The sequence below is a fragment of the Amblyomma maculatum genome, chromosome 10 (genome assembly GCF_055883805.1).
Source record: "Amblyomma maculatum isolate TAMU_Amacu chromosome 10, ASM5588380v1, whole genome shotgun sequence".
NCBI lineage: Eukaryota > Metazoa > Arthropoda > Arachnida > Ixodida > Ixodidae > Amblyomma > Amblyomma maculatum.
Genome location: NC_139353.1, coordinates 164,276,764 through 164,348,852, shown reverse-complemented (window position 1 = coordinate 164,348,852; position 72,089 = coordinate 164,276,764). Strand labels below are relative to the sequence as shown.

Below are 72,089 nucleotides of genomic sequence, written 5' to 3'. Positions count from 1 at the left end.
CAGAGTATTTATAGTATGCAGTGCGTTTTATAAGCGCATATTGAATGGTAGATTGTCTTCACTGTTTCATAAGTGTCCCCGTTACATGCATGTATTGTATTTTTTTTTTCATTTGTTTATCGTACGTTATTTGAATGTTCTCGCTCAACCTGTCTCATCTTCATAGAGGACTTTGCTATCTCGAGGTGCTCTCTAATCCTAGCGGTGAACTCTTTTGCCTTTCTCCGAAGGGGCTGCGCATATGTTGCGGTCCTCGACATTGTATAAGTCCTGACACCGCGGGACAACCGCGGCTGAGTGCCAAAAAGCTTCAAAAACGTTGCTGGTTTGAGTAGCACTCTTTTTTTTCCATACGGTGAACATGAAAAAGGCCGGAACGGGGGCCGGCCTATGTGAGCGCGGCACTCTGCTGCCGCCGATCATCGCCTCTTGTGCCGGAGACGCGTGTATTGAGCTGACGCAACGGGGCAAAAAAAAAAAAAAAAGAAGGACTCGAAAACGAAGCACAGAAAGAAACGATGCTGCTGTGTGGCACGAAATATGAAAGCCAGAAATATTGATCCCAGCACGAGGCCGGTGGACCGCAGTCCCGGCTGCTCCGTATGGCGCATAGAAATGAACGTCCGCTCCATGGGACGCGCGCAAAGGCAGTCATAGAGAGCTCCTTGGTGATCAGCTTCCTTCTCAACCAAAGGTTCTGCCGAGCCCGCTCTGAGGGATGAGGAAAGGAGGCACAGCATTCTTCACAATGGAAGATTGATTTAAGGTGCTTTTGCAAGAAGCTGCTGCATTAGACAGAGACGCTGCTGCAGACAACGGGAAGCGGACGTTTCTCCTTTTTGCGCCGCGTAAGCAGCGAAGCTCGTTATGTTGGCTGGATCTTCTATATGGGCTTTCCTTCTAGGTGTAGCTTTTGACAAGCACCTATTCGTTGTTGCGGATACTTGGCGTTCTTTTTCTTCTTCTGCTGGTACGAATAGCATTACCGAATAGGCAACCGTGGCCCTAGTCGTTATCACGCTCGAGGCAGAGCGGCTCGCGGCGCGGGCGCCTACGCCTGCCGGGAACGGTGTGTCTGAAATGAACGAGCCTCGCTCACTGAGTTGGCCTCTTCACATCTCGCAAGAGGCGAGGAATAGCAGATGCGAAATTTACCGCTTCACACCCTCCCCCCCCCCATCCCCCACGCCTGCATAGGAGGCCATTAAGAGAGGGGATACGGGCTCAAACCTTCATAAAGTCCATAAAGAAAACATTCATTACTGATTGCGCACTTAGAAGCGAGACGCTTTCTCTGAAATTTGTTATCCATGGGAATAAATTTTTGATTTTGTTTTTATCTTTTTTCGGTAGCAATTGTGCATATGCATTGCTAGGTGTAATCTTGGCGCTCTGCTTAGCGTGCCGAGCTTGTTTATAACACTTAAAAAAGCAAATGTTCTCAACTTGTGCATGAAACAAACAACGTCATCGCTGCTCCTCCTTCTCATGGCGGTCAAACCCCATTCGTAGACGTTCTCATGCACAAAGCTAGGAGCGACTCTAAACTCAAGCTGAGAAAGCAATATTCTAAAAGCAGCAAGCGTATCAGATTAAAACAAATCAATTCAAATAATTCACTTTCTTCTTAACCATGGGAGGTGAAGCTGAAGCAAAACGCCTGAAATGCCTAAAAACACTTCGGCCTTCTTGTTCCGTAGTGTAGAGCAGAATACAGTGCAAAAAAGTAATGCATTACAGAGGCAAAACAATGTTCGCGTATTGCTTCATTATGTCCTTTGTGATGGTTGTATCTGACCATTAGTAAGATTGGATGACTTTATGTATTTGTCTTACCTAAGGATCCGGCCCTGTTCAAGTTCATCTTCTTTGCCGCGATATTTTGTTCTTTCGTGTTGATGTAGTGCACGCCACTTGTTCGAGTGCTGATTTCTTTTGAACATTCGATAGTATCGGGATCATGTGTATATGCCTTGGTTTTTTTCACGAAATAAAGTTGTTAGTCTGCGTTTGTGCGCGTCCTGCCTTTCTTTCGTCCTTGTCTCGATAGCGCAACTCTTTATTGCACCGAATTTAAAAACCAACTAGCTCGACAGCTGCTACTGAACTATGCAATCGGCGGCGGCGACGGCAGCAAGCGTGCTCGGCGTTCATCGATCTGCGAATACCTGTTCCAATCCGCAGTGCTCAATTTAAAGCGGACGCACAAACATATAGACAAACCGCGAACGGTGACTGCATATAACACCGAACATTTTAGAAACAAGGGTATGGCTGGAATCTTTCGAGATAGAACTCGAAGCATCTTCCACCAGAAAGCAAATGATTGATTTCGAAAATCACGGGAAGGTTGTAACGAGTTATACTGGGTGTCTCGGCTCTGTGGAATTCTCGGTTTGCCTCAGCTTGGTAAACGCTGCAGGACTCCTGCATTATGATCCGCTGGTCACGAATTACTCGTAATTCTTGTGCCATCGTTAAGTATTGTCCTGCGATGAGTGCTGTCGATAGTAGCATGTCCCTCAGCGCATCATTGGGATGGCACAGTGCAGCCCTCTGTCATGCCTCCGAGGACGGCACAGTGTTCGCATCTCGGTGCCTTGTAAGCCGCCGCCATGTGTCCCACCAAGTTCCACTTTGCACAAACCCGCTGCATACCACGGTACTCGAGCATAACTTTGGGGTCTTGAATAGTCATGAAGTTTAGTACCCGGTGAGCATTTTTAACCGGACCAGCTTTGTACCAATAAACTTGCTTGGGTCTCCCTTACATTGCACGTCTTGAACGCAGCGGGATTTCCATACGGCGCCTCCTCATACACGTAAGGGTGCGGTCGACTGACTAAGACAAAAACAGCCGGCGAACCCACAGATTTTATCGGCATGCGTTGATTCCCTGAGAGGTATATAGCCCCAGATTCAGACAATTTCGGGGCGAGTGCCGCGGACCGCGTGCACACGAAGTACTTGAAGCAGAATAGGTGCTGAATGTACAGCCCGCCGTAAGCACCGGGTACTTCCTCGGCAGCGTCAGTGTCGACGTCATAACTCCAAGATCCTTCCGGAGCTACTATGATGACACAGTACACCTCGGTACAGCGCGCCTTGGAAGGCGTAGAAGGGGAAGGTGAGGGGGCTCAGGAGCCCATGGCTAGCCGCTCCAGGTACCCAACTTAGAACGGCGCAGGCCCAGGGCAAGCTGGCTGACGGGCACGCGGTGCATAGATAGCGACAGTAGAAGGAACATCTGTGTTCATCGGTTGTCAAACTACGAATATCCATCGCAATCGGCAGTGCTCAATTTAAAGCCGCAGCGGAAACATATTGTTACAACGGGGGTAAGACGCCGGAGCGCTGAACAACAAGACGATAGGGCAGGGAGCTCAGCTGGTCAACGGCAGCGCGTCCGGCACGAGAGCCTTTTTGCAACGTTTTTCTCCTTCACTTGTGTTGTAAGCTTCATCTTCTTCTGTACTGTTACAGTGAAAACTACAGCGAGATACTCCTGCTCCGTTATAGTGTAGTTACGCTCAGGTTGGCTGCAGAAACGGCTTGAATACACAATTACATGCTCGCCTGTTGCCGTTTGTTGCACAAGCACAGCGCCAACACCAATCCCACTTGCATCAGTGTGGACTTCAGTCGGAGCGGAGGGGTTGAAGTGTCGTAGTATGGGATTTGACGTAAGCAGAAACTTTAGTTGGCGGAAAAAGGCGTCACAATCGGTGGTTCAGTCAAAAGGGACGTCCTTTTGTAGAAGGGATGTTCGAGGGTAGGCGACGTCGGCAAACCTTGGGATGAATCGTCGAAAGTAGGAACTCAGCCCCAGAAAACTGCGGGGCTCCTTTTGAGTCTGTGGTCACTGGAATGTTGCAACTGCTGCAGTCTTCTGTGGTCTGGCCGAACTCAATCGCGGTCGACGAAATGCCTGAGTAAAAACACTTGACGTTCGCCAAAACGGCACTTTTTGGAATTCAAGACAAGGCCAGCCTTCTGCAGGAAATCTAAAACAATAGCGAGTCACGTGTTATGTTCAGTAAAAGTCCGGCCAAAAATAACAACATCGTCTAAATATCACATTCAGATTTCCCACTTGAGTCCACGAAGTATTGTGTCCATAAATCTTTGAAATGTGGCCGGCGCATTACATAGGCCGAAGGGCATTACGTTAAATTCAAATAGGCCGTCCGGCGTAACAAATGCAGTTTTTTTCTTGTCAGCAGGATCCATCGGAATCTGCCCTTACGCCGATCACAAATCAACTGAAGAGAAATAAGACGCGGAGAAAAGGCTATCTATGGCATCGTCAATGCGTGGGAGAGGATACACATCCTTTTTACTGATGGAGTTGAGGCGACTCGATGCAGAACCTCTATGTTCCGTCTTTTTTCTTTACCAATATCACGGGAGCAGCCCAAGGACTGGAGGATTCTTGTATTACGCTCCTGTTTAATATGTCTTGGACTTGCTCGGTGATGATCTTACACTCTGATGGCGATACATGGTACGGCTTTTGACGGATCGGATGGGCAGATCCCGTGTCAATCCTGTGGCGTGCGCGCGACAGTGAAAAACGTTGCGAGCCGTCGGGCTGCGCGAAATCAAAGACGGGTAGATGCTGGGACAAGAGGTTCTTCAATATCGGTCGTTGTGAGGTGTTCATTGATGCACTGATCATCGGAAGAAGCTTTTCGTCAGCAGGTGAGTTAGTAGCGGGGTTGTCTAGGGAAGGAGTAACGAAAGCTACACAATTTGGGAGAGTTGCGCTAGATGAAACTAGCTTGAAGTCCGCTGGAAAAATAACTGGTTCGATGAGCAATTTATAGTCCACAGTCCGGTACGGCCCTATTTCACGCCAACTAAACAATGCGGCACTAATACATTTTTTACGCACTGTAAATTAAGAGGCGCCACAGTAACCTCAAAAGAGTCAGTAATAGTACGGGAGCAGGACACCTGGACACGTTGCAGAATGCGGCGGTATGACGGCTTCATCACACACACACAAAACGTCTTCACAATTTGACACCTCTTCCAAACGTTCACAAGGAAGAGTACCACTAATACTTAGCTCTCCCGTTCGACAATCAACTGTAGCGCCGCACATATGCGGGAAGTCAATCCCCAAGATTAGGTCGTGTGTAGGTGGGGGCAGTACTGCAAACTCCGCCGGAAATACTCTGCCCCCCAAAGAAACTTTAACGCTGCATACCCCAACCGGATACAGTAACTCTCCACTTACTCCTTAAAATTTGCAGTTTTGTCCCAAACAAACATAACTTTGTTCTTCAAAAGGTTCTTAAAATCTAAACTCATTACTGAAACTGTAGTACCAGTGTCTACCAACACCATCGTTAGCTAACCATCAACTATCACATTGACCTTGTTCTTTAACATGCACAAAGACGGAGGAATAATAGGTAGCAGCGCACATTGTCCAGCGACCTCAGCTCCATTGGCCGCGATGGCTAGTTTTCCGTCATTGGCAGCGGAGATCAGCGCCGTGGAAACGAGGAGCGGCGCACACGAAACGACGGAGGTGGTGTCACACAACGGTCAGACGCTGGTGAATGGTTGCGGAGCCCTTCGGTTTGAAAACGGCCCCTCCGGGAGAGATGTTCTGGCCGATAGATGTCGATGTAGGGCTGGATGGTGCGTCGGTTTGATGCCGTCGGGGGATTACTGAACGATGTGCGCCGATTGCAGTAGCGGGAAATGTGACCCGCGACACCAAATCGGTAGCACACCGGAAGAGGTCGGTCAAAAAGTGGCGTGTCAGCTGGTTCCTACATGGTAGGCCGCGACGAATATCGGGATGGTGGTTCTGGGACGATGTAGCTGTTCGGCGATCGGCGCGATGTACGACTGGAGTAAGTGCGAGGATCTCTACGCTGATGGCAAGAGAATTGTTGGTAACTCTTTTCGGTCTTGGTCGTGGAGTGTGTAGGTCTTCGCGGCAGGCGAAGTCGGTGACATTCGCGGATATCGGCGGGCACGTACCCCCATAGGTTGGAAGAGCATATGCGTCACCTCCGAAGCCATTGGGCCGGGAAAGCTGCTCACGTTGTGACATCTCATCTCGAACGATTTCACGGATGGCACACAGGAGGCTTTGAGATGGCGATTCTTCAATACTTGCCCCTGTAGTGACCTTTGCGAGCCGTCCAAATGTCGGTGTAACGCGGCGAGTCTATAAGGTCTCGAATTTTCGGCAGTGTCGGATAACGTCAGAGACCGAAATCAAGTTCTCCTTGGCAATGAGGAAGTGGTAGACATCTTCCGCAATGCCCTTGAGCAGATGGCCTACTTTATCGTCTTCAATCATCCTGCTGTCGACGGTCTTGCACAACTTGAGTATGGCCTCGATGTAGGTGATGCAAGTTTCTCCGGCTGCCTGGGCCCTCTGAGCAAGCGTCTGCTCGGCCTGATTCTTCTTTGCAGTTAGATCACCGAAACATTCCTTGATTGCTTCGACAAAACTTTCCCAGGTTGTCAGGGAGTCCTCGTGGTTCTCATACCACATCAAGACGGTTTGCGTCAAGAAAAAGACAACATTGGCTAGTTTAGCCACCGAATCCGAACGGTTATAGCGGCTCACACGTTCATAATGAGTGAGCCAGTCATCAACATCTTCCCCTGCTTGGCCGGCAAAGGAACGAGGCTCGCGAAACGGTAGCGTCGCATTCGTGGTGGTCGGCGGCACATCGCGAGACGGGGGTAGAGGGTCCCGTGTTGATATTCGTGGCTGCTCGGTAGTCTGCTGCATTCTTGTTGAAAAGGGTGGGATACCAGCGAGGCGACGGCTCCGACGAAGCTCCAGCGGTTGAGGATGCGCCTTGAGGGTAGTCGTACCCCGCACCTCCACCAATTTGTTACGACGGGGGTAAGACGTCGGAGCGCTGAACAACAAGACGATAGGGCAGGGAGCTCAGCTGGTCAACGGCAGCGCATCCGGCACGAGAGCCTTTTTCCAACGTCTTTCTCCTTCACTTGTGTTGTAAGCTTCATCTTCTTCTGTACCGTTACAATTAGCTAAAACCCGGAACTATGACTAGCATAACGTGGAATATTGAACAAACACACGCTCATGGCTGAAATCCTTCTAGATACATCTCGAAGCATATTCCACAACAAAGGAAATGATAAAGCTGCGTCTGGTTACAAGAGCGTGAACAAAGAGTGCATAATCGATCCGTACGTCCCCAAAGATAATTTATTTTATCGCAGTATGAAATGAAGAACAATGTCCGTGGCGTTTACATCGTTTTGACTAAAGCTTTTGTTCTCATCCTTCATTCCGTTCTACTTGATAAGCTCGAAACGTACGTTGTTTGAGGGCACTGCTTAAAACTTATAACATAGCACCTTCATAATCGCTGTCAGTACGTTGAAGTAGACAAAATTCGCTCAAATTTTAATCACATCCCCAAAGGCGTCCTTCAAGGCAGCATTCTTTTCCCTCTCTTGTTTATTGTGTATAATTATGTTGTATTAAATATCTATAGGGATGCAGCATACGTAATGTACGCAGATAATGACAGTATACGTTTTCATCACCTGAATCCAGTAGCCTTCGGAACATGGATAACACTCCTCCCCTGAAATTTTCATGAATGATGAAATCTAAACTGCGTACAAATCAATACAAACAAAACAAAAGCATCTTCAGGCCGAAATTTAAGCAAATGATTACTACCATTAGCCTTGTTTATGACAAGAAAATATAGAAATGTTAGACAGGTTTAAAATCCAGTGAGTTATTTTCACCTGTGATATGCTCTGGGACGTAAGTAGTACATATAGAATCATTTTAGGCAATTTATCGTGTGTAGTTGGTATGATAGTGAAGCGGAAAGCTCCATTACCAAACAAAAACAGTGGAAGACGGTCGCACCACGAGGCAATTATTCTACACAGAATATAGCATACACTCTGCCGGGTCTTTTCAATTCATTTCGCTAATAAGGTCTGGAGTTTTATACTGTTCATGTACGAGCCCTAAGTGAAATTTTTGTTCCTTATTCATTTTAAATAACTGAAGGGACATTTTGATTTGATTTGCTTGTCGTTGCGCTCCTATGTTGTGTACTGATTTCATATGAAGTCCATTGTTATGTCTATTTTCTTTTGTACTGTAGCTTGTTTTGTAAAGGATGCTGAAGGTTCCGTCAATTCGCTCTCTTCTGAAGAGACTTTTACCCGCACTCTCTCTAATCATGGATGGAAATAAAAGACGTTATTGTTATTATTATATTGATATTATTTGTTGAAAGTTAACGACTGTGTTTTTCCTCTCGCTCGTCCAGTGTTTTGCCGATCGTTGTTTTTTCTATTTTGAGTATTAATTATCAGCATATCTTATCTTATTCCTGCCTAAGTGGGAACAATTAGTTTATAACCCTCGACTGTCAGTACGTATACCGCATGTTGTATACCTGACGTTCCTATTAAACTAACTTCCATCAAGCACTTTGCGTTCATCGAGGAGCAGGTCGCGTTGTTTTTGGGAACGTGTTTCATGCGTCCCGCCAAACAAAATAGAAAAAAAAAACTAAAACGAATTTTTTACGCGAGGCAGAACGCACTTTAAAAATAATGAATGGGAGCTGTGAGGCGTGCAGCCATATACTGGTCCTCCATATTGCACTTGTGGAAGTGGTCTCTATAAGCCGCGCCGCAGACGAATCTATCATAAAAAGTTAGTTCACTGATGGCGGGTTTAGATTTCTGCATCCTAGAGAGCTGTCCGGAAGACGTTGTTGAAGCTGTGTAATAAATGGTAAAGATGGTCACGTTACCGTGTCTAGTTAGTCATTTCCACTGTCGTGTGCTCATTAAAACAGGTGCCATTTGTAATATAATCTTACCAATTCCCTCGTTAATTATGCAGGATTTTAGTGCAACTGCAGTAGCAGCCGAGCGCTCCGTCGACGCTCGCATCGCTTTGTTTTTTATTCCGTTTTTGCCCAACTCTCTGCTAACACAATCCAGTAAGCCACGAAAAGAAGTTGCTACAAGCTAGCAATTGGAGCCGCCGCACCGCTTCGCGTTCGACTCATCATACTTTCAGCTTCCCTGCAGGAAACGCAAACGGAGGTTTCCGCAAGGGCCACGAACTGCACGCGGGTGTTTTCGCTAGTACTCGCGTCGCTGGCATCCCTTTCGGTTGCTTCGAATAGAGCTCGAATAACTCATGCCACTGTGCGATGCTGGCAGGTCATTTGTTGGTCCAATGCGTGCCTCCCGAACGCCTGTGCTGTTGGCCTCGCGAAGCGCGTAGTACGGACCCCGCCCGCTTCGATTTTCCATCGCTGCCTCGTTGTACGCACGCTTGGTATGCAGCTCACTGGCGCGAAGCGATGCCTGCTTTGAGTCTCAGATGCCGCCATATGGCTTCGCATTGCGACCACGCCGCCAGAATGCAAATATCTGCCTCTGCCGCTTCGTAGGGCGGTTCGCGCTCCAGCGCAACATCAGACTCATGGTCTTTCTGTGTGTCGACGTCTGACACGTAGGAGCAGTTGTAGCTAGAACGACCTTCTTGATCCTCATCTTACTGCTCCCATCGTCGTTCGCTGTCACGTAATGCAGCCTTTAAATTCTTATGGGCTCCGTGGTTCTATGGCTACTTCATTTTTTCCTGCGATATCCTTCCGATGTACCGAGATTGGCGCATGATACGAAAGTGTTCACAAGCTCAAGAAAAAATTTCGGACACTTAGGACAGCATATGTAGATGAACTGGACGCTCGCTCGCGCAGGAAAACACGATTCAAAAACGCCCGTTGCGCTGGGCCACCTGGAGGAGCGAGGTCATTAGAGTTCACAACCGTGGGCATATATGTCGCTATCTAGAGTATCAGGGAGAGAAAGAGAGCGCGAGAGAGAGAGGGGGGAGGGAGAGAGCAGGGCGAAACGCTTTAATGAAAAACAGAATTAGATTTTTCAATTCGATGACATGCTACTGTGGTGTTTAGGAAGGTGGAAGCAGAGTCCAGCCGTCCCAAACGAACACCACCCGTTTATTCACACATACACAAATATATATAACAAAAACGGAAACACCCCCTGGGGAATAAACAATTCAAACCGAAAACGAAACTGAATATAACATACTCGGCTCCTTATTTTGAGTGATTAGCTGTTAGGAGCTATTAATAGAAAAACCCCAAGACATGCACACTGTACTTATTTACACGTATTTACCTATTTACACATATGTACATGTCAGTCCCAACTAATGCGTTTGGTAATCGTGGAGCCAGGCCGGTGGCCAGCGCTCTCGCTTTGAACGCCGCACTGGCGACAGGCTCGTAGGCTGCTGCTGCAGTAGGCCAGGAGATCGAGCCTGCGTCCTGGAGGAAGGCGGCTGCAGCTGAGCAGACTGCAGTACGACAGGAGACCGGGGTTGCGGTGTGGGAGGAGGCAACACGCCAGGAGACCGGGGCGGCGGGACCCTAGAAAGCTTGGAGGCATTCCACGTGCTGCCATCTCCAAGTCTGAAGAAACCTGGTCCCCTCCTCTCGATCAATTTTGTTGGTGGAGAAAAGGCGCAGTCTCCCTTGACTCGAACTGGTGGTTTTCCGACACGGACAAAATCGCCTACGGCTATCTTAGTCATCTTGGCAGCTCTCCTTTTGTCCGTGTAGTATTTGCTGTTCTGCTGTTGACGCCGCACTCTTTGACGGAGTCGCGCCAACTCCTTGGCTGAGTCTTCCGCAAATCCTGGTGCTGAAAAACCCAGAACATCCAGCCTGGTTTGGGGCATTCTGCCATGTAGCAGAACTGCTGGGGCGGCCCCTGTGGTAGCATGCGGAGTACATCGATAAATGGCAAGCTACTCTGTGACTACTTGCGGGAGTGGTCGTCGTTCGAGGAGGGCAACTTGAAGGACGGTTTTCAGTGTGCGAATTAATCGCTATATTTGCCCATTCGCTTGGAGATAGTACACTGACGAATGCGAAAGACGGATGCCTCTGCTTTGCAGAAAGGTGATGAATTCGTGCGATGTGAACTGAGGTCTATTATCACAGACTATCCCTTCTGGATAGCCTTCACGGGCAAAAACGCTTTTTAAACAGTCTTTTACGATGCTTGTAGACACTTCGCTGCAAAACTGTACTTCTGGCCATTTAGAACTGTAGTCAACAAGCGTTATGGCAAATATGCTGTCGTAAGCTGCATGCGCCAAAGGACCAACAATGTCTAGGCCAAGCTTCTACCATGGTTGCTCACGCCATTAAACAGGTTGCAACGGTGCTGGTGATGTTTTGGCGGACTTATCTGCCTCCAGGCAGATATGGCAGTTTTGTATTGCCATTTCCACTTGCTGATCCAATCGTGGCCACCAGAACTGCTCACGCAGTCGCGCCTTCGTGCACGTGATACCCGGATGTGTCTCATGCGCGGTGCTGATGTGTCTTTGCCGTGAGGGGAGGCTGGAACAACGAGGCGCTCTGCACGCAGTAGCAAGTTGTCAACAACCGACCGTTCTTCCCGAATAGGGTAGACTGGTTTCGCCTCCTCTGGTATGGACTTCTTTGGCGGCCAGGAACTCAGAACGAATGACTTCACGGTTTCCAGGCAACTGTCGTCGAGGACGGCCTGCCTAAACTTCTCCTGTGTCACACAGGCTGGCTCAATGAACGAGACGATTTCTTCCTCCTTAGCAATCTCTGCCTCTGAGGTAGGTGCTGGCAGCCGAGAAAGTACATCTGCTACAGTGTTTGTAGACCCCTTGCAGTATTCAACAGTGAAATTGTAGCAAAGCAGTCGTGCACTCTAGCGTGCGATTCGGAGTGGGCGTCTTCTATGTCCTAGGGACGACAGCAAGGACACCAGAGCTTGGTGGTCTGTTCGAATTGTGAAATGGCGACCCCAAAGGTATGTGTGCCATCGCTCACACGCCCAAATACATGCTAGTGCTTCCCGTTCACGGACCGAATATTTCCTCTCCGCAGGCAACAGTGTACGAGATGCAAAAGCGACTGTGCGGAGCTCGTGGCCAGTTTTCTGCTGCAGGGCTGCTCCCAGTCCACAGTCGGCCGTGTCGGTCGACACAATTACTAAAAGTGATGGATCGAACATCTGGAGGACTGTACTCGAGGAAAGCATTTTCTTAACTCTCTTGAAGCTGCTGTCTGCTTCAACTGACCAAATGAACGGCTCATTTTTGCGAAGCAAGATTCTCATAGGCTCGACCACTTGTGCCAATTGTGGAACAAATTTGGAGTAATATTCTACGAGACCCAAGAATGAACAGAGGGCGGCAACATCAGTTGGCACTGGCGTAATAACTATGGAATCTACCTTCTGTGGGAGCGGCGAGATACCACATGCAGTGACCTTTTAAAGCGGAAAAGACAGTCATATGTGATGAAAGCTGTCAGATCCCTGCTATCAGGGTGCAAAAGAACCTGATGGTAAGCGGAAGCCAAGTCAAGTTTTGTGAAGTGTGAGAACCTACCAAAGCGTGAAGCAGCTCTTCTCTATGGGGTAGTGGGAAACTGTCTGGAACAATAGCTTTGTTCAGTTCACGACGGTCTACACATATCCTGATGCTACCGTCTTTTTTGTCGACAACAACAATAAGAGACACCCATTCAGAAGCATCGATACGCTCGATGGTGTGAAGGATCAGTAACCTCTGTAGCTCCTTTGATACTGGCGACCGGAGAGAATATGGCAGACGGCGACGCTTGGAAGCTACAGGCTGCACGCCTTGCCGCGTCTTGATGCGATGGAAGAACCCCTTAGCAAGACCCAACTCAGGACGGAAAAGCGAACTGAACTCATATGCTAAGGCTGGCGGCAGATCTTTGTTGCGGGGCTGCTCTCTTGACGGTGTGGAAATGGAACGGGATAGTGGACCATTGACAGTCGACAGCGGATCAACGGACGCGTGCAAGCATTTAAGAGCAGAACCCTTAATGCGAAGTTCCAAGGCTTGAATGCCTTCAAGACCGATCAGACAAGTTCCTTGGTGAATAACAAAAATGTAGTGAAGCTGTGCGGCCTTTAAACTGAACGTCTGCCTAAAAACCACCTAGCACGGAAATCAGCCGTTGAGAGTAGCCGAAAAGAGTAACATGCGGAGAAGGCAGGAGTGGAACGCTCTGAAAATATCGACTATATTCTTTCTCTGACAGAATTCAAACAGACGATCCTGAATCGCCAAAAAATGTCAAAGTGACATTCGCGACTTTCACTTGAATATGAATGCCGCTACGTGCAGAACGTTGCAAAGTCAAAACTTGCTCAGCTCTTCTACATGACGAAACATCTTCATGCAACTTCACGGACTCGGTCTTGCATTTGAGTTCGTTTGCGGTTGCTTATTTTTTGAAAGTGGCCCTTGAGACAGCAAAATGAACAAGTCTTCCCATGCGCTGGGCTCTGCGGCGCTGATGCTAAGTGGTCTTGCAAGCCGCATCGGAAACAATGTGTTGAACCGGAGCAGCTACTCCATTCTCGGTTCCGCTCAGGGGGCGGTTCCGCTGCGGCGCTCGTGAGCCGCCCGCGCCCCTCGTTAACCTCTGCTGAAAGGGAGCTGCTGGCTGCGAATTTCTTTTTTTCGAACGATTCGAGGATGGTTTACGACGCTGCCGCAATGAAATTGCCTCGACTGAAGCAGAAAGCTCCTTCAGTTCTTCCTCTGCTTGCTCAAACTGAAGTGCAATTCGAACTGAATCTTCGAAAGACAGTCTGGAACCCATGAGCAGTAACCGCTCACGTACGCGGTTGGAAGCTATGCCAGCAACGAATTGGTCCCGCAGAGCATCATCTTGCGAAGCAAACGGACAATTTTGCGGCTAGCTCCCGTAGAGCGACAACAAAGTCATGAACGGACTCGCCTGTGTTTTGGCTGCGGCGGTGAAAACGATGGCGCTCGACGATAACGTTGTTGCAAGACGTCGAAAACTGCTGCCGTAATGCGGCGAGCACAGAGTCGTATTCGTCAGGAGACGTATCGGCGAGAGCTGCGGCACTTGGTGCGGACGGTGCTGCTGTGGCGCTAGACCCTGCACGTAACGTCTGATAAACATGCTGGCCCTGCGCCCCCAAACAATGCAAAAGAATAGCCTTGGGTTGCTCTGGCGTGAGTGCGGCGACTCCGGATGCAACCAAGTAGACGTTGAACATCTGCTCCCATTGCTCCCATGGCATGACAGACGGCCGGGCAAGTGTGGGCCGGGCGTCGGAAGAAAGAACAGTGGCGGAGCAAACCCGGTGAAGTTCATGGCGGCAGTTTTGGACTGTGCGGCGAGGTTGGGGTAGGTAGGGGTAGGTTCACAGCATCCTCGTCGCCAATGAGGTGTTTTCGAAGTTGGAGGCAGAGTCCAGCCATCCCGAACGAATACAACCCGTTTATTCACACATACACACATATATATAACGAAAACAGAAACGCCCCGTGGGGAAAAAAGAATTCAAACCGAAAACGCAACTGAATATAACAGCTACTATGCGCAGAAAAGCTAAGTGGGGAGAGATATACCGATAAAGAGAGGCATAATAAAATAAAATAAGTAAATAAGAGAAGATGGAATTTGGCAGTTAAATTCGCAGTAAGGTGGACCGTAAAGTATTGTTAAATATAAAGTGAGGAGACACATAGTCCGACAAATGAGCAGAGTTCCCAGCGTGAAAAGTGCGTGTGGGTGACATGTGACTTGAAGTTATAGCTTGTCCAATGTGTTCTGAATACGCAAGAAGAAAGGGCACAGCATGTCTCTGTTGCCTAGGGCAGGCTGAGGAGCCTAAACTCTGACCAGGATTAAAGCCACTAAAGAGAGATTCTCCAGTCAATGGTCATAGTAAGCATAGTGGTTAGCAGGGCACTCAAGCAAGGTACGGTCTAGTTTGGATAGCGGCGTAACTGTCAGAATACACAAAGCCCGTTTGACCGAATCGGTATCGGAAGCCGTTTGACAAAGAAAAGTTCAGGTGAGGTCTGGGATATAGTTCCCAGATGGCGAGGAAATCTGGAAGGGTGTCTAAATCTTAGACGTGGGTCGACTGAGTGAAGAGATTAGCAGTGACGTGCAAGCTCCAGCGACAATACTCTGTTTCAGATGCAAATATGTAGCCTGGAGTTTCAAATATTGCAGATTTTGTGAAAAAGGTCCAAATGCAGCTGCAATTTTTGTGGCCTATAAGGGCCGCTTCATCTGCATCTTGGAAATTAGGCAGCCAAAGTATGTGAAACTATCTGCACCATTGCAAAAACATGGTGCGTCACATATATTATTCAAAAATGTTTGAGGCACTTATAGAACCCCGCCGACAACGGAGGGAAGGCGAGAGAATTTTTCCGTGCCAGATTCGAGGTTAGTAGCTGCATTCGGCGGCGATGGTGCGCGTGCAGGCGCTTGGTCTTGGCATGTGTCATGCTCCCTCCAAGAAACGGGGATGAATTCATCGGGGTCCCGCTCTGCACGTTGCAGTGGAGACTACAGGAACACTAGACAAGGAGAACTGAGATGTCTTTCATATGTGCCCGGTGTGGCGTAGCTGGTCAGCGCGCTCGGCTGGTTATCAGAGAGCAGGATTTCGATGCCCGCTTCTTGGTGTATTTTTTTTTCTGAAAGGTTGAACGAACAGACAATTTCTCAGGACGTATCAAGCAAACACTCATGGGGCCGGAAGATCTTTTGCCTAAAATGGAAAAATCCGGTGCCACACGGAGGTCCGTTAGTGAAATTTCATCGTACAATTGCACGCCAGGAGCGGCAAAGGTGAAGCGTCCTGACGCAGGAGCAGGCTGCCCTGAAAACGTAAAGCGCGTACTTTTTGACTGTGTTGCCGCATGCGTGTTTCGGCAGCCAGCATTGTGTAAGTTTGGTCTAAAACTGCACAACCGCGTGCTCCGTGGTGGCGGTTTAGATACCCTAGCAGTTTGCATGGGCGCGTTTTTAGTTTGGCGCTCACTTGATGTGATAGCATTGAATCCCACTCATTGCGCAAAAAAGTACTGTTCGCTACTATGGTTATTTAGTCAGATAGCTAAGCATCTTATTAGGGAGCTGCTTGCTACGGGGAGACCACCCTACTGAAAAAATTGTATGTGAGCTGTACAAGAAAGTGTGAGAGCGAATGAGAATGTATAAGAATATGTGAGTTCTTGGTAGATTAAACGTGGATTTATGAGAGCACGTAGAGCCACTGTGCAGGAACGCATGAGATTGTACAAGTTCTTGTGAGTTTGAATGAGCCCATGAGCGAGCTCACAGAAGCACGCACAGCCACTGTGCAAGATTGAATGAGAATGAGCTGGTCACGTATTTGTGCGAGCTTGTAGAAGCACATGGAGCCAGTGCGTGAACAGATGCTCTAAGAGAGCATGCAAACTACGTGGCCATGTACATGCTTGCATGCTAAAAAATTAGTCGTTGAGACTGTGTAGGTCCTTCCAATATGAAAGAGGTCAAAGTTAGAGCTTTCATATAATGATTACTTCATGATTATTTGCGACAGGTACACTTTTTCATATTTCACAATTTTGGTCTTGGCTTGCAGCACATTTTCAACATTAGTAGAAAAGTGCTTGCTTCCATTCATTATGAAGAAATCTTTATATGACAACATGCACGCTGAGCAACAACTACTCGACATATCAAGCTTACTGTAAAGCAATGTCAAAAGCGAGATACTTCAACTAGATCTAATAGCATCATTTGCTTCTCTTTCAACCGTTCGTTTCTGAAAGTTGGACGCAGCCATAGATGCACGACAAAGGCTGTGTGCACAACATTGATGTGTTGCCTGCCAAGCAGATGACGGTCAAACTGGCGATCAAAATCTCCCTTACATTGTGTTTTGCATATGAATGGAGACAACTCACTATAACTGCACACTATTACCACCATTAGGCATCACAAGTTTGTATGAAGAACTGGCTTGTAGTTTCATCTGTAGAAGGAAAAGTAAATGTGATAGCAGAAATGTGAAAGCCAACTCCAGTACTAAACTTCACGAGCTCATATTCACTTGTAAAGACCACAGAAAGACAATTCTCAAACGACTGAACAGCACTAACAGATGGGATGGGAGAGAAGATGACAACAATTCTGCTTCTTTATCTCCCTTACTATCTTAGAGCACTGTTCACTTAATCGACTCATTATAACCAACCAGCCTGACTCTCTTTTTCAGCACAAGGATAGGCTGAGCAAAACAGCTCCTACAGCCTTTTGAGTTTTGACTTGCACATCTACACCTATATACACCATTTTTAAGTTTCCTGAGACTATAGCAAAAATTTGCTGAACTGCACTACTCTGAATTGAAGCTTTCTGCTGCGTAATGACACTTGCAAATGTTGTCCGTCTCAATGTCAAATAAAAAGAAAAAAAAGAAAGGATTGAATCGGTGATCTTAGACTAATGAAGAGATACACAAATCCTAGTACTTTATGAGAGGCGATACCAACAGTATGTGTTGCATCTTGAAGCTATGCACACTATACACATATATGCTGAATCATCATATTGCACGGAAATGTATTTTATTTGGCATATTTTTCAGTGTAACTGTAGGCTGTGTCACGCGAGAGGCATTGAGGAAAGCTGCATGTGCAACTCCACGAATATATGTTGTGCAGTTTCCACCAGCAGTGCATAATCATTATGCTGCATGGAAAGAGCAGCTTGATTGCTTTAGCTTCTTTACTGTATGCTGTAGGCAACAGAGATAAGTTGAAATATTTGTATGGTCAGTTTCTTAATTGAAGTAAAGAGCGTGCAAACACCCCACACTGCCTTCACTTGAAGCTTGACCGGTAAGCTATTTTTGCATATCGCATATCTTTCCTGATTGAGAGTTCAGGCTTTCACCCCACTGTCCTTGCTTTTGCTATAAGCTACAGGCATTCAAAAATTTCGTCACCATTTAAGAGTTAAACACTGAAGTAGTGAGGCACATATCACACAAGAAATTATCGCTCTCAGGTGACCAGTTCGAACTGACAGCCATAGATGTGGCGCCCATAAAGGAACAGCGGGCGAGCCGAATTGGGCTCGCCCACTGTTTTTTATGAGCGAGCACAATTAATTCAGCATCTTCTGTTTCCAAACAAATCACTTGATCTGTAAAACGCCGTATAGTCTTTCAATATTAACAAACAAACAATTGCCACTGTAACTGTTTATGAACAGGAGTTTTCGCAAGGAACTTGGCAATCAATTTGGGCCAAAGCTCCGATTCGCCGAACCACAGACCGCGGTCGACCTAACGTCCATGACAAGCAAAGCACGCAGTTTGTCCAGCATCGCGAGAAAAGAAGCGAAACTCACGGTGGTCTTTCGCTAGCACTGCTAATTTTTGAATGTACAAACTACAGGCGCGTATACACGACAAACATGCAGCGTTAGCGCGTAGACGCCCGACATCGTGCTTGCCACTGTTCGGCGAGCAGCAAAGTCGTTAGGTCAGCGACTTCCGAAACCGAAACAAGTCGAAACCAGACGAGGCAGCCGAAGCGGATCGAAGTGCTAGCCGTAGCCATTATGAGTTGGTGGCGTCGCGCCTTTTTCTCTTGTGTGTTGTTGGGGGCCTTGCTGCTGGCGGCTCTTTATTTCGAGATATACGAGGCAAAGAGCGCAACAAAATAGCTCGTGCGATGTGCAGAAGCGTGGTAAGGTTGTGTGCATACCTGTGCAAAAAGTGTGCTCGCGTGCCCGACAGGTAGTGCGTTTCCTTTGTGCGCTCTCACTGCAAACACTACGCTGACGACGGGACTATTCGCAACTTTCACGTACAGTGCCGCCGCCACGCGGCCGCTTCCGGTACCGCCCTTAAGGGGATACTCGGAAAACGGCTCGTGCTCCTCCAGCTTGCTGCTGCGTCTCCCGCGAAAATTCTTTACGTGGAGCTCGGTACTGCAGCTCCTGTAGTGTGTAACTGCTTTTCGAGTTGACTTTGGCTCGCAGCCATGACAATAGATTAATAATATAACTTCTATTTTGGTATGTGGGGCACGCGTAGTATGAGGGGAAAACATAAAAGCAGTCGAATCTTCCATACACCGATGTGTTCTGACTGCACGGTCAAAGGCGGGATAAACTTTCACATGTTACCTCCAGATTATATGCCCCGGAAGGAGAGGATAATTAAGTTAATTAAGATTTCGGTAAGATCAAGTCGGTTACTTTATCGTGAAAAGCATTGTGATAAATCCTGGTCGACAAAGAAACACCCCCTTAGTGACAGTATGAGCGGCGTAGCTATCTCATTTCTGGGGTTATGCATGGGCCTCGTTTTTCATTGCCGCTATAAATTCTGAGCAGAACCAAGTTTCGCAAAAAAAAAAAAAAATAACTGCGACTAAAGCTATGACGGTTTTCGGTGCGCATTTTTGATGTGAGAAGTTAGACTGGCGTAAGTTGCGAGCCATACCTGCCTGATATCATTTTTGATGCCGACCAATTCATGGCCCACACATGTTTGAGAAATTAAGAATGTTTCCTACCCGGTTGAGTGAATGCAGTGTTTTCAATCAGCACCTGCCATATGAACGCTAGATTAGGAGCATGTATTGAACGTTACGGAACATACACTCGCACTCCACATCGAGACTGTTCTCAAAGCCGGCGCTCTAGCTGTCTTGCTTTTCAAGTAACTGTTCCCAAAAATTGTCTGTGTCAGCACTGGGTCATCACTTGCGAAAGTCAAAATCACTGCCTATCAGAATCAGAGGTGCAGCAAAAAAAAAGAAAGAAAAGTAAAACAGGTTGGTTAAGGTCATCACAGTAGACCATCATTATTACCTTGTAGTGATGTTTTCTTGTGCCCAAACAGGGTAGTAGGTACTTCGATGCGACGGCGTATATTTTGAAGTCAAGGAAAAACTTTGGCCACATAAAATTCGGGGTTGGCTGCTCGGCATGCCTGTGCTACGCGCGTGAATGCACAGCACGACTTCTTGAAATGCTGCAGTTCGCGAGTGCCCGTGATCCCTGGATAAAAGTGGAAAGTTTTATCTATATGCATGTTTATTGTCGAACGTTTCTCTGTAGCACTTTGTGGCGCGATTAGAGTCGCCTGGGAACCTGTTGTACTTGCGCACAACACAGTCAGCAGTAGGATGTTTCACATACCTGACCCGCCACACTCGAGGGGTCCTTTGTATCGCACCCCTGCAACGCATGCTCACAAAGGGCTTGCATACGCTGACTGACAACGCCGTGCATACGTTCGCACCACAGAACACTCGCGCGAATATTTTAATGCAGCTTCAGGAAACGTAGCCCAGCGTCCCAGCACAACGCACTTGAAGCGTGACAGCCGGATCACCTTAAAGGCAGCCATATTGGATTTCCAGTGGCGCCGCCTATAGCCCGTGAAAGTTGCGAATTGGAGGGCGGCCACCACTCGGCATACATTTGACATCTCGGAGGTAAGTTAATTTCCATCTTCCCTGTACATTCTCCTAAAAACTTTGCGCAGAACTGATGATGCATGCCAACACAGCGCTAGTTCGTAAACATCAAGACGCGCATGTCATTATAACATACGGTAGTTTGCTTTTGACGAGGGAAGGGTGAATGCGTTTGCAGTGTCTAGGAAAAGAGACAGTTAGTGCCAGGGGCTGCACGCTCAGAGTAGAATATGCCGTACAAATCATCACTCGTAAGACCATTGCGGGGTGCACGATGCTGGCGCCTACTGCAATTCAGCCTTCGGCAAGAATTTAGAATGGGCCAGTTCCAAGTGCCTCGACCCGGGCCTTATGTTGCGCTGCAGTTGAAGATCCGGCGCTTGTGCAGTTGCAACTACACGGATTGAATAAGTGGTAAAACCTACCTGCGTTACAACAGGGCTAGATCATTATTCTTATGTTCCATAAATATTGCGGATGACGAGATATGGAGCCGGCGAACATGCGACGGCAGTATGATTCAGCAGCAACCGTACTTAAACTCCATTGTCGAGCCTTGGGTAGCAGAAGGGGAAAAAAAAAGTTTTGAGCTATTTTGAATTTTTTCGCCTGTATTGGGCTTGATATTTTCTTTTTCATACTTTGGTCGTGACTGAAGTAATCCCCAAAAACTACTAAGCGCATATAAATGACAGACACCAAACTCAGACCTTAAGTCCAGAAATGTCAGTAAGGTGTAAAGGTAATTATGCATTCAACAGTACCAATAGTATTGATTTTCTTGTTTAATTATTTACAAATGAAGCGAAAAAAATCTTAGTGCTGAGATGCCCCATTTTCATCTTCTCTAATATGAAATGTGAATCAAAATGTGCAGTTTTTCTGTACTCAGTATACCACTGATTCATCACAGATGTGAGAATATGAAATTCATGCAAGTTTCAAAATGAAGAGTGCATGCAGAATTCCAAGCAAAGCAAGCCTTTGCTTAAAGTATCATTCAGTTGTGGTGTTTTTGTTTAAATTTATGCATGTTTTGTAGAAGCAACGGTAGATTTTGATATGGAATTAGTGTTGTGTCTGGATCTAGATTATGAATGGCTACCACATTTATGAATTGCTTGGTTGCCACATGCACTTCCAGACATTGTTTGAACAGTCACATCACATTCTGCATTTGGCTTCTTTTTACTTTTTTTGCATGGAACTGTTTCCACTTTAGAGTGTGTAGCCTTTCACAATTCATAATTGATCGGTTGAGCATGTTTTGGCATGATAAAAGGTTTGGAAGTTCGAGAGCATTGGCCCTTCATGATGCACAAGGGGCAGACTGCTTACTGCACTGGTACCACTATCTTCCTAGATTCCTAGATATCACTCATATTTCTATACAGAATACATGTTTTCAGAAATCCATATTTCTTGTCTGACTCTGCACATTCTTCAGTTGACATAATGGGAGCTAGGGACGAACTTTTGCCTTTCTTGGTGCACTGCTCCTATTTCATTTAAAGAGCCTCCACATTTTCTGTAACCCGATTTGGGGTGCAAACACTGCATGTTCATAGGGTGGTCAGGGAGCAAACTTGGTGGCCCTGTGAAGGCCATGAACAATATGCTGATGATAGGCTGCCTTTAGACTGACTGGCTTGCATTTCTCGGTGTGTTTTGTATGTGCGAGGGTTTCATAAGCTGCCACATATATTGCTTTGATTTGATGTTGAGGTGACTGGCATGATTAAAAAGTAAATGTGATGATCGAAGTCTTCAGAACATTCAGAACATGCTGGGATTGTACTCCTGGCTTAAGTTGCAGACATTGTTTGCTGGTTATACCTTTGAGAGGAAATCTAGTAGATAAAGCTATGGGCAGAGTGCTTGCTTGGTATTCCAACCTAACCACCCAAATGTCACTGTTTACTGGAAACAGATTGTTCAAGCTTCCAGCCTTCCACTTGTTTACTCGTACATTGCAGTGAAGTGCATTTACGCCTTGGCACATGGCAGGCTCAGGGGCTCGTTCATCGCCACTGTACTAGGTTAGACCTCCAGTTGACTCGAAATTCCTTTTGCCATTGCCATGAAATAGTGTTTAAAAGAAGGTTCGATGACAGAAATACTGTTTGCTCTCTTAGTAGGTAAAGAAGAGTTAGCATAACATTTCTTTCGAGTTACATTACCTGGCATCTCTAGATGCGCGTTGTGCCTGCTATGGGCACTGAATTCTTGGTGTGAGATCAGAGGTTCCTGCAGAATCGCAGACTTTTATAATGCTACTTAAATTATGAGCAGATCGAGGTGATAGATGACAAGACTTTACTAATAGTCAATTCCAATCACAGGGTTTAGTGACTTACAGAACATTATTTTCTGCTCTTTTTGGAGTAACTGTATTCCAAATGCAGATCCGGAACACAGGTCCCATCCTCCCAATGCAGATGGGGAGCGATTGATGAGCCAAGATCGGTCCCTGGAGCAGTGGATTGCTCTTCCGAAATCAACAGAAGCGGCTAGAAGTTTGCTTGAGTATTTGTTCAGCTGCACCTTCTATTTCCAGTAGCATGCTCTGCTGTGCTGACTGTGCCCTCTGTGCTCCATAATAGATGATTATTACTTGCCACTGCTATGAATGGAAATTGCTGTCATGAACTAGTGCTTACTCTTGAGGACAGCAAGTCTAAGAGTAGCAGTATTATGCAATAATCTTTTTTAAAGACCTCAGCTCGGAGTGTGACTAGAAGATTTTGTACGGAAATCATCTTTATGTGCTATTCATGATCTTAAAGCCATTCCTGAACTCTGAAACAGTGAAAATGGTGAACTGCGACTTCCTTTTATTAGAGAATAGTGCCAAAGAAATTTTACCCTGCTTGCCCGCACTCGGCTATACGAAAGAATGGCATAAACTGTTGATGTCAATGCCATCCCAAGAAGCAGCGGGAGAAATGCAGACCTATTACAGGTTTAAAAACAGCTGGCACGTGTAGACGAAGCACGGGCTAGCACACAGAATAACAGGCAATTCTTCTGTCAGTTCATGGGCACCACCTACTTGCGCTGGCATGAGTTCCAGACGCAATGGGGACACAATCTGTACTGGATGCAGGTGCTCTTTTGCGGAGCAGGCAGACCACTTCACTTCTGGGATTGTAATTCACTGTATGTGCAGAGGAAAAGCAGGTGAACGTGTCTCTGCTGGCATATGTCGCATTGCCTGCTGTCATCCTTTTTACTTTCAATATGTGCTAATGACAGGAATGCTCATAGCACAAGTAGAGTGAAGACACTGATCTGCGTCATTATGGAAATGCCAAGATGTTAGCATGGGCAAACATCTCTTTGCATCACCGCGAAGCTTGCTAAGGCTCAGTTCAATATACGAGCAAGCTAATACAATGCGGGCATATGTCAGAGAGCTCTTTAGCTATGGGCCTACGCAACTGCTGCCATACCTTTAATGAGAACTCTTGACTAAAAAGGCAACATTTTACAAAGAGCAAAGTAAATGATAATGACTTTTTTTTTTTCATTTAACAAAGCTGGTGGTCATAGTGAAGAACTCATGCCACGATTGTTAATATGCCTCTACTGTCCCATTTGTAAAGCAAGCATATTGAAATTCTCGAATGAGCATGGTTACAGTCGTGAGCAGCTCTGTTAGATGTATGTCCATAAGGGTGGCATATTGTTTCATTGTTCAAAAGAATTCTAAACAATAGGTGGTTTGGAACTTAAAGGAGAAAGAACAGAGAAGCTGGCTGTAGAGGCAGAAATACTGCAAATGGTGGGTGGTGGACAGGTGCCAAGCTGTCGGTATCTGCACTTTGCAAGGAGCCTCATGCTACTCATTAGCCGCAGCTTGGCCATACCCAGCTTATATAAGCTTGGCTTGTACAAAACATGCCTGCAAATGTAACCCTCTTCAAGGCTGCCTGCACCCCACTGTGGTGGTTTCAGTGTTTAGGGCATTTGACTAGTGAGCTGGGTGACGCGGGCTCGGTCTGAGCCGGGGTGGTTACATTTCGGTGGTAGCAAAACGCTAAGTCCCCATGTGCTGTACAGTGTCAGTGCACATTGAAGAAGTGCAGATAGTCAAAATTATCCAGAGCTACCTACTATTGCTGACCCTCATTGTCTAAGTTTCTTTGGCATGTTGAACCCTGTCATCAAATCAAGGTTGCCTACTGTTAGCGTTAGTAGATGACCTTCGTAATGCCACAAAGTCTGCTCCTCACCACTCTCCGAAATTTTGTTGTTTGCAACTCAACTCAGGTTACTTACAGTCTGATGACCCCTTTTTCTGAAACACTAGCAGTTGACGAACTCACTCCCATGCAGTGAACTCTGAGAAAAGTGCTGATTTAGTCGTAAACATTTTTTTTTCATGAGAATTTGGTCAGTCATATGACCATTGAAAAGTCATCTGTTGATATGTTCATGTAACAAGCTAGGTAGCTTTATAGATGGCTTGGATATGATATCAGAAGTGCTATGATGGTGAGCTATGCTTAGTGTCTGCAATACCTTCATGATGAATGTGGTGAATGCAGATGACATTTTGCTCCACTTTTATTTCACCAGTGGGTGCCTGGTGAGTTGTCAGTGCAAGCTATTGAGTTTCACTTTCTTCATGCAGTTTACAGAGCTGTGGAATCGATAATAGCAGAAGTAATATATTTATGGTTCACTAACTACTGTTTTTTTTTAAATAAAAAATAAGTAAATGCGCAGTCAGCAACCCTGGAGTGCAGCGTGCTATTCACCTGGACACCATAGATATTTTAATCATGCCATACCCCTTTGTTACTTTCAGTTTTCAGTTCTACAAGTCTTGATCACGGTAGCTCATCACTATACTCGGGGATAACTGTGGCTATGCAGCTGAAGTTAGGCAGAAAGGAAGAGGCAACATACCTCTTTCCCCTTGCCATGTAGAGTGGGTTACTTCAGCCCTAGTGACCTTGCATTAACTCTCCAACTTCCTCCCTTCACTTCAGCCCAGTACACTCCTAGCCCAAATAGTGAGCAAACCACTCTTCACGGCAAGGGGACAGAAACTTTTCTCCTTTTCTTTCGTACCTAGACTCGGCTGCATAGCCCCAAAACATTGCCTCCATGTACAGCAAGATTCAATGCCACATTTCTTCTCAGTGTCAGAGCACCCTCTGCTTGCTCTGTACTGCCCTTGCAGCAGCACAGTGTTTTGTTTACCACAGAAAATCATGTCTGAGCAAGCTGTGTTGGCATGGAGAGCTGCATATCTGAGCCAACTTTCATGCTTTATGATGAGGCTCTCATTGATTGGCTTTAAGTTCCATGAAACGTGGTCATGTGTGTTGATTAGTGTCACATGAAGTAAAATTTCACTGACTAAAATACAATCATAAGGATGTAATTTGGGTGAGTTGGTAAGGTGTCATCTTGAAAGTAGCAGCACGAAAAAACAAGGACGTGAAAAGAAGCAAGCAGATGCTAACTCGCAACTAATGTTTATTGATGCAAATAAGAAATATATAATGCCAAGCAACACTGCAAACCGCTCAGTCACCAATAAGCAGACAGCAAAACATGAATCACTAAAACTTCCGAACGGTTCCATTTGAGTAGATATAGGTAGAGGTCAACTTGGCTGTGCATTGTAAGAATGCACTGGTTGCTTTCAGTTTCTTTCTGCTGTGCACATTCTGGCTGTCATCCATTGCAAATCAGCTGAGAAATCATTGAAGCTAGACATATTTTACAACTAGGTAATGAATGTGTTAGTGAGCCATCCATCATGTTACCATGCAGTGAGTTGGGTTATCTAGATAGGGAACTGTTCTTAAATTTTAGTGATTCATGTCTTGCTTTTTGCTTATCAGTGATTGAGTGGTTTGCGTTGTTGCTCGTCTTCTCTATATATTTCATGTGTGCTTCAATAAACATTAGTTGTAAGCTAGTGCCCGTATTGTCTCCTTTCATACCCTTGTTTTTTCTTGCTGCTTCTTTCAAGATAAAATACAATCTTTGCTACTTCGGTCATAAAATGAATTTTAATGAAGTTCCACATCTCTTAGAAAAGTAGTATTGTAGTTGCAGGCATGTATTAGGCCCTGCAGTACCAATTAAGGTGCTCGCTCGATGTAAAGCATAAAGAAAGGGAGGGCTTGTCTGATCTCGAACCTAGTGGGAACTGGTGGATTATGGATAGGCTGTTAAAATGCACTTGCAGTTAAGGTCAAGTAAATGCTTTTTTATTTGTAACTAGGGGCACTGTGATGCCTGACTTGCTCTTTTGCCAGGCTGGCGACGAGATGGAGTGAAAGGAGTTATTTTATTTCACTGTTGGTATGTCTCGGGTGATGTCAACATTGTTTCTTCTCTGGCATTGTAGGCAATCGCCCTTCAACTAATTGAATCCCAAAGTGAAATTTTGAATTAAAAAAATAATAATTTAAGATTATTTAGCAGGCAGAGGCAAATTTCATGCAGTGACCTGCACCAGCATGTCATGCATCATTTCAAGAAAAAAAAAACAGTATTGTGGTGTTCCTACTCTGTGCCTTTATTTCTTGCTCACAAAGCCTCTGCATGTACGTGTTGCACCATATTACGTTTTCACTAATTTCTTGGGTCATGGTACTTTTTCAGTTCAGTTCAGTTCAGGCGTTCAGTCGTGTCCGACTCTTCGTGACCCTATGGACCATGTCACGCCACGCTTTCCGGTCTCTCACTATCTTCTTAACATCACGTAGCTTCATCTGCAATGCCTCAAGAATGCCATCTAACCATCGCGTTCGCTGCCTACCCCTTCTCCGGCGACCCTCAACCTTTCCCAACATCAAATCTTTCTCCAGCGACTCCTCTCTTCTCATCAGATGACCAAAGTAGCTGAGCTTTAACTTTAGAATTTGACCCTCCAATGAGCAGTCAGGGTTTATGGTCGACAATATCGACTGATTTGATCTTCTGGCAGTCCAAGGAACTCTTAAGAGTCTTCGCCAGCACCACAATTCAAACGCGTCAATTCTTCGGCGGTCAGCCTTTTTCACAGTCCAACTCTCGCATCCATACATCACAACTGGAAAGACCATAGCACGGGTTATACGGATCTTAGTTGGCAGACTAATGTCTCTGCTCTTTACTAGGTGGTCAAGGCTAACCATTGCTCTCTTTCCCAGAAGCAGGCGTCTCCTAATTTCATGGCTGCAGTCTCCTTCCGAGGTAATCTTGGCGCCCAAGAACAGAAAATCTGTCACAGCTTCCACTTCTTGTCCATTGATGCTCCAGGACTTGATAGGGCAAGACGCCATGATCTTCGTCTTTTTAATGTTCAGTTTAAGCCCAAACTTCTCACTCTCTTCTTGTACGCGCATCAGTAGTCTCTTGAGTTCCACTTCACTTTCTGCCATTAAAGTGGTATCATCCGCATATCTAAGGTTGTTGATACGTTTTCCAGCAATCTTCACTCCAGCTGATGACTCGTCCAGACCGGCCTTCCTCATGATGCACTCTGCATATAGGTTAAATAGGCAGGGCGACAGTATGCAGCCTTGCCTCACCCCTTTCTCAATCGGAAACCAATCAGTAAGACCATGCCCAGTTCTGACTGTGGCCTCTTGCCCTTCATAAAGGTTCCTGAGGAGACAGATGAGGTGAATTGGAACTCCCATCTCTTGGAGAGCTTGCCACAATCTGCTGTGATCTACGCAGTCAAACGCTTTCGCATAATCAATAAAGCAGAAGTAAATGGGTTTCTGGAACTCTCTTGCTTTTTCCATGATCCAGCGAAGGTTGGCAATTTGGTCTCTAGTTCCTCTGCCCTTGCGAAACCCAGCTTGCACGTCCGGAAGCTCCCGATCCACATACTGCTGCAGCCTACCTTGCAGGATTTTTAACATCACCTTGCTAGCATGCGAAATAAGCGCAATCGTGCGGTAGTTGGAACAATCTTTGGCACTGCCTTTCTTTGGAATGGGGATGTAAACTGACCTTCTCCAATCCTGTGGCCATTGCAGGGTTGTCCAAATCTTTTGACATACATGGTACTTTTTACCTTGCAGCAAGTTCCATGTGGCTTCGTAAGCAATGGCTCCTTCAAGCTTTATACCCTTTGCCGGAATTGTGCTGTGCTGTGGTGGGCAAGAAGCAGGACATTGATGTAAGTACTGAAGACATCTTTCAGTATGTGTAGTTTTTTATTTGCCTAACCCACTACTGCATTTGTGACCCCTCATGTTTATTTTGACATTTAGGTTTCTTCAGTGTTTTCTTTGCTTGCTGCCGTTGCTTATTGGCTATGACATTTGGCTGTTGAGTTTGAGAATGCGGAGTGGAATGGTGCCTGTGGCCTGTTGATATAGGCAAAATGCAAATTTGCCTGCCCACATTTGGTGCCACTGCATAGCTTGAAGAACTTTTGTGGAAGAGGGCTCTGGAAATTAACCCAGAGCCCTCCTTCTTGATGTCTCTCATAGCTCATGTTCAGCTTTAGAGTAATAAAAGGACATTGAGGACAAGCTGAAGCTGTCTTTTATTATAAATTACTGCATTCTATCCACTAAAGTGCTACTTACTGAAAATGCGAGCTTACTTTAAGATAGGAAAAGCCAGAAGTTTTGAAACAGATGTCATTACCAGCTGATTTCATAAGTTCTACATGATGCATCCATACTTTATTGGGCACAGGCCCCAGAGGCTGGGCTGGTAAGCCATTCCCTTCAATATGATGATCATGGAGTGTGGTTTACACAGGTCTTTGATATCATTGAGTACGCTTGGTTTTCAGGAACTATTTCAAGGAGCTTTGGAACTCCTGAAATTATTTGCTGCTTAAAATTCTCAAAAAAATTGCATGGTTTTTCTCTAAAAACAAGCCTACATGAAAACTAAAAGTGCACTTCAGAGGGAACAATCGAAGGGAGCATGAGCCTATATAATATAAACCCAAAGTGACAGCCTGGCATGCGTCTAGACCATGGTTACAGGTGGCTCTCTTTTTCGCAGTTGCCACCTCTCTTGTCCCTATTTAATTTTTCTTTTTTTCAGCATGTTTGTCTTTGTTTTCCTAAATTTCACACATTTATGCAAAACTACTGTGAATAAATTTTTCTCAAATCGGAACTCCTTGAAGACTTTTCTGGAGGGTTATTTTTCTGGTCTTCCTGTCTTCAACTAGACCCGTTGATGGCTGCTTTCTTATAAATCAGCTCTGACAAATTTCCTCTCTAAAAGGCCCCCCTGCACTTTTTTGGTAGCTAAACTGAGTGCGAATATAATTTGTATGTAAAGTGAAAAGAGAAAACAGGGGAGTGTTATTGATAATACTATGCCATATGTAATCATAGACCATGAATGAAGTATGGGGTTTTTCTGGCAGAATATTTCTGCAATGCTTCTCTGCTCAGCGCAAACCCCTTCACTGTGGCGACCAAACCTGTTTTGGGGGCAGAAATAGGTGGCTGCCAGGAGACATTTCTTGTGACAATGACCACATCCATTACCTGCTCCACTCAGTAACAAAATTCATAACCTCCCACCCCCCCCCCCCCCCCCCCCCCCCCCACTTCCGCCCTCCTGGTTTTCAATAGTGAAGGCATGCTTCTCGTCAGATTCGTGCATAACATGAGGTTTGATACAGAAATATTCAGCATTGCACCCTCTGCCCCAAAAGGAATTGGGAGGATATTTTTGCATGTCTTCAGTGCACAATCATGTGATACATCAGTGACATAGCCTATGTGTTACGTACACATATCTTGTGGAGTTTGTATTCTTTTTTTCCTTGAGAGAGAAGCGCTGCTCAGTCAAAAAGCATGATGCAAGGGAATTTAGAGTGAGCGCCGATTCTGTGCATTTGCTATCTTTTGCTTAGCTTTCATTCTTTTTCTTCCGGTGGTTTAGTGGCGTTGGTGGTATTCGAGCAATGCAAGGACACGGAGTCAAGAGTGTTCTTCTTCACAGTGCGCTGCAGGGATTGTGCATTTGTTTTCCTCATTGTAATGAAAACATGCAAGGCTAGTGCATGAGTTACTTGCACACACGCACGCCACACACATGCTGTTTTGCAGTGGTAGAAAAGAAATAACTGTCAAGACTGAGATCATCTTCTAAGGGCACATAAACGTTGGTGTTTGAAGTTAAGTTGTAAATTCATAAAAGATGTGGCTTAGCTTATGAACCAACAATTTTCCGGCACTATCGTTTCACACAACGGGTTTAACTTAAGGTACAAGGGTGGCCGATCGAGCCCTGTGCTCTAACGTGCTGCGCACAGAAGCAATCAAATCTTGAGCGCTCCCTATACTGCTGCTCAGGTCAAAGCAACCCAAACCTCATTGAAACAAAAGTGACGTGGCTATGTCACTCCTGCATGTCCTGCATGGGCTTTTTTTTTCATTCTACTGGGAGAGAGTGAGAAAAGGGTTGCCTGGTCTGTGCGGGAAGGACGCAAGGGTGCTGGGATGTTGGTCCTTTAAAATGAGTGGCGGGTGGGAAGGGGGAGTGGAGGTAATGGGAGGGGAGTCTAGCTGTCCTGCGAGCTAAACGCACAGCAGTATGCATGCTTTCTTTTTTTTTATTTAGCAGTGCGGAAAAAATGAATGAATCGAGGGGGGGGGGGGCAGGCTGGCCAACGCAGGCAGCACGGTTTCAAGTGAGTGATGGCTTGGAGCTGCCTCGGCAAAGCACAGAGCAGTGTGCATGCTTGCTTTTTTTTTTTTTTGTAGCACCGAAGGTTTGACTGCTTCTGTGTCCGCACATGGGCTGGTTTTGTACCTTGAGTTAAGCCCCCATGTGATACAAGCCTGAGTCGCTTTGGGGCGTTAAACCCCATAAAGCAAACCTTATGTGAAACATCTTGTATAATTCCATTGCTTAATCCAAACGTCAAAGTTTACGTGCCCTTTAGAAGATGCTCTGTCTTGACAGAATTACTTTTTTTTGCGCCACTACAAAACTGCATGTGTATGGGCACGTATGGGCATGCGTGTGTGCAAATAACTCTCACTCTGGTACTCAATATATATGCAGCCCCGCACACGGCAAGTACTCTTGCACATTTTTTTTAGACTGCAGAAAGCAAACGCACCATCCCGGTGACATGCTGTGAAAAAACAGACTCACGACTCCAGAATCCCTCATCGCATTGCATACCAGCCGTTCCACCAAACTATCGGAAGAAACAGAAGGAAAACAAAAAATTGCAAACGCACAGAATCGGTGTGCACTACACTCCCGCGCATCGCGTCTTTTGACTAAGCAGCATGCCTCTGTAAAAAAAAAAAATCTAGGAGATATGTGTATGTGACATATAGGCTACATCACCCATGTATCACGTGACTGTGCACCCAAGATGTGCAAAAATATTCTCCCACCAAGATTTTGCTATATAATATAGGTGACGCATTGAGTTTTGCAAAGGGTCCAAGTAGGTCATTGTGCTCCTACTTTCTCCCTGGCCAATTCAAGGGGTGAGAGGCACCTAAGAGCACAATTACCTACTATAATCTATATGATCTCGAATGGGCCAGGTGCAGCAGACAGCTTGTGAGATTGAGTATAGTGACAGGAAATCTTGACTTCATAAGAATACATTGACTTCAACTCCACGTAGCCCTGAATGCCTGCTTTTCATTTATTGGCAGTTATGTGACCTTGAGGGCTCATAGACTGGCACTCAACTTGTAAACACTTGACATCTTATCATTTGTTCTCTCTGTGGGCTTTGTTCTGCGGGTTTACAAGCTTTTTACTAAAGTGGATACAGTGAGTATGCACAGATCTGTTCTCTGAAGCATTGGCTGAGTGACAGCCCAGGTCAAACCTGGTTAACTTAGAACTTCTAGCACATTATTTTTTCTGGGTATGGCTTTGGTATTCCTCCTGACATCCCAGCTTCTGACACCAAGTAGGCATAATCATGGTCTATCACTAACTCCAGTGCTGTAGTTGATCATCACCTACTTCTGTGGTGCTGCACATTTTAAGTATATGAGCAGTGTTTCAGAACCTACTTAGTGCAGAGCTACGGTACAAATTTGAGGACTAATAGTAAGTTTGCTCTGCTTGGTGGCTTCCACAGACAAGGACACACTTGTGGGGAAGGCATGTTGCATACATACCTGCAGCCAACCCTTCCGACTTTTTAGAAGACTTCAGATGTTTGACCAAACTTTCTGATTGCACGATCACTGCCCTAAATCTTCCGATAAGGGGCTTCTGCCTGCAAAGAATGGCTTTTGCGGAACCAGCACCGAGGAATCAGCAGCCGCATTATAATTTCAAGCATCTCCATCAGAGGCCACACTAGCACCATCGGCATCATTGGCTAAGCAGGAAATCAATCAAAACAGACTTTAGCCGAGCAAGAGTAGGTGTCGCTGGCTGCGAAAACAGTTGGTGTACTGCGCTTCTTGTAGGCAGTGATGCACAGCTAATGCAGCCACAGTAGATATAGATGCTGTGCTGGCTTTGCTTTCGATCTCAGCTAAGGGCAGCCACTCAGTGTACTTGAGGTTAAAGGCTTTGCCCAAATGTCATGTTATCTGATCCTTCTTATTGAGCTCAGCCGCATGCCTTATGTTACTAAGCTGCTCTATGCTCAGCAATGGCGTGATTGCTCTTTTTTTTTCGGAACCAACGCAGCCAACGACGGTCACGGATGAAATTACGTGTAAATGGGCTAGTTATGGTTTTGCATTAAAAAATTTAAACAGCGCTCCGATGGTACTGAGAGAAAACTGGTGGTGGGCATGCAGATCAGTTTTGCGCTGGCTATAGAGACGTAGTGAGAACATTTGGTGGCGGCCTGCAGATATCTCGACGGACGCACACCTTTAGACATGCATTGCATGCTTGCTGCTGCATGTTTTTATGCTTAGGATGTTTAGATTAGGACGCATCAGACACTGCCTGAAAGTAGCAGCCGCCTCCCCCTTTTGTACACAAATGCTGCCTCCTCCCCCCCCCCCCCATTTTTGCAGTCTTTCCATTTTTGGTCTTAGCAAGTACGTGTTGAAAATCAGTATGCAGAAGACTAAGGTAATGTTCAACAGCCTCGGGAAGGAACAGCAGTTTACATTAGGTAGCGAAATACTGGAAGTAGTAGGCGAATATGTCTACTTAGGACAGGTAGTAACCGCAGATCCGGACCACGAAAAGGAAATAATAAGAAGAATAAGATTGGGATGGAGCGCATTTGACAAGCACTCTCAGATTATGACTAGCAGCTTACCGGTATCGCTCAAGAGGAAAGTATACAACAGTTGCATCTTGCCTGTACTCACCTATGGGGCTGAAATGTGGAGGCTAACCAAGAGAGTTCTACTTAAGTTGAGGACAACCCAGAGGGCTATGGAACGAAAAATGGTAGGGGTAACATTAAGAGATAGAAAGCGTGCAGAGTGGGTCAGAGAAATAACTCAAGTTACCGACATTCTAGTAGAAATTAAGAAGAAGAAATGGACATGGGCAGGACATGTAGTGCGAAGAGAGGATAACTGATGGTCGCTGAGGGTAACAATCTGGATTCAAGGGAAGGAAAGCGTAGCAGGGGGCGGCAGAAAGTTAGGTGGGCGGATGAGATTAAGAAGTTCGCAGGGGTCAAGTGGACGCAGCTAGCACAGAACCGGGTTAAGTGGAGAAATATGGGAGAGGCCTTCGCCCTGCGGTGGATATAATCAGGCTGATGATGATGATGAAGAAGTACGTGTAAAGGAAGCTGGGGCCACTAGTAGCGCGATTGAGCCTTGTGAACAATGTCAACATCTGTGCTACAGGCATCAATGGCTTGCTTGTCACATCAGGGTACTATGTACTCTATGGACACATGGTGCTGTCAAAGCGGTTGGTTCACTTGTTCTGTGGAGACATATTCACGGTAGGCAGAAGGCATGGCTTTTCAAGTGCAGTGACCATTGTGGCTCCAAGCTTTGTTTGGAAACTGAAATCAGCGAGTTGAATTTGTTGGTTTGGGTGTATATGTAGCGAAGAAGCACGCATATTTTCTTCCCTCTCCCCTGAGCCCTGCAAGCTTAAAGATCAAGTGTAGCAGCAACTTCAAATCAAATCTTAATAAACAAATTTGGTCACTAAATTTCACAGCATTTCTCAATGCATATGTCATGCTCTACATGAACAATATCACAGCAGCAGCGACATTTTGCCTAACATTAAGCGTTTTCAGCTGTTTTTCACAGCTGCCTTTTCATGCAGCCTGTGAATATCGAGTTTGCTTCTGAATGTTCAGAGGACTTGACATTAGGACATGAGTGTTTTGCGTGTGGAATAGTTAATTCAAATTTTACCCTTGTGGCCAAATTCAAAAACATGTCTCCACTCGACGCTTCCTCAGCTCCATAAAGTGCAGAAAACAGTCTTTTCTCTACTTAAGGTTCAGTTCAAATTCTTGAATGCTTTTCAGCATTTCTTCCGACTTACCCTTCAGAAATATTTCTCCACTCCAGACAGCACAAGTGGCATACGGGGCAAGACTAATGGCGAATTCAAGCGGGAGAGCAGGCGCCCTCGAGAGCACTTCGAAAGTGCTCTCAGACAAGTGGGTGCCCTCCAGTGGTAGAGCAGGAGTAGAATCACTGGCTTCCAATGGTAGAGGAGGAGGTCTTTTCCTTTGCTGAGAGCACCTGAATGCACTCCCGGCTGCTCCCTCATCTAAAGCGAGTGTAGAGGAAGTCACATGACATAAAGCGGTGTATCCGCACCATCTTTTTTCTTTTCTCAAGTCGGTGACGCTCTAAATGGTGGCTGCAAAGCATTGCTCAGGTTTGAGAGTCACTGCTGGCATCGAAAGGGCCAAAGGAGGCAGATCGCCGCGCTGTGAGAACAAAGGCATGCAAAGCAGTTCTACATGGAGTGTTTGCTTCTCGGGTTGCAACTGCTGCTACTGCGGGTAGGCGGAGAATGCTGGGGAGGGAAGTGCGGTCACAATGGTCGTGGCGTACTGCTCTCGACACGCAGAGAGCGTTCCCGTGGGAGGAAAATTACACCCTCGCTCGGCGTGTTCCTGTACTTCTCTGTACTGCTCGGCACCTCTGCTCTCGTCCCCCCAACCGAATGGGCCATAAGGCCAAAATTTGGCCCGGAAAGTGCATGCCACTACGTGTAACATGCTCATTTTCTAATGCCAAGTCCTTGTGAACAGCATCGACAAGCTGCCTCAAGAGTCACAGGCTAGTAGGCTGTGGCGGCCGCTTTTCGATGGAGACTAAAAGCAAGGCGCCCATGTGCGGTGCGACATCAGTGCACGTTAAAGAACTCCAGGTGGTTGAAATTTCTGCAGTCCTCCACTACAGCATTTCTCATAGCCTGAGTCGCTTTTGGACGTTAAAAAAAAGTCACAGCCTAGTAAAATATGTTTTGCAGACTACATGAACAAGTCAGCTGTGAAAAATGGCTGAAAACAATTCACATCTATCAACATTCACTGCCAGTGACATATGGCTGATGTAGAACAGGATTTAGGCATTGAGAACTGCTCGAACTGCTGTGAACTCTAGTGACCTAGTTGCATATTTGCCCTCTGAGTGCTCAGCGGCGAGCGTTGAGCACATGTGAGGTTCAAAGAAGCATGTTATAGCGCATGCACCCAAGCCAACAAATTTGTCTTTGCAGAAGCAAATGCCGCTTCTGTTTCCAAGCAAGCTAGGAGCTTTAATTTTAAGCGCACTTGAAAAGCCATGCCTTCCACCAACTGCAAATATCTCTCCACAGCTAAAAAGACAGAATTGACCCCCCCCTTCAGCACTGCATCTAGACATACAAGTATATTTGAGGCAATCAGAAAGCCATTGATGTGTGCAGCACAGGTGTTCCATGGCACAACTGCACCTCCGGTACCTCGCTGTCTTCCTATTTACAATATGACATTCCCCACGATTGCACCACTGTCCACAGTGGTTCACAGAAACCACTGCACATGTTTCATTTGCTGTTAGCCATCAAATGCTTTCTGCAACTTGGCACTCGGCGTGCTCTGAAATGTTGCTAAGGTATCTGGTGATGACTTGAAATGTGTTTACACCACAGTAGCATAATGCGATGATCAACTACAGCATTGAAATCTGCAACTGACGATAGTTATCCATGCTCAACGTCAGCCGCAGAAACTTAGGAGGCTTTTCTTGGTCGTACTTGAAACGATGTTTCAGTATTTTCGCGTCAGATTGAGGTTCTCGGAGCCAATGCTTCAGAGAGTGGGTCTGTGAATCCTTATTGTATCCACTTTCATGAAAGGCTTGGTATGCAGTAGAACGAAGTCTGCACAGTGTGTGAAAGCTGCGATGACCCATGTTTGCAAGTGGAAGTCTAGGTGTCCCCATAGTAGTGTCATTGCCACTTATAGATGCTCTGTTTTCTCATGCACTCGAGCAGCAATTCAAGTGGAGCTTCATTTCAAAAAAAAAAAAAGGGCCTCGAGGACCGCTTGGAGTAAAGGTCTTAGTCAAGGCATGTTTGTGAATATCAGTTAACCTGATCCCTATGCACTGTTTCCACTGCCTCGGGTGGTTAGGGTATTTCTCGACCTTATTGGAAGGAAGGCTGAGGGGCCGTCTTGAATCCTAACCAAGCTTTTAGTAAACTTGGGGAGAGTTGTGCCACTTCTACATGGCATTCTCGATCACCATTGAAAGATTCCATCATCTCACTAAGCTCTTGTACCCCGCTATTGCCATTGATAATTCGCTGCTGGGCTCAAGTAATACTCGCGCACTTTTGAAGATGTGTTATCAACTGTTTTTGTACAAGTTGCAATGATGATATACTTTCCGTACTGTTCTGTGTGCAATTTTGTTTTTCTTCTATGACCATATATGTAGAATTGCATAATCTTTCATTTCAGGTTTGGTTTTATTCCTAGCTCTGTGTGCTAAGCCATATCTAGAATGCACACTTCTATTTCTCAAAGTCCAGTCTCCAGTTCTGGACTGCTCTGTTCACTCTAGTTATTGTAGCTTTCCATGAAGCAGTGCTCAGATGTCTTTGATTGATAGGATATGGTTCAAAGACCCTTGAAATATCTGTTCGACTAAGGTATTAGATTTTGTGATGGACTGATGCTGAACGCCTGTATTCTTGTGTCAGTTCGTCATATTTCTGTAGTTCAGAATCGAAACTTTTTGAATTGTTATCAATTAAAAATAGAGCACCTAATTACCCCTTTCTCAGAATGTTTTGTAAAGACAGCTGAATTTTCGGATTTTGGAATATAGTCCTGCTTTTTTTTTGCATTTTGCAGATGTCGCACAGCGAAAACCTGTATCCAAGCTCGAATCCAACAGGCCAAGAGCAGCTGAAGAAGGAAACCTGCATCCAAGCTCGAACCTGGTGGACCGAAAGCAGATGTTTTGTGACCACACTGCATCAGCCAATAAAGCCAATCCAGGTGACCACATGTATCTTTTGGAAGCTTGCATTCTTTGCACTTGAGACTCATCTCATGGAGAGCATCATTTCTGGAAAACATTTTGTGTCATAACTGTAGCAGAAACTGATTGAGGCCTTGCACAAGGCCTAAAGCTGGCATATTAGTATTATGCACAACACAAACATGAGGTGTGATGTAGGAGCCTTGCAACCATGCAGAGTGTCACCATAGCATGGTAGCATTTCCATGCCGAATGTCTCATCGTTTGAGATCAGACTAATGTCTTGCACCTTCAGAGTGCACTCATTCCTTGCACTAAAGGCCCTAATATAGTCCGACGTTTTCGACGCAACTGGCTAAGTCTGCGACGTCAGCCACGGCACGTCGGCCATGACGGGCGCATCAAAAAACTGCCGCTTCTACAGGATGGCGCGGCTGGCGTGCCCGATGCCGCGGCGCGCATGCGCACAAGACACCCTCGAGGGCTGGTACATTTTTGGGGTGCATTTTCGAGCAGACGATAGGGCACCTACAGGGACCTGGCTGCAGCCTATCAAGGCACTAATTACTATTGTGATGAAGGCAATGACGCGATGTGTTTACTGCGAATGTTCAAATGGCACAAAGCATTTACAGGCAGCCGTGGAGACGTCCAGCCCAGCAACGGCCTGAGCCCGCGTCGACGACGGCTACAGACGGAACGATGATTGTGTACGTGCGTGTTTTACTGAAAACTAATCAAAATTTAAGTGTATGTACGATTACAGAGGAGTTAGAGATTACACAGTAATGAGGATCACATTCTCGGCTGGCTGCAGCTCCTGTAGAATTCCATAAATTTCGCGAATTCCCTGGTTGTTGAGCCGCTGACGTTCCGTGAGGCCAAATCGAGTACGGCCTTCGATTCCGGCGTGTACCGGTCACAACTCTATGCGAAGCCGCTTCCGCAGTTTTTGGTATTCTTCCAATGAATGTACTGCAGATAAGTGAAACAACGCCATCGTTACACCTTCTAGAGCAATGCATTAGAACGAGCATGGTACACACACCGCAGCGAAGAACTCACAGCTGTGCCCAACCGCACTACTGACAGTTTGCATCCCAGGCATTTTTCTTTCCTTTGAACGTCTGTGTATAGTTAATCCGCTTGGTATCATTAACGCAGGGCTGCCCTCGAATTCCTTCTAGCAGCTTTTCCGCAACAGTGTCTGAAATGCGCGCGTGGTTATAGCGCAGTCTCTGTCTACATGCAAGCCGCCATCTTCACTGCGCGTGAGGAATGCTGGGATGGATGGCCGACGCGGCTGAGGCGGTCGGCGAGAAATAGGCGAGATTCTGTTTGCGCGTCAGCGACGTTGGGCCGCGTCGGCTCGCGCTCGCTATGTCCATCACGCCGTGACGTTGGACTATAGACCTCGGTTTTTCGCCGACGTAACGTCGCGGAGGGCGACGTGCGCGCGCGCGTTACGTCGGACTATATTGGGGCCTTAAGTGAGTGCCCACATCCATGCACTCTGAATGTTGATAGCTATGCACAAATTTTGCCACACACACACGGGTACAAAAATCTTCACAGTGTGCACGCCTTCGCGCCGTGAACACGTTGCACGTTCTCCCACCGTGCACACATCGCACATCCTCGCTCGCACATTCTCACTCGCACATTCTCGCTCGCACATTCTCGCTCGCACATTCTCGCTCGCACATCCTCGAATCGCACATTCTCGAATCGCACATCCTCGCACGCACAAACTCGCGCTGTGCGGGTCGATAACCACGCACAGATAATCACGCAGAGCTCGCACAATATTTTCAGTAGGGCAGTACCGTGCAAATCCTGTCGACCGCATCATAGGCTATCCTTAGGAGGAGACCCATCGGAGGCAACCCTAGCAGTGCTTTTTGAGGAGCTAGTGACCATTCAAGGGACTATTTTACGGATAGTGAAACTAGAAGAACATATGAGGCACATATTTCGTAGAGGGCAGGCATGTATTGTGCTATCGAGGTTTATCGACAAACGAGAACTAGGAGTAGCATTCCTGGTCAATAATCTCATACCTGGTAGCATGGTTGACGAAAATAAAAAAGCTCTGAAACCTTTTAAATGCGAAGCGCCGGAAGCAAAAGTCTCTAAAGAACTTACTACAGTCCCCTCCTGTCCAAGGACGCATTCATGAAAACGCCAAGTCTGAACTTCAAATCGACGCAAGCAGTGTGGACGTAGGCGCCATGCACTTTCAAAAGAGTGGCGGACAGGCGAAAGTTATAGCGTACGCTAGCAGGTACCTCTCAAAAGCCGAAGCCAATTATTCGACGAGTGATAAGGAGTGCCTCGCGATCACTTTGGCCACTTCAAAATTCCGCCCATCCCCCTACAAGGTGAACCACGTGCTTATCTACGCACTCAGCTGGCTGGATCTAATCCTTCAATAATTTCATATTTGTGTAGTCTATAACTTTGGCCATCAGCATTGCGACGAAGAGTGCTTTCCCGAGCTGCCATCGATGCTCTCCCAAAAGACGATGACGTCGATACCTCGGTAAGTGCCCGACGATTCGCATAACAGCAGGAGTCATATCCCGGGGTGAAAGATCTGGCCGAATACCTAGACGAATAGACCGCTTGCCCTCTTTTTGTGTTCAGGCATCATTTGTTGTCAGTCGCATTAGTAATGGCGTCCTAGTGAAGAACTTCGCACGCAACAGGACCATGCTGTTCCGCGTTGTGCCTAAATGCCTAAGGCATGAAAATCAGCAGGTGTTGCATAATGAGCCGACAGCTGGGCATTTCCAGTTTTCGCGCACGCTCAGGCAAAACCAAAACTACTAGTGGCCGTGCTTATCTGCCGATGTTGGCTGTTACGCGAAAATGGGCCACGAGTGTCAGCGACGCCGGATGCTATCCTCGGGGACAACTTTCTGTGGCAATGGAGCCAAAGCTACGAGGGCGGGGCTTTCCTAACTGTATCACTACGCCATGTAGTTCCAAGTACCTGGCTTCGGCTGCGGTTTCGGCAACGCGCATGACGTACGCTGTGAAAAGAAGACGAGCGATACGAACGCGCGCAGAAATGGGCGGAGAAAAGCGGCCGACGCATCCCACGCGGCCCCGCCTACGCTCTTGAGCTTTACGAGATTGTCGACAAGCCGCGCAGCCATCGACATGAACGCTGTCTATTAAACTCCCACTGTACTGGCGAGTACTGTAGTTTAAGCCTGATACAATAATAAGCTTAATAGTTCCGTGATGGTTTAACATTTGAGAGCATCCAGTGCGAAATTTCTCGAGGCACTATATGCTTGTGCGAAGTAAGCTGGTGCGTTTCCGCTTCGTAGCTTCCACCACATTGCCACAGAAAGTTGTCCCCGAGCATAGGGCTACTGAACCCGATACCACTCCCGAAAAGGCTTCTTCAACAAATTGGAACCGGCAACTTCTCAACTTCAACTACGGCTAACAAGGGTCATTATGGACACTGGCTACAGTACCCACTGCGCGGAAGCGAAAGCGTTGCCTAATGGCACCGCAGCAAAGTCGCCAAGCTTCTGTCGAACAAATTTGCTTGCGACATGGAACCCCTGAAGGGCTAATTACGGATAGGGGAATGACATTTACGGTGGAGCTGACGCAAGTCATTCTGGACTACAATCTTATAAGCCGCCGACGCATAACACGTAGTACCATCCGCAGGCAAACGGACTCACCTAGCGCCTCAACAAAATAATCCGCGACATGCTTACCATGCATGTGGACGCCGAACATAAGATATGGGATCACATCCTGTCATATGTTCGCCTATGGCACGGAGCGCACGACAACCCATGACGAGATACTACCTCACTGGCGCATACCGGAAGAGGGTAAAGACGACTTGGCTGCCTACCTTCACAGCGCAGTATCCAGATGTCTGTTAAAGACTAGCAACGCACCGATGCCCGACGCTGCAACTATTGATGACGCGACGCACAGCACTAGCCGGGAAACTAAACCTTGGTATGGACGCTGATTCGCCATCACAGATTGAGCGAAATGCTCTTGTGGTGGTGCATCATTCCATACAAAGTTCTTCGCCTCATCGAACAACTGGACTACGAAGTAATCCCCGACGGCGGAACAGCATGCCATCGACACCGCCCGAGCCCGAGACCGTGCATTATGTTCGCTTTAAGCCCTATTACATGCGTGAAAGGCTAGTTGGTGTCTCAGGTTCTAGCGTTTATATTTAGCCCTGCATATTTTTGGTGTACTGTGCCGAGGTGATATTTCAAAAGGGTATTGCCGCGAACATTTTAATCTTTATTTTGTTGTTTGCAACATACACGGACATGCGGCCTTATCATTTATGAGTGTAGCGCACGGAATGAGTTTCTTCCTTTTATTTGTCCATGTTCTGTATCGCGAAAGTGCCTTTACCACTTTCACTGTAGCGCGAGATACGCAGAGATTAGTCTCCAATGGTTCCAGGCAAGCACACCTGCCTCTACGTTATACCACGTCATTCCTGCATTCCTTCGCTGGTGTATCTCGATGTTTCTGAGCCGATTTTAAATTTATTACTGCCAAATGCAATGGTTGACGGGGTCTGTTATCGCCGTCGCTCAGTTGCTTATTTCTTTTCGAGCGCGTCAGTACAATAACGAGTTAACTTAGGTTCGGCATCAGTCACCGTTTTCTGTCCTCAACATGGTCACGGATGCGTGACAATATACGACGGATATATAAGGCCCCGGCCTAAATACGGTATGCCAACTGCGATTTAAACGAAGTGAAATATATCAATGATAGTTTATTCTCCTGGAAAATGATGACGGAGGCTTTTGGCAAAAGCTGTTCGAACACGCGGCAGCTTTTAGCGTATTAGACTCTAAATATTTAGACGCTTTCGGTAATGTAGAGCACAAGGCACCAATGTGCTGGCGCCAGTTGAAATCATTATATAATCTCACGCATAACATTGATTTGTCGACTTGCTGTAACTCATTTACTCGAATGCGGAAGGAATAGGGTCTTATTCTTAAAGCGTGCCATCGTAGTCCGGCCGCAGACGACGACAGGCCCGGCACGCCTGCCAAGTACGCTCAGAGTGGACTTCGTGGCTGCTCAACTCAATGTCGGCGGCGCGCTGTTCCGTTCCCGACTGAGTTAAATATATTTGTGGAGATCCGCCGAGGCCTCGTCTCTCCGATTCATCTCTACAAATGTGGTGATTATTGCACATTTCAACCTGCTTTAAGCACCTCAGGTCTTCCAATCTATCTTCCCAGCAGTCGATGAGTGCTGCAGTTTTCCTTTCGATCCACAGTTTCCGTGCCAAAGCAGTCGACGAGGACGCCATCTTTGCTTGCACTGGCGGTGGAGAGTGGTGTTGAGATTATACAAATTGCTCAATATAAAGCATAACGTTCTGAGAATGTTCTAACAATGTTCTAAAAATGTTCTGTCATACCTTTTGTTATATTTATATGTAATTATTGCGTTTCCATTGCATTCATTCGTTTTAAGTTTCAGAGCTCGCTATTGATGAGGGTGTCGACGACCGCTTTCTGGTTTACTTGAAATCTCGAGCGATTGAGCAAGCAGCTTCGAGTCAAGCAGGCTCGAGCTCGATTGCACCTGAAACTTGCCGTGTGGCAATCTCGATCTACATTGCATTGAAAGCAGATTGAGTTCAATGAGGATCGAAGGAGTTCGTGTGATAGGGGTATAACTCCTGACTTCCCGTTTTTGCTCTCTGCTCCTGCGCTGCGTTTGCATTAGCCGCTTCGGTAGGCCCGACCTCGCCCGGAGCTCGAGACACCACCTACCTTCCATCATTTAAGCATGGATCCCTCCACACATGCACCGTCTCCGTCGCATCTCACGCCGCCACCTCATGAATCCGTTTCCCTCAAGCTCCCCGACTTCTGGTTATCGGACTCACAACTTTGGTTCCTCATCATCGAGGCCTTGTTCCTCCGGTACTGTGTCACTTCACAGGTGATCATGTTCGTCCACGTCATTGGTGCCCTTACGTCTACTACTGCTACGGTTATTCACGATCTCCTCCGATTTCCAAGTGTCGAACGCCCTAAGATGATCTAAGGGCGACTCATCCAGCGAACTTCTGAAATGAAGCCGCGTCGTCTGCAGCAGCTCCTTACATCAGAAGAGCTCGGAGATCATAAGCATACCGAGCTTTTGCTTCGCATGACCGCCCTGGCTAGAGGCGTGAATACTTCACATGACAGCGCTCTCCTGCGGGAACGCTTCCTACGGTGCCTGCACCGTAGATGCGCATGATTCGGAATGTGTCATCGTCTCAGACGCTGGAATTCCTGATACACTGGCAGATAAGATTATGGGCGTCGGTATTCTCCTTGTGGCAACAATTCATCGCCCTCTTGCCTCTCAGTTATCCGGCGCAGCTGCTGACGATTGCTATGCCCGCCTCATCAATACTAATGAGATAACCCGACAGGCAGCGCCAATACAGCTGAGGCTGCAGCCTTTCATACTCGCCGATCGCGCTCTTCGTCTCCACCCTGCATTACCAGCTCCAGTACTGCTAGAAACCGTTCTCCGTCCTTCAGGACCATTTGCTGGTACCACCGCCGCTACGGCTCTCGCGCAAGTCAATGCCGCCAGCCTTGCTCCTTCGCGGGAAACGATCCGACCGAACATTGAAGGCGCCCGGTGTTCTCAGAATTCGATCTAGTCGCCTCTTCCACGTCACCAGCCGTGTTACGAGAGTCCGCTACCTCATCCCCGCTGGTGAGGAGATCTGTGCTCTCCCGTCTAGGTTGGCAAAGTTATTCAGTTATTCAGACGCAGTTATTCAGTCTCTCCTCATTTGATCGCAGTCAATGGATCGAACACATGGGCATAAGGCCAGAAGTCTGACTATTGACATCGGACTCCACCGTACCGTTCACTGGGTATTTGTCACCGCGTACGTGCGCTCGCCAATCATCGGCGCCAACTTCCTATGGTACTACAGGCTCCTAGTTGATACCCGGCAAAACCGCATCTTGGATCCTGAAACGAGCACGATCATCCTAGGCGTTTCTTGCCGCGATTCACCTCTTCAGCTCCTGCAAGCGCACAGTACCATTCCCGACCCAGCCTACTTACCGAGTATATTGACATCTTTCCACTCCCGTCCATTCAAGCCCCAGTCGCTACCAGCGTGACTCACCATACTGTGACGACTGGGCCAGCCGTGTTTGCTCTCGCTCGTCGCCTTTCACCGGATCGCCTCGCTGTCTCGAACAAGAATTTGAGTATATTTCTTCCAGGTCTCATGTATTTACTAGCGCTGCGTTGATGTATGTTATGTTATCGCATATACTACTTATGAATTCATTAGTGTTCTATCATTGTATTGTGCTACCCTCCTGTCAAGTTTCCCAATATCTTCTTTGCATGTGTTATTGTTGTAGTCATATCGCCCTACAATAATGTCTCACGGGCGCTGTAGGTACTTACAGTAAATATATTCTGCCGCTTGGCTTCACCGTCTCTCCTCCACTCCTTGAGCATCGCCCCTCCACATGGTGCCCAAAAAGCTCAGCGAATGGTGCCCGTGCGGCGATTACCGGGCTCTCACCAATGCCGCAGTCCCTGACCCCATACTCGATTCCCACGTCCTGGATTTTACATCTGCCCTTCATGGCTGCACCACCTTCAACAAGGTCTATATTGTGAAGACGCATCACCGATTCCAGTGGAGCATTGCGATATTTCGAAGTCAGGCATTACTACACCTTTTGGCATGTTTGAATATGTGAGGATACATTTCGGTCTTCGCAAAGCAGCCCAGGCTTCTCGACGCTTTGCTGACTAAGTCCTACGAGGTTTGACTTGCTGCTTTGCCTACCTTGACGACATTCTCGTCTTGAGTTCTACGCCAGAGGCCCACAAGCTGCACCTGTGTCAAGTTCTCGCAAAGCTCAGCCACTTTGGTCTTAGGATCAACGGACTGAAAAGCGAGTTCGGCGTGGCAGAGTTGGGCTTATTCAGCCAACGCGTCAGCGTCCATAGCTTTCGCCTGCTACCGGCATGACACCGCCATCAGTCAGTTTCTCCGCGCCACCACCACATGGAAACTGCACGAATTTCTTGGCCTCGCCAACTATTACCGATGCCTCATTCCTCGCTTCGCCGCAATACTGCAGCCTCTCAACGACCTTCTCTCGGGACACAGCAAGTCGACCGCTCCAGTCGCTAGTACCGACACCTCTGACCGCGAATTCTGCGGCATTACAACAGCCATGGCCGGTGCGACGTGCCTGGTTCATCTCAAATGTGACGCGCCCACGTCCGTCACGGTTGACACATTGGACTCTGGTATCGGCGCCGTCTTGCAACAATTTTTCGTTGGTTTTTGGTAGCCAATCACCTTCTTTTTCAAGAAGATTTCGCGCTCTGAGCGCCGCTACTGCACCTTCGACCGAGTGGCTAGCAATATATACCGCCGTGAAGCACTTCCGCCATTTTCTCAAGGAACGCATCTTTCGTATCCTTACTTACCCCAAACCTCTGAGGTCCGTGTTGGCATCCTGCAGTACTTCCTATGCTCGTCGCGAAATCAGGCAGCTCGCCTACATTTCCGAATCTGCGACATTCATCACTTTAGCTGCTAGTCGAACTTTGCCGACGCTCTTTCTCGTGCTGGTCTGCGCGATGGAAATTGGACTGCCAATCATCGACTTCAGGCTATCCGGCTGCTGCTCAAGGAGCCGATGCCGAGCTGAACGGCATCGCACGCGCGACACCTTTCTGGTGTTGGAGGAAATCTTGCTCTCTGACTGCGTCATTCCCCTCGTTTGTGATATGCCGATCGGTCTCCCTTTCCCCTATGTGCCTCCACCAGACCGCTTAACCATCTTTGATGCCCTCATCTCTTTGGTCCAACCTGGCATCCGCACAACCCAGCGCCTCATAACGCCTCTTTATGTCTGGTCTCGCATCAATGTCGACGTACCCCGCACCTCCACCAAGTGTTAAGCGGGGATCCAGGCACTGGTAGCGGGCACTGGTAGCGTGCAGGACCGGAGCGGGGGTGGCCTAGCTTGCAGTCAGCTGGTACTCAAAATCACTTCCTCTTCCTCTTTCTCGGCGATATGTCCATCTAATCTGAACTTCTTCTTTACAATCTGGCCCCCGCAGAAAAGAGGAGCCATCCTGGCGACTCAAGGAGACGAAAGGAATGCGGGATCGTAGTAAGGCTTCAAACGGTCGACGTGAACAATCTCACGCCCACGGCGGCGAAGGTCGGTGGATGCGGCTAGCGGTTCAACTAGGTAATTCACGGGAGAAGTCTGTTGGAGCACTAGATAGGGTCCGTGGTATTTGGAAATAAAGTTGCTGGTCAGACCGGGTGGTGTCGATGGGACCCAGAGCCACACGTGAGCACCGGGAGAAAATTGGTGGACAGAGTGGCTGCTGTCGCTGTGCGCTTGTTTCTGGGCTTGCTCGTCCGAAGTGAGTGAGCGAGCCAGTTTGCGACATTCTTCAGCGTGCCTGGCAGCTGCTGAAAGCGATGTATACTCTGAAATATCAGGACGGTAGGGAAGGATGGTGTCGAGTGGAGACGAAGGTTCACGCCCGTACAGCAGAAAAAATGGCGAGAATCCGGTAGTTGCTTGAACGGCGGTGTTGTAGGCGTAGGTTCTCGCATCAATGTCGACGTTCGCCGCTCGTTGCGCAGGTGCCTCAGCTGTCAGGACAGCAGAGTGCATTTACACACTGTGACACAGCTTGGCACCTTCCCGTCCGCCTTGGCGCCCGTTTCAGCCACCTCCACGTCGATATTGTCGGTCCCCTTCCTTCCTGCGGGAACCACCGCTGGCCAGAGAGCCAGTGGTCGACGGTTCTGGGTACTTGTTTGAGTGGGGAAGCACTCGGGAGAAAGAGAGTGCTTCCCCACTCAAACAAGTAGCCAGAACCGTCGACCACTGGCTCTCTGGCCAGCGGTGGTTCCCGCAGGAAGGAAGGGGACCGACAATATCTTCCGTGCCAATGCAGTATCTGGGTGTGCCCCTACAATGTTATCGCGATCCTAGCTTACATTGGAAGGAAGAAACAAATAGAGTGCGAGAGAAAGAGGAAGCATGGCAGGGAAGGCAACTGTCAATCATTTCACTCGCGTTCATCTGCAATGTTTTTTTGATTTCAAAGATATGGTATGTAATGAATGTTCTATGTGCGTCACGAACTGCCATTCAAAAAATTCATCGTGTGTTTGCTGTTTTTCTTTGGACTTCGACCTGGGAAAAGACGAGGCGAACGAATTTATTTTTTTCTTTAAAAAGCGGAGGAGTCGGTTTGATTCATTTGTTTCTGCGCCAAGTGGTATCGCGTTTTTTTTTTCTTCGCGACCAAAATGACACCTTTTTAAGAACAGTCATGCAAGTGCGGCTGCAAAGGCTGTTACCCGGACTTGTTGTCTCCTCAAGGGAAAACATGCGTGGTGCTGTCACAGGATATTTGCGCGAGGTAGTTCTCTCTTACAAGTTGTTAGAAGTGCGTTTTTCCCGTGAATATTTGTACAGTGTTGGCAAGAAAAAGCTGTATAAGGACCTAGTGGAAATAATGCTGCCGGCACCTTTGTATCGAGAGCCCTACCGTGGAGGCCCAGGGCAGGATATTTTAAACCAAGTGAAGAGGATGCCAGTTCGACCGGCTGCCAAAACGTTCTTTTTTAAGTTGCACTCGAACACTCTACCCGTCAAAACCTGGCTTCACGAAAAAGGAATCTATGTCCCTTGGACGACAAACTGCCTGCTTTGCAAGAAGCCAGAGACAATTGAACAAATATTCTTAGACTGCTGAGATGCAGTATTTCATTGGGACGTGCTACAAAGAACAATTAAAAAAGAGCTACCACTAAACCCTTATGGCATCCGGTTTTTACCGGTGGAGAACGAAGACGTACCCTATGATTTAATAGTGCTTCTGGACCTCCATAGCTTGTGGAAAACACGGATGCAAGTAAGGCATGAAGATATTAACATTCGCAGTGTACGTGAAAATTTTGTTGAAAGTGCTGTTTATCTACGGGAATGTATCTGCGCGCTCCCCGACCCACCACAGTGGGCCGAAGTTCTGGATGACCTGGTAAAATTGAAGAAATTTTAACCTCACACGCATCAGCTCAAGGGCAGCTGAAGTGTTTTATTAAGTGTGACAATTTGTTGTTCATGTATACCTCGGAAATAAAGAAAAAAAAAGTGGGGAAGCACTCAGCGCTTACGGGCGTTTGCCACCGGGGGATGCAGCCGACTACAACACAGTTAAAACGGTCTTTTTGAAGAGATTTCGTTTCATGGAGAACGGCTTCAGAGACAAATTAAATTCCGGAAAACCGGCAGATGGAGAAACCGAAGCTCAGTTCTCAGCGCGTCTCAGCCATTAATTTGATCGCTGGATCGAGCTGTCAGGTACGAAAACGGAATTCAAAGACATGCGAGAGCTCCTGATTAGGGAAACGTTTCTGCATTGATGTCATTCCCACATGGCGCTGTACCTGATGGAAAAAGGCAAATACGCTAGAAGAGATGCTGGATTTAGCTGACCAGTTTTTAGAGGCTCAGGGAAGTCTAAATCTCGCTACATCAAATAAAGACAGCCGAGACGATACCGGGAGGCCCGAGGCAGACGATAAAAAAGGAAGTCAAAGGAGAGCTCCCCGATGTTATCTTTGCAACCGCACTGGGCATCGGGCTTCACAATGCCGGACTCACGTCACTAACAACTGCAGCCCCACATGCTTCAAGTGCGGGTGAAAGGGTCATAAGGCGGACGCGTGCCGTGCAGGGCCAAACGATAACACACAGGCGTCATGTGTTTACTCGCCCGTCCAGGAAGTAAATCGGGAAAGCATTCGCGATGTCTATGTAGAGCTCAAAATCGGGGAGAGAATCACTGTCGTGAATGCATTTATGATTACGCGACCAAAGTTTCTGGTCGAAGGACTGCCGGTGGTGGCGGGCACGTATGAAGGCAAAGAAATTTCCGTATTACGGGATACCGGATGCAATACAGCCCTCATGAGGACAACGCTCGTCCACGACGATCAGCTGACTGGAAAGAGCAGGCCTGTTTACTTATAGTCGACGGAACAGCGAAAATGCTGCCCAAGGCCGGGGTTGAGGTTGACACCCCGTATTTTTCGGGAAAAATTACCGCTCCCTGCATGGAGGAACCTCTTTACTACCTGATTCTGGAAAATGTCAAAGGAGCAAGGGCACCTGATGAGCCGAAGGAGGTGGTTGAAGAACCAGTTTGTAGCGAGCTCGTAGACGAGGAAGCTGTAGCAGCAGGTGTAACTCGCGCACAAACCAGGCAGCAACCAAGAGAGTTACAAGCGCTCAAAACGTCCGATATCGCAGAGGAGCCGAAAGGAAAGAGTTACGTGGATCAACAAGCAGAGGACAAGTCGCTCGAGCCTTGTTTTTCCAAAATTGGCAAGAAGCTGAAGTGCCGGGACGCCGAGCACAAGATAGAATTAAGGTGGGTTGATGGGCTATTATACAGAAGCTGCGCAGAGAAAACTGGGCAGGTGCTGCATCAGCTGGTTGTCCCAAAATGCCACCGCGAGGTGGTGTTGAAAACCGCACACGACGGTGTAATGGCCGGGTATTTGGGCACGCAAAAGACCAAGAACCGGATATTGGAAGAATGTTTCTGGCTGGGCACTACCGCCGACGTCAAAAGATTTGTTGCTTCATGTGACATCTGCCAGCGAACAATCCCGAAAGGCAGGGTACCCCGTGTGCTGCTAGGAAAGACGCCACTAATTTAAACCCCCTTCAAACGAGTAGCCATAACATCGTGGGTCCATTTCAACCCCTTTCCAAGCACTGCAATCGGTATGTCCTGACCCTAATGGATTGTGCAACCCGATACCCAGATGCCATAGCGCTGCCAAACGTGGAAACTGAGAGAGTCGCTGAAGCGCTGGTAGAGATGTTCTCTCGATTTGAAGCCCCTAACGAAGTTCTAAGCGACCGAGGCACCAATTTCACTTCCGACTTGATGAAGGAGGTGGCCAGGCTTCTCTCCATACGCCAGCTTCACAAGACGCCGTACCATCCGGTGGCGAACGGGAGGGTCGAGAAATTTAAAACCACCCTGAAAGTAATGTAGAAGAGAATGTGCGCCGAAAAGACTAGAGATTGGGACCGCTATCTAGCGCCGTTGCTCTTCGCACACAGGGAAGTGCCGCAAGCAAGTCTCGATTTTTCGTCCATTGGGTTGGTGTATGGAAGACAAGTGAGAGGACCCCTGGCGATTTTGAAGGAGTTGTGGACAAACCGCCAGCTCTACGAGGAGGCGAAGATAACGTATCAACATGTTTTCGACCTCTGTAATCGTCTAGAAGAAACTTGTCAGCTAGCGCACGAGGACCTCGCAAAGGCCGGAGCACGCTACGCGAAAATGTACAACCGAAAAACCAAAGAAATGATGTTCGATCCTGGAGCCAATGTCCTGATTTTGCTGCCTACCGACAACAGCAAGCGACTAATTAAGTTGAAGGGGCCCTCTGATAACGAGGAAAAGAAAGATGAAGCAGACTACATAATCGAGACAGCAGGAAAAAGAAAGATTTTTTTATGCCGACCTGCTTAAAAGATTCGAGGAGCGAGAAAGCCAGCCAAGAGAAAGGGTCTGCGGCACCACTGCGGTCTGCGGCATCACTGAATCGGACAGTGATGGGGCTATTCCTATTCCGGCTTGTGAGAAGACACAGGGCGAACAAGACGTTGAGCTTTCTGATCGCTTGTTGGAGGATGAACGACAGCAGCTTTGAGGTGTAATTTCTTGTAGTAACACAGAGATTTGAGCTAGTTGGTTCATCTTCGATATTTTACCGGCGCAGCGACAGGGGACGAGGAACAAGAAGAGACAAGACAAGCGCTCGGTACCGAGCGCTTGTCTTGTCGTCTCTTCTTGTTTCTCGTCCCCTGTCGCCGCGCCGGTAAAATATCGAAGGTTTAATTTCAGAACACGCTCGCATTTTCTCTGACGTTCCGAGAAAAACGGACTGGGCTGAATGTCGGTTAGAGCTCACCATCAGCGCTCCGGTGCACGTAAGGCAATATCCCCTTCCATTCGCGACGAGACAAGGTGTCGAAAGAGAGGTGCAGCAAAAGGAGACACTCGGAATAATCGAGAAATTGCAGTCCCCTTACAATTCTCCAGTCAATTTGATGAAGAAACCGGGTGGCACACACCGGCTTTGCATCGATTTCCGGCGCCTGAACGACGTCTTAGTCGCCGATTCGGAACCCATGCCCAGAGCTGACGCGGTCTTCGCTACAACCGGAGAGAATAAATACTTCTCCAAGGGGGACTTCTTCAAATGACATTGGCAAATTCCGCTGACCGAAGAGTCGACTGCGTTCTCAAAAACTGCGGGACTCTTCTAATTTCGTTTTATGCCGTTTGGCATAAAGACAGCCCCCGCAGTATTTTCCAATTTGATGCAGAGAATTGTGGAAGCAATTCCGGCAGTGCAACACTATTATGAGGATGTCCACGTTGCCAGTTCTACGTGGGAAGAGCCTCTCTCTTCGCTACGACAGCTGTTGGCAAGGATCCCAGCAGCCGGTCTGACAGTGCGACCCAGCAAATGCGAGTTCGGGATGAAGAACATCGAGATCCTCGGGCATCGCATTGGTAGGGGTGAACTGGCGACACTTAGGAAAACGCTGGAGAGGATTCAGGCGGCACCAACCCCTCGAACAAAGCGTTATTTACGAGCATTTCTCGGTTTGAGTGGATATTACCGCGACTTCATTTCAGACTATGCTCGAATAAGCGAACCCCTCACCCAGCTCACGAGGAAGGGTGAGAGCAACGTCGTAAAGTGGACCCCGGTCCACCAGGAAGCCTTTGAAGAACACAAGCGGTGAGTTTCGACCCCTCCCATACTACGACTCCCAGAATTTTCCAAGCAGTTCGTGCTGCGCACGGCCGTCTCTGACACCAGTCTCGGCGCGATGCTAATGCAGGAACATAGCGGGACGCCTCACCTACTGGCTTACGCTAGTAGAACGTTGCTTCCCAGGGAAGCAGCATAAAGCACAATTGAGAGAGAGGGCTTGACATTGGTTTGGGGGGTTCGGAAGTTTTCAACCTACCTGTACGGGGTGCCCTTTCTTGTTTAAACGGACCCCCAACCCCTCCGCTGCATGCAAAGGGCCAAGCAACTAAACAGCAGGGCCCTGCGCTGGAGCTTGCTACTCCAAGAGTATCAGTTCATAATCGATCATATGGAGGGCAAGGAAAGCGTGGGAGCCAATTATCTTAGCAGGTTATATACTCTGTCGCATGATATTCACTGTATTGGCATTCAAAGGCTGTATCATACGTGTAGGTTGACTTATGTGCTAGTTTTATATAGCGGTTATGTTTGTCCCGCAAGCTTACTTGTCTATAGTAGAGGCACGTGTGCCGCCTTCTGTGTGTCTAGAATATTATGCGATAATATTCTGAATGGGGGGGGGGGGGCATGTCACAGAATAGGCGGCATCCAATAATTTGCCCATGTTGCATTTTTAAAAACGTTTAATTGTTGTTCTGTAAACCCCATATGTTCACGGGACCTGTATATGTGACCATCGGTCGGGCACGCAAGAAAGCGTACGGGCACGTTGCCTCGGAACAGTATAGCTTTCCCTGTGTTAGCTCCAACTCTCTCCATGCTCGAGCAGAAGAGTACGTGCTGCCTGTGTCGTACGTTCCCCACTCAAAGTCACCCCTACTGCGTCCAAACTATAGAGCTTCCTTTGTATATCCGTATATTCCTTTCCCTGGCAATGGGACCCCCTGAACAACCGAAGTCGGGGCGTACATGTCTGTTGTTTTTGTTGTGCGTTATTTTTTGCAAACCTAAGATGGCGGCCATGCAGTACTAAAGTGTGGTGTGTCTACGTGTGTCTTCCTCTTTGAGGGGACTACTTTGTGCGCTCCAAGTGTGTGTTTTGTTTCGAAATCCGACCTTGTGCACAAAGCATCGTCGACAAGGGTTTAAAAAGGAGCCGCAAGGCCCCAACGTCAGTCAGCCCCGTTCGCTCCCGAAGAAGGAAACCCGAGCTGCCGCGTGCTCCCGTGGGGTACCCGAGCGCCGCCGCCGGCACTGCATCCTCAGACCGCAAGCTGCACAGGAAGGAGCCTCGCCTTCGAGTGCCGCCTGTCTGCGTCGTTCCAGTGATGGACTGCCGCCGCGTTCACTGAGTCACGACACCGTCTTCGTGGCACAACGCTTAATCGTCATGTACTTCCAGGTTTTGCTGATCACTGTCCTGGGTGGCCTGCTACCTGCTGACCCTTTCTGGCTCGCCGAACCACCTCCCGAAGAACTGGCTGCCTTTCTGTACCAGCTATCAGCAAACTACAGCCTCCCATAAAGTCCGCTGCCACAGCTCCCGCCAAGTATGGCAAAACTTCTCTCGGCTGGCAACTTGGGACAGCATCGGCTCGCCCTTTCCCGCCTCCATATCAGCGCGCTCACTTCAACGCCCCTTCGGGGCACCGTCTTCGTGGCGCAACGCTCAATCGTCATGTACTTCCAGGTTAGTTACAATGATGCTCAGTGTTATCAAGACGACGACGTTTTTCTTGTAGCGGTGTCGTGGCCCCCCATTGTTTTAAGCGCTTCCGTGCTCGACTTGGGTACCTTCGGCGTCTCTTGCTACTTGGCGTCGATATTGAGGCTAACCCCGGACCTATGACGAAAGCTCAGGAAGATAAGCTTGACTATCTGGCGGAGGTAGTTACGCGTATAGACGCTGGTCATGCAAGCATCCTCGAAACTGTTAACAAAGCTCTAAGTATTCATATTACGCTTATAACCGAGATGGAAGCCCTAAGCAAGCTAGTCCAGGAACTTGAGTCAAAGGTGGACCCCTTGTCAAATGTCCCTGCCGCCAGGAATGTTGATCAAGGAATTTGTAAAATGCAGGACAAAATTGACGACCTTGAAAACCGCTCTCGTATGTCAAACGTACTTTTCTTTGGTATCGAGGTTTCTGATGAGTCTGAAAATTGGGAAGCCTCATAACGTCTCGTTAGCGACTTTTATACCGAGATGCTTGGTGTCACTGCTTCTTCCATCGCTAGAGCTCATCGACTGGGTCGTTTTGCGACTGAAAAATGTCGTCCTATAATTGCTAAATTTTATAACGACAGGGATGTAGAAGCAGTTATACGTATGGGCTTCAAACTAAAAGGCAAACATTTCAGCATTTTGCGGGACTATTCCGAGGCCGTCCGTTTTAAACGTCGCAAGCTACTGCAGTTTTGTAAAACGGTTAAAAAAGAAGGCGACAAAGTGCGTCTGAGTTTCAACAAGCTTTTTATCAATGATGACATGCATGAATGGGACACTGATGCTAATCATGCTGTGTGCGTCTCGCGGCGCAGTGCGGATTGACATTGCTCACGTAGTCAGTCGCTCGGCAGTTCACTACATTCTTCAAGCCAACGTCCACCTACACGTGTGAACACTGTGTCCTTTCTTTACAATAACATCCGAAGTGTTTTGCCGAAGAGCGTTGAGCTATCATCACTCATTGATTCATGCTCTGCATCACTGGTAGCTCTTACCGAAACGTGGCTTAATGATACCGTTCATGATGATTGTATTTTAGTACAGGGATCATTCTTTAATTTTTTAGGTGCGATAGGAACTCTCGTAGGAGAGGCGGCGTCCTTCTCGCTATCAGGAAAGAATTAATTGTTGTTCCAGTCACTGTTACTTCATTTGTCGAGTGCGTTTTAGTCTCAGTGCGGTGCGGAGCAACTAACATTATAATCGGTGTTTTATATCGTCCCCCCGATCTAGCGACTGGCTTTTCGCAAGAATTTTCTCGAAGTCTGAGTGAGATATGTACGCGTTTTCCCAACAGTAAGTTGATCATCTTCGGCGACTTTAACTTTCCAAGCATTAACTGGAACTCATTAGCCGTCCCTCCCAATAACACTGAAGCTTATGCTTTTCTCCACTCCTGTCTTGATTTTTCGCTAACGCAGCTCGTTCATTTGCCTACGCGATCCTCAACTAGTTCTGCTAACATTTTGGACCTTATGTTGTTAACCGATCCCGACATCTGCTCCAACTTAAATCACCTGGATGGGCTTTCTGACCATGCCATTATAACTGTCAATCTTTGTTGCTCTTTCAACCAAAAGAACATAAAACCTAAACAAATTCGATGCTACAATAAAGGCGACTATGTGTCTATTAATAATAAACTGCATCTTTTTTCCCTGGAGTTCCTGGATTATTTGTTATCTCGCTCTGTTGAACAAAATTGGACACTTTTCAAAGATACTCTCGCTGACTAGTGTTTTTATATACTAAATTGGTCGACAGTTGATGGTGGCACCTCTAGCGAGCATATACCTATTGTTCTTGAGGTTAACTGCCGCTTAACTCCGCCGAGATCTCAGTTGAGATCATACGTTAATTATCACCAGTTTCACTCATATTTGATTTCGTCTCTAGAGTCAGTGGTTGAGGCTACGGATGAGTTAAAATAGCAAACATTATGCCAGGTTTTTGCATCCTGTCGTAAGAAGTGTGAATTCTTAGTACGTGCATCTAAAGGAAATACATCACCAAAATGGTGGAATGCAGATTGTTCGCGTGATTATAGAAGAAGAAAGGCTGCATGGAAGAAGTTCCTTCACAACCAGTGCCCCAAAAATTGGCATGATTATACATTTTTTGCAGCTACATTTAAACGCACAGTCGCACAAGCGAAAGATAATTATGATACTGAGCATTTCAATTAAATTTCACAATCTAATAACCGACGTGCACTTTTCAGGTTTTTAAAATCACGGAAAAAGATTCCTGTCTCAGAAAATTTACCCTCATGTGTATCGACTCCTAAAGAAGCTCTTAAAACAGTAGAAAACATCGCTAAAGTTTTAGAAAAGCGTTTTTTGTCAACACTTTCCAAATCCCCTATGTTTGTAGACCCAGTAGATACGGTTAAGGATGTCCCTAAAATTACATTTTCTCAGCTTTCTTCGACTGTAATGACATTGCCAGCTGCTGCGCCTGGCACTGATGGAGTATCATCAAAAATGTTAAAGATCCTCTTTGAGGTGTCTTTAAATTCCTTGTTAGAATTGGTAAATTACTCAATTATTCATTCTTGGATACCTGGTGACTGGACACTAGCCAAAGTGATTCCTTTACTGAAACATAATGGTGGTGGCTATATTTGGACAATATCCCCATACAAAAAAGGTCTATGTACTTCAATGGAAACGTTTATGGTTAGCTACGTCTTTCTATGGACTTTTATAGTCGGCTATAAAGTGCCTGTGATGTTATATATGGGCCCAGGTCCGTTCAGGAGCTCTGAGCAGGTAGCAGAGCAGGTTCACAGACACACGGACGCTTTTCTTTTTTTGACCAATTAACGTAACTGGCACAGACATGCATACAGCCTAGCTTATCCCAATAGGATATGTCCCAACACAAAACCGTCCTACTTCTGGTTTGGGACTTCCAGTCGCCCGAGGACTCGGTAGCGCGGCAGGTCACGCTCCGGCGTCTGTATCCGGCGTCTGCTTCACAGTCCGGGGTACTGCGGTGTACCGCGGGGTACCGCGTCACGCCCGGGTACTGCAAAGTGCGGCACCAGTGCGGCAGCACAAGTGCGGCGGCCAGGCACGCTGGAGCGGTTGAGCTGTCTCCGCAAGCTGTTCGCCGGATGGCGAAGCGCTGGGCAGTACCAGACCTCGGACCAGGTGCCCGACAGGTGCTGGCGAGCCGGCCTTGAACGCCAGGCCCAGGACGATGAACTCCGCCGCCAGCGACGCCCAGGAGCGTCCGACCCGTTCGCTTGCCGGAACAAACTCACGCGCACTGGCCCGCCCCGCACGCGGCCACACTTCACTTCCTTTCGAGCCACCCGCACACTCGCCACAATCACCATCATCACAGTGCCATTGAAATATTTATAGGCAGCTATTGAAAATTCTAGACCACTTTGTCTATAGCTTCTGGACCATACAAAATTTCTTTAGCTAACTATGTGTCCATATGTCCATGAAGCTATAGACTATTAGTCATACAGCTATCTTTAGCAGTCTACAGAAATTTGAATGGCTCTAAAGCTACAGACTGCAAGCCATAGAATCAGTTTTAGCAAGCTATAGAAAAGTTTATGCTCCTGGAGCTATAGATTATTAGTCATTCAGTTATCTTTAGCTGTCCATAGAAATTTGAATGCCTCTAAAGCTACAGACTGCGAGCTATAGAATCAGTTTTAGCAAGCTATAGAAAAGTGTATGTTCCTGAAGCTATAGACCACTAGTCACACAGTTACCTTTAGCCGTCTATAGAAATGTGAATGTCTCTAAAGCTACAGACTACAGGCCATATAAGCTGCTTACCTCGCTATGGAACTGTGTATGCTCCTAAAGCTATATACTATTAGTCATTCAGTTATCTTTAGCTGTCTATAGAAATTTAAATGGCTCTAAAGCTACAGACTGATAGCCATATAAGCTGCTTTAGCTGGCTATAGAAAAGTGTATGCTCCTGAAGCTGTAGCAAAAGGTAAAAGACTTGCGCAAAAAGTAGATGAAGAAAGAGACGTGACAACAAGACAGAGCGCAAACAACAAACAAGAAGCAGTGTAACAGCAAATAACAGCAAATCACACATGTCCTAAAAAGGCTAGCTCCTTATCTAGGAGTGTCAAAGAGGTTGAACTAATACATTTTTCACCGTTTTTCGTTATTAAAAAGGCCTCAATGATCTCTCTCTGCACTTTGGTTTTGCTACGTGCGAGAATTACAGTGCCCTCATACACAGGTTTGCATTTATGGCAGACAATATGGTCATACAGGTTGCCAGTTTTATAGCTTTCCACATCCCTCTTATGTTCAATGATTCGGTAATTCACACATCTACCCGTTTGTCCAATGTATAGGCACCCACAAGTGAGAGGCAGGCTGTACACAACATTGGTGGAACATTCAATGAACCTGGTGCCATGCTTCTTATCACATCGGTCACGTTTCTTGGCCAGAACGGTACAGACGCTTGACAGCTTAGTAGGCGCGGAAAACGTTTGTATGCGACCAAAGAAATTGCTAAAGACTGCAGTACATAGGGAGCCATAAGTCTATAGAATAGGTTAAAGACTTTTATAGAATCGACTATAGAAAAACCTAAGGACTACCATAGGAACGCTATAGCTTTTTGGGCCAAATGTCTATAGCCGACCATAGAAAGGATTTTCTATAGCTGACCATAGGAAATTTTTGTATGGGTCAGACCAATATCTTTAACATCAAACTCGGTAAAATCAATTGAAAACGTCGTACTCCAACGGATTACCGAGTTTGTGGAACAAAAACATATCCTTAGTTCCTGTCAAATCGCATTTCGCGCAAAATGTTCAATATGGAATGCACATACCGACCTTGAGAGTCAAATTATTCCTGCGCGGTGCAAAAAAATGCATGCTGCATTGGTGACTCTCGATATAGAGAAGGCTTATGATAGTGTACAGCCCCGAATTTTATTGCACAGATTAGAAACTCTACGTTCTCCACAATATTTAATTGAGTGGATGTCTACATTCTTACAAAACGGACAATTTTACTTTGCATTGACTAGTGTAATTCTGGCAGATATCAACAAACCAGAGGTGTCCCTCAAGGGGCAGTTCTCTTGCCCGTGGTCTTAACATTTTAATGAGTTCAATTCCCACTCATCAAGATGTTCGCACGTATGTCTATGCGGATGACATCGCGTTCTTTACGGCTGCACCTGACATTCAATCCCTCAATAGGCGCCTGCAATCGTACCTAAGCTCCCTTCAGAATTGGTTCTGTGACTTAAGACTTGCATTAAACGTTAAAAAGTGCGCTTTCCTTGTTTTCCAAATTCATGCTCTGGCAAATCTTTCTCTAACGTTTAAGCAGGAAATTATTCCTCAAGTTAAGTCTTTAAAAAATTTAGGGGTGATTTACGATGACCATCTGGCATGGAGGAATTACATTGAAGATGTTGCAGCGAAAGGGGCTCGTGCTGTGGGTATGTTGCGCAGGTTAAGCAATCCAAGGTCTGGGATGCGGCGAGACGCTCTTTTAGTGATTTATCTTATGTATGTCCGCCCAATTATAGAATTTGGATCTGTGTTATTTTCTGGTTCACCTGCTTAAAAAATTTGTCCGCTTGTTCTTTTAGAGCGAGAAGCGCTTAGATTATGGCTTGGGCTCCCTAAACTTGTGGCTAACAATGTAATATACCTTGAAGCCCGAATACCACCGTTGTTAGCTAGATTACAATTCTTGACTGTCCAGACGTATCTAAAAATATATGAATCACAATTCCGCCGCTCCCAATCAATTTTTTTGTTGCGAGCCAGACTCCTTTCTTGAATTCAGATGGCCTCGGTTTCATACCCCACAGGTAATACTAGTGCAAAATCTGTTACAACCGTTGCACGTAGTCCTTTTTAACATCCTTCCAACAAAAGTAAGCGCATCGTCGGTTAAAATTGTCTATGATGACATTTACCCAAATAATGCAAAACACTTATCACCTCACATTTTAAACGGATTATTAGAAGATCATTTACAAAGTCTTCCCGTTAGCATAATGATAGCAACTGATGCTTCACAATTTAATAAAAAAGCCGGCGTTGGAATATACTGTCCGCTTTTAGACTGGGCTTTTTCAGTCCGTCTTCCAGATTTTACTCCAATTTTCCAGGCGGAGTTGCTGGCGGTGGTGCTTGCTCTGCGCAAACTCGACCCACCATACTAAACAGTGGCTGTAATTACAGACTCTTATTCCTTGTGCTTGTCGCTTTCTTCGAATATGGATTTGCCAATTTTAAACACCTTTCTTTCATTGCTCCCTTCACATTTTAGCCTCATGCCTATAGTGTGGGTACCAGGCCACAGTAATGTGACAACCAATGAGATTGCTGATAGATAGAGAATCTCTGAATGGGTCTGTGTTGCCCATCCTCCCGGCAACAGCGTACATAACAGCAGCACGATTTCGGAGGCGTGCCTTATTAAGCACGCAGTCTGGATCTGTTTTATCATTGGACGACTAACTGCATCTCAAGTATTCCTGAAATAGGAAATCATGTCAATCAAGGCAGACTTAGGTCTCTCTAACCAGGCTACGCTGTCGTAATCCGCCCCTTCTATATGCACATGTCTCGTTTGGCGTTTTCTCCTGTCCGCGCATTCTGAGGGGAACCGGAAACAATAGATCATTTCTTGATATTTTGCCGCCGTTTTACTATGATGAGAAAACGGTATTTATAGAAGCCGTTACAACAGCTGGGTATTAATTTGAGCAGCCAAATTTCATTATCGTTCGGTGCCACCGTGCTTGGGTAGAGCCACAGGCCTGTTTTTAATGCCATTCAAAACTTCTTAATAGAAACAAAACGTCTACCTTGCTAATATGCTTTGAATTTTTAATCTGTACATATAAATCTTAGTATTCTCCTACTGCGTGCATTAGTATTTACTCTTTTTTATTTTGGTTTTTCATCTTTACATTTCCTTCTCTATTCCCTAGCATTTATTTCTATTTATTTTTGCGATGTAGATATAGATCTCAAAATCTAATATCTCTGCACCCCAATTCTTGGCCGATTCCCCTGTGTGGGTATGTGCCATCAAATTAGAGGAGAACAACAACAACAACAAATCCTCCGGCGCCCCGCCGGGATGGTGCAGTGGTTACGGCGCTCGACTATTGTGCCCAAGGATGCGGGATCGAATCCCGGCCTCGGTGGCCGCTTTTCGATGGAGGCGAAAAGCAAGGCACCCGTATGCTGTGCGATGTCAGTGCACGTTAAAAAAACCCCAGGGGGTCAAAATTTCCGGAGTACTCCACTACGGCGTCTCTCATAGCCTGAGTCGCTTTGGGACGTTAAACCCCACAAACCACAACCCAGACAAATCCCCCGGCAAGGAAGCGGCACGCTGGTCGCTGTTTAGATGGAAGCGGGTAAGCGGGCGTAAGGCGTCATGCAGTGGGGATGGGCGGCGAAAAGGTGATTGGGAGCGACGTCGGATAGAACGATAGGGTCGGGAAATATCCTGGTAATCCTGCGGCGAAGGAGAGCGACGGAGGGAATCGGAGTATGGGATCGTAGTAGCTTCAGGCTGTCGCAGGCGCGCATCCACAAATGGCGCCTACCCACGCTGTTCGTCTTGCTGGCGCCGGCCACAGACGCGGGAGATGTAATCGTGGATTCCGCAGTTATAGCAGACTGGGCGGGACGGATGCTAGGATTGTCGATAACGGGGCGGTTGAGAGCATGGGGCTGCTGGAGCCACATGACCACACACAGGAGCAGGAAAGGGAGAATGAACTGGGGCAGGTGGCTTCGAAGCCATTTCAGCATACGTGGGGAAGCGGCAGGCGGTAGTCGACGTGGCTGGTGCTACGGCGCAGGTGAAGGCGGCCAGTTCGTCCTTGACGACGCTGCGAAAATCTGAAGTGGATGGCGCGAGGTTCGGAGCTTCCAGGAACGAAGTTGCTTTATTGGCGAGCTCCTCACGGATAATGGCTCGCAGGTTGCCGTCAACAAGAACGCCGTCGTTGATGTTGTCGTGCTGCAGGCGGCACGACTGAAGTTCGTCCAGGCGTTGGCAGGTGGTGGTTAATATCCTACACAGTGGAGCTGGGCATCGCGCTGGCTGCTGGTGATGGTCCAGGTAGGGGTAGCTAAAAGAGCAGGGGTCGATGCCGGGAGCGGGCGAGTTCCGTTGCCCTCGTTCATACCGAAGGGTTGTAAGTGCAAGCGAAGGCTAGAACGGAGCTCCAGGGGGAACAGTAGACAGGTCGAAAGCGAGAGGCTTGGGATGCTAAGGGCACCTCTACCACTTGTGAGCCACCGCTCGAACAAATGTATTTATTCCTGCCACAATCTGGACCGCTGCGAGTGATCTTGCGAACACCAGTGAATAATGACGATGCTGCGTGTGTACAAAAGAGGTGAAAGTTCTGGCACCGCGCTCACAATATATATATGCATTTTTCATTTTCCCTTCGCTGCCTGCGCGGGCCTCATTTTTGAGTGTCTATGCGGCAAAATTCACCGCGACATTGCACGCCCAGGATTTGCTGCTGTTTTCAATATACGGATAACTCATCCATGCGCCATGTCCTCGAGCGTCGCGGACAACGGCACGAAAATTCGTCCTCGCAGTTCACGAGCTTCTTTTTCTTTCTTTAGAACGCACATATGAGCCAACAATATGCTCGATCTGCAAGTAAAACGCTCAATTGTGCCTAAAAGTCGTCACTGCTTTGTTAAATGCGGCGATACATTCAAAAGATGTAGTTAGCTTACATTCACGACAATGCCTCGGAAAGCATGACGTAGCCGCTATAACTAAGGACGTTTAGTCTGTACCTATTTGACGTCTAATACGAAAACCGTAAAAATGTGACGCGCGGGTATATGAAACTTAGCTGGCCGGGAAAATGAACGGACCACAGCATATTAGGCTAGGGATGAGAAAATGCTCAATTACCTCGCAGAGCCGCGACCATGATGCGCTGAAATCTGCCCGGCCGATTAGGTGAAGTCACCGTGGGTAAAGCTAAACCTCATTTTTTGAATATTTATTTGGTTCACAGGATAGGAAAGGCGCTGTATCTGTCACACTTGTTCTATGGACACCTGAACCGCACCATAAGGGAAGGGAGGAAGGGGAGAGTGAAAGCAAAAAAAGAGAGAAAGCGGAGCCGCAGTGGAGGGCTCCGGAGTATTTTCGTCCATCTGGGGATCTTTAACGTGCACAGCAAATGGACGGCACTTTGTTTCGCCTCTGGACTCCCCTGATAGGGCTGGGACAGGTAGGTCACACCGCTTACGGCGGAGGCTTGGCTGCCACCAAACTTGTATCTGTTGTAAGCCGTCATTGCACCCGCCACCGCTTCGGTGGTGGACGATGGTTGTTGCGTTGCGCGTCTTTCTATCTCTGAAGACGTCCAAAAACCGCCAAATAATATAGGACTAAATAAAGTTTTTCCTCCTCCTCCTCTCCCTCTTCTTTTGCTTTCTTCTCTATTTTCTCTTTTGTCTGCAGGAGGCGTCCTTGTGCGCCCCGCCGGTGTGCTGCAGTGGTAAGACGCACGACTACTGTGCCGGAGTACCCGGATTCCTACCCGACCTCGGCGGCTGCGGAGGCGAAACGAAGAGGCGTCCGTGTGCTGTGCGATGTCAGCGCACGTTAAAGATTCCCAGGTGGTCGAAATTACTCCGTAGCCATCCACTACGGCTCCTCTTTCTCTCTTTCCCCTTTAACTCCCACCTTCCTCCTTTCCCTTACGGCGCGGTAGAGGTGTCCACAGAAAACAAGTGAGACAGTTACGGCGCCTTTCCCTTCCTTAAATCATTCAATCAGGCAGCGGAGGTGGCTCGGCTACAGAGCCAGTAGCAGGCCCATGCATTTACTGTAGCGCCAAGAGCGGAGCTTCGCATGGGCTCTGTGAATTTCGGCCTCTGGACCCGTAATTGTTTACACCACGTTCCTTATTTTGGCCTCACAAGATCCTTGAGTGCGCCCGGACCTGGCAGAGCCAACATTTGTGAGTGTGCGAACGTTTTGGAGGACATTATGGCATTCTGTGCGTCGACACCGTGCGTCTCACGCCTGGTGTAGCGAACGAAGGCGAGGAACGCGGCGAGACCCGCCGTCATTGTGGCATTTCTCGGTCTCCCACAGGCCGCGGAACCCATCGCTATGCAAGTGTTTACGGCAGGGCAACCCATCACCCCTGAATAGCTGAAAGATGGCTCCTAGATTACTCCATTCAAGTACCAGGAGCTCTACCGTAAGCCTAATGCCGCTAGCCCGAGCGGCAGCGGTAACCCCGATGGTGACGGCGTCTCGTCCGTATCGGGGAATAATGCCGGCGGAGACAACATCAACGCTCAGGCGGATAAACAGCAGACAAAGGCTAGGGCGCCATTCATGAAGAAGATCCAGCTCCCACAGCTGCCTACTGATCATTTCAAGGTTGTCTTCACACAGCAAGTTCCGATCGACTCCCCTCTCAAAGGAGGGGCCACTCTACTTCAGGCGATTGGCAGTGTAGCATCAAGGACGCCCGAGTGTTCGAAGACGATATTGCCCAGCAACACCCATACAATGAAACGATTACTATCACCACCCCAAGCAGTGCTCGTGGAGAAGCCTATAGGAAAGTAGTGGCCTTTACCCTCAACGGAAAGACGTACTCTGTCAAAACCTACGTACCAGCTCCGGATCTCTCTGTCAAGGGCAGGGAATCGGACGAGCATCTGAGACTCAATTACAGACACATGAATCCGGATATTGATGTTATATCCGCAAGACGGTATGGGAAATCCAACCACATTGTTGTCATCGTGGCTGGTATGACGCTTCCCAGAGTTCTCCGGTATGCGGGAGCCCTACATAAAGTGGCCCTGTTTCTCAACAGGGTGGCAGCATGCTTCAACTGTAGATGAACAGAACATAGACAGGACGTATGTCCCCAAACTAAAAAGTGGCATGCCGCCGATGCGGAGATAACCACCTGCCACCCCCGGAAGACCAAAAACCGACCTGCAATGCATTGTATGCAAACACCACACAGAACAAGCAGCAGCAACTGCAAGTTCCGCTTCGTCAAAGGCAGAACACCAGAGACAAGCGCCAAGAAGACCGACACTGACAATTCCCAACAGCCAAGTGGAATACCAGAGACCCGGAACGCAACTGGCTACCAGAGAGACTCCTCATCTTCTTTCCCGCCTCAGCAAAGGCATAAGAGCAAGTCCAACCAAAGCAGGAGCGATTCCGGACGTAGGTCAAGGGACCCCAGCCAAAAGAAGGACTCCAAGAATGTCTGGAACGTCGCGGATGACAAGCCCATGTCCTGGAAGAAAGAAGACAACGATGATAAAGTGAGGGATCAGGCAAGAGTTATTGAGAGGCTTCTTTCACGCATAGATAAACGGGAAAAATTGGTAGAAACACAAACAAGATTCATTCAATCCCTCAAAAGTGAAAAATCTCAAAAAGAGCTAGTTACGCAAACTTCATATAACTCACCCATGGAAACAGATCACGTCTCCCCAACTAAGAGACCGGCGCCTAATGAGGAGGTGCAGACCCCTACCGCTAAGAAAAAGATTGAAGAATGCTCCCAGGGGAGTGCCCCAAAAGTCCCGCTCTCTAAAAGAATGAATGAGATAGAAGAGCGCTTAAATGGCAAAGTATCCGAACTTGCGAACTCCATTACTGGCCTCGGAAGTTGGCAGCAGGAGGTCACCCAGATTCTGCGAGAACTTAAGATTGCGCATGAGAGCACAAATCAGCAGATTAAACACTTAGGATCGGTAATGCATGGCGTGATGGGGCAGCAGCAAATTACCGATCTCCTTTCCGGCGCGGAGGGGACAAGCCAAAGTAAAACATGGATTCCGCCAAATGGAAAATATTTACAGTCTGGCAGTTGAACTGTAGGGGGTACGCACGCAAGTAGGCCAACCTACAGATCCGCATCCAGAGCACCACTATCAAACCAGACATTATCGCACTACAAGAACCCTCCAGAGTGGCTACTCTTTCAGGCTATGTTACCGTTACGCAATTGCGAACTAACCGCAGATATCCAGCAACGACTGTACTGGTCAAAAGGGACGTCCAATATGTACAGCATGAAATTGAGGACGTAAACCTAGATTATACGCTTGTTGAAATCATTCCCGCCGAGAAGGGACAGCGGAGCACCTACGTCCTCAACGTCTACAGCTCTCCCAAGGATCACTCCCAGGAAACAAGTAAACTCCTAGACAAAATTGGGAGGAAGGCCAGAAGGAATCAGCTTATCATAGTTGGGGACTTCAACGCCCATCACCCTGAGTGGCGTTACCCGAAGACTAATGGTAAAGGCACAGCAATACTAGGGAAGATTCAGGAGCTGGGCCTCACGCTACTGAATGATACTGCCAAACCCATGAGAACCGGCAACAGTATATCGAGGAACACTAATCCTGATCTGTCACTAGCTCGAAACGCAATCAATACCACATGGCTCAATACTGGGGAAGACCTCAACAGCGACCACTACTTTCTCGCCATTACAATACAAACCAACTCACGTAATAAGAGGGCATGGAACTCCTGTAAGCACACCGACTGGGATAAATTCAGGAAAGACAGGGAGAGCGATGCGCCGTGCAGCGTCTCGGACTTGAAGAAGTGGGTCCAGGATGTATGCATAGATGCCTTTAAGCACACCAGTAGCATAGAAACGGACGAGGAGCAAACCATTATAGACTCCAGTCTAGCGCACATGTGGGAAGCCAGACACGCGCTCATGAAGAAATGGAAAAAGCTGAGAACTAATCGGAAGCTCAAGTTACGCATTGCACGGCTTGAGAAGAAAATTGTAGAACATGCCATTAACCTTAGACGCCAGAACTGGTATCAGGTATGCGACGAACTTAACGGGCAGTTTGGAAACAAGAACACGTGGAACCTTCTCCGCCACCTTCTTGATCCAGCCCAGTCCAAGACAGTCAACAGAAACGCTATAGACCAGATCATCCATGCATATCCCTGAAACGGTGAACAATTGTTATCGTCACTACAAGATAAATGTGTAAACTCCAGCAAAGATGGAGATTTGTACCCGGACTACACGGGACGCGACAACCCAAATCTTGACGAGCCTTTCTCGGACGCAGAGATCTGGTCCGCACTGTCTCAACTCAAGAAAAAATCTGCGCCTGGACCAGATAAAATCAATAATACGATGCTGCGGAACATAGATCTAAGTAGGTCACAGCGCTCACGGATTACTTGAATGAGTGCTGGGAAAGTGGTAGCATACCCCAATCCTTGAAGCACGCCAAGATTATTTTTATTCCAAAACGTAACGAGATGATAAACCTCGATAACCTAAGGCCAATCTCGCTTACCTCGTGCTTAGGTAGGCTAATGGAGCATGTTGTGCTTAATAGACTGCAGGACTATGCCGAAGAATACTCGCTTCTACCACACACCATGGTGGGCTTCAGAAGGGGACTTTCTACACAGGATTACATGCTTCAACTGTCACATGACATCAATAACAGATCTAAAAAGGTAAATACGCAGGCTATCCTGGCTATCGACCTAATAAAATCATTTGACAGTGTCTCCCATTATACTATACTAGAGCACCTAAACGAAATTAACCCTGGACGAAAGGCTTACAACTACATCAAGGCCTTTCTGGGTGAGTGCTCGGTGGAACTTCACGTGGGCAATTTGAAATCCGACTCGATACAGGTGGGGAACAGAGGCACCCCTCAGGGAGCTGCTCTCTCTCCGTTCCTCTTTAATCTGGCATTAATCAAGATGCCGGATAGACTCGTCAAAATATCAGGAGTACAGCACAGCCTCTACGCGAATGATATTATGGTGTGGGCAACTAAGGGCTCTCATGGTGAAATCGAGGCCGCTCTTCAAGCAGCTGCAGATGTCATCGATGAAGAAGCCGGGAGAGCGGGCCTAGAATGCTCCCCTGAAAAATCGGAGCTTATAGTGTTTCATAAAGGCACATTAAATGCGCCCTTAATGACAGTCAATATACAGGGTGTGGAAGCAACAGAGGTTCAAGAGATCAAGCTCCTGGGGCTCAGGCTACAAACTATGGAAACCCGCCAGCAATAACAAATTAAAATGGGCGGTTAACCAAACAGCCAGACTAATACAAAGAGTCACTAATAGAAAACGAGGCATGAAAGAACATAACCTCTTCAAACCTACGAGGAACTCAAAGCACTACGAACTGCTCAAATAAGGCGCCTATCCAGCACGCCCGCCGGTAGGAAAATACTAAAAAGATAAGGTATTGAGGGCGAACTCCTACAAGACCTCCCTCAAACTATTCCGCGCGATATCCGAACGAGGATCACCATCAAACCCCATCCTCGGAACATGAACCCCCACACCCATCAAGGCCGAAGAAAAGCACGAGCTAAGAGTCTGCACAAAACCCTGAGCCGGCTACAGGATGTCATCTACGTCGACGCCGCAGAAGACGCAGATGACCCTAACAAATATTCGATATGTGGAGTCACACAGCCCAACACTAACCCAGCGAGACTCGTTATGGCGGAGACTGTTTCCACATCCAGACCTCTAGTGGCGGATGAGGCCGCCATCGCCGCGGCCACCGCTTTTACTGATGCAACAACCACAGTAAGTGACAACACGGCAATCCAATCAGTAACTTTGCTAGATGTAGAGTTTCCAAACCCGCCTCACAAATACTCAGTGAAATGAGAGAATCGCCTCTCTCGAGAGATATCGAATTAATGTGGACCCCAGCTCATGCAGGGAATCCGGGAAATGAGGCTGCCCACCAATACGCTTGAGAATTAGCCGGCTGAACGGTGGCGCAAAATCAGGAAACACCCCATAACACACTGACCAGACAGCAAGTAGTATGTAGACAGTAATATGGAGACATATCAAAATTCATAAATAAGAATATTAATCCCTTCTGCCGGTTTTGCGGGGAGAAAGACAACTTCGAGCATATGATCTGCGCGTGCAAAGCCCATAAGCCTCTCTCAGAACTCTGGCCTGATCCCTCTAAAGAAGCTTGGGACAAGCTAAGGTCCAGCGATGACCCTGGCATTCAGTTCAAGGCCGTCGAATGGGCCGGCGTTGCCAAAAGGCTCCATGGCCTGCGCCACGGTAGCTGACTTCCCCTATTCCTCCCGCTTATTGTGAATAGAGTTTTATCAGCCTCAGTCTTTTCCTTCTTCCTACAGCCAGAACAACAATATCGAAACGCAGCCGCCGGCGGTCGGGATCGAACCCGGGTACTCCACGCACAGTCGGACGTCACCATTGCACCAATGCGGCCAGGTCCTTCCTTCGCACCTAAGCTGGAGTCGCGGACGGCATTCTGAATAACCGCTTCCCATCACGCTCATTTGTTACTGTTGCGATTGTAAGAAAACGGAAACGAAAATTCACGGCCCTGCTACTGGCTCTGTAGCTGAGCCACATCCTCTGCCTTGTGCGGACACAAGATAAAATAGAGAATAAAGAGCAAAAAGAGGGAAAGAAGCGCGTGGCAGCAGCCGTCGTCCACCACTGAAGCAATGGCAGGTGCAATGACGTCGTACAACAGATAAAAATTCTGTGGCATGCTAGCAACCATCGTGAGTGGTGGTTGTAGAAAACATTTATATAGGACACAAATACAGGAGGTTACGCATGAGCTGACCCTGAAGGGGCCAACCCTCACAAACACTAGGTGGAGGTCCCTAGTTCGGGACCCCAGTGGCGTCTCCCGCCGCTCGGGCTCGCCGTTGGGCCTGCAGGTCGGAGCAGCCGAGCAGGGTCGCCTCCCAGTCCTCCCGGGTTGGGTTGGGGTGAGGGGGGATGGCCGGATTTGAGGAGCAGGCCCACACCATGTGGTAGATGTCCGAAGACATCCCCCCACAGTGCGGGCAGCTGCCAGAGTAAGCAGGGTCGAAGTGTTTTAGAGCTGCTGGGCACAGCAGTGTGTTGGTATAAAGGTGGAGTAAAAGCCGCTCATCCGCCTTTGAAAGACCTTTACATGGGCGGGGGTAAAGGCTGTGGCTAGATTGGTAGTTATTTACGATATAAGCCCAATTAGGATTAGCGTCCTGGTCGGAGGGGGAGGAGGAGGAGGAAACTTCCCGGAGAGAGAGCGAGCGGGCGGCGGCAGCCTCGTTTCCAGCCAGCCCTTGATGAGCAGGAGCCCAAATAATATATCGGGTAGCGGGGTCCCCAATGTAAGAGCTATGTTGATGTATTCGGTACGCTAGATAAGGGGTCCAGCCGTGTTCGACGTTCCGACAGGCCGCTCGTGAGTCGGAAATTATATATTTCGAGTCAGAGTGGGAAGCAGCCAATGCTATGGCGACCTCCTCCGCATGAGTTATGTTGCGGGCCCTGAAGCTAAGACCGTTGACTGTATTCGCCTCGGGGACGACTGCGGCCGTGTACCACCCCCCATGGTGCGGGCCAGAGGCATCCACATAAAAAACACCGGGTTTAGAACCATGATGGCGCGCCAGGGATTCCGCCCGCGCCAGGCATCTGCCATCATGGTCTTCGCGTGCCATTTTGGCGGGAAGAGGGCGTACGCGAAGGGCGCATCTCCACGGCGCTGGAATGCGGGCCCGTTCTTTCATAAGTGTGGTATGTTTGATGTGGAGCCGGGCAAGAAGGCGGCGGCCCGACTGCGTCTGCAACAAACGCGTATATTGATTTGTGAGGTGTGCTTCCCTCAATTCCCTGAAGGTGTTCACCATTCCCAGCGCCATGAGGCGCTGGTTTGAGATATTCACCGCAATATCGAAGGCCCGCTTAATGATTTAAGGGAGAATGACCTCGAGGGCATCCTCATCTTGGATCCGCAGGTGGAGATATGGAGTCGAATACAGGATTCGACTGGTTACGAAGGCGTTTGGCAGCCGCAAGGCATCCTTGCTTTGTAACCCCCGCGTTTATTGGAAACCCGGTGGACCATGCGGCCCACCTGGTCCCCCACCTTGCGGAGTTTAGCCAATGTGGTGTCTGACTTGCGGTGTTGGGGACTAAAAGAGTCCCAGTACTCTGACTTCTTTTGTTTCTGGAAATGGACCTGATTGAAGAGTAAGTTGAATTTTAGTAGTGCATTTGGGAAAGGGGCGGATGTGCACAAAATCCGATTTCTGTGGGGTGCATTGAAGGCCGCAGCGGCTAGCATAGCGGTCTACTATAGTCGCCGCCTGCTGCAGGCTGGCCTCAATGTCTCCAAGCGAGCCCTGTGTGGCCCAAAGGGTGATGTGGCGGTGAGTCCTAGCCCCACCCCTCTATCTACCCGAAAGTGCCGCAACCCAGCGTTTTAAACAAGACTTCAAGGAATAGCGCGAAACAGGGGCGAATCGCAGCAAAACACAACGATATGCGTCTCGCTCGCGTTGCTTGCACCGCTGGAAAGGAGGAAGCCACACAACCAGCAAATAAACAGCGCGCGAAAGCACGTGACGGTGCTCGGCCAATGGGAGGGTCGATCGCCGGAGTAAAGCGCAGGGAAGGAGGCAGGCGGCAATCTTCACATGGCGCAACATTTATTTCTGGTTGGTTAATGGGGTTTAACGTCCCAAAGCGATTCAGGCTATGAGAGACACCGTAGTAGAGGACTCTGAGAATTTCGACTGCCTGGGGTTCTTTAAAGTGCACTGACATCACACAGCACACGAGCGCTTTGCCTTTCACCTCCATCGAAAAGCGGCTGCGAGGCCGGGATTCGATCCCGCATTCTTGGGAACAGTAGTCGAGCGCCGTAACCACTT

At 47.6% G+C, this 72,089-nt stretch overlaps 1 protein-coding gene, 1 long non-coding RNA gene and 1 pseudogene across 2 annotated transcripts; 1 reads left to right on the top strand and 2 right to left on the bottom strand.

The window, feature by feature from the left end:
• Positions 1–13,409: 13,409 nt before the first annotated feature.
• On the bottom strand, positions 13,410–14,240 carry LOC146177834 (uncharacterized; annotated as a pseudogene).
• Positions 14,241–22,847: 8,607 nt separating this feature from the next.
• LOC146177833 (uncharacterized) lies at positions 22,848–37,761 on the top strand. The gene is made up of 3 exons (XR_014701096.1): positions 22,848–22,903; positions 28,420–28,517; positions 37,611–37,761. It is a non-coding gene; the product is annotated as an uncharacterized LOC146177833 (long non-coding RNA).
• Positions 37,762–70,046: 32,285 nt separating this feature from the next.
• LOC146177832 (uncharacterized) lies at positions 70,047–70,874 on the bottom strand. The gene has a single exon (XM_084581645.1). The coding sequence runs from the start codon at positions 70,872–70,874 to the stop codon at positions 70,047–70,049; it is 828 nt and encodes a 275-aa protein (XP_084437771.1).
• Between the last annotated feature and the right edge of the window lie 1,215 nt (positions 70,875–72,089).

Coding starts and splice junctions, on each gene's coding strand:
- LOC146177832 (XM_084581645.1), bottom strand. CDS start 70,874: ATGGCACGCGAAGACCATGATGGCAGATGCCTGGCGCGGGCGGAATCC.